At 46.4% G+C, this 71,840-nt stretch overlaps 3 protein-coding genes and 1 pseudogene across 3 annotated transcripts; 1 reads left to right on the forward strand and 3 right to left on the reverse strand.

Annotated features, from left to right (window-relative positions):
• Positions 1–16,885: 16,885 nt before the first annotated feature.
• LOC123396182 (protein AMEIOTIC 1 homolog) lies at positions 16,886–21,914 on the reverse strand. The gene is made up of 6 exons (XM_045091219.1): positions 19,651–21,914; positions 19,178–19,274; positions 18,456–18,518; positions 18,201–18,263; positions 17,986–18,069; positions 16,886–17,802 (listed from the first exon to the last, which is right to left on the reverse strand). The coding sequence occupies exons 1-6, from the start codon at positions 21,513–21,515 to the stop codon at positions 17,248–17,250; spliced, it is 2,727 nt and encodes a 908-aa protein (XP_044947154.1). The 5' UTR covers positions 21,516–21,914; the 3' UTR covers positions 16,886–17,247.
• A 747-nt stretch (positions 21,915–22,661) lies between these two features.
• LOC123395396 lies at positions 22,662–27,526 on the reverse strand. The gene is made up of 14 exons (XM_045090388.1): positions 27,207–27,526; positions 26,583–26,656; positions 26,366–26,483; positions 26,202–26,284; positions 25,956–26,121; positions 25,684–25,877; positions 25,084–25,292; positions 24,890–24,985; positions 24,622–24,737; positions 23,932–24,033; positions 23,736–23,845; positions 23,562–23,649; positions 23,039–23,256; positions 22,662–22,926 (listed from the first exon to the last, which is right to left on the reverse strand). Exons 1-14 carry the CDS (start codon positions 27,306–27,308, stop codon positions 22,722–22,724), a joined length of 1,881 nt encoding a protein of 626 aa, XP_044946323.1. The 5' UTR covers positions 27,309–27,526; the 3' UTR covers positions 22,662–22,721.
• Positions 27,527–43,984: 16,458 nt separating this feature from the next.
• LOC123396183 lies at positions 43,985–46,570 on the reverse strand (annotated as a pseudogene).
• A 2,627-nt stretch (positions 46,571–49,197) lies between these two features.
• LOC123396184 lies at positions 49,198–50,402 on the forward strand. The gene is made up of 2 exons (XM_045091221.1): positions 49,198–49,239; positions 49,735–50,402. Exons 1-2 carry the CDS (start codon positions 49,198–49,200, stop codon positions 50,194–50,196), a joined length of 504 nt encoding a protein of 167 aa, XP_044947156.1. The 3' UTR covers positions 50,197–50,402.
• Positions 50,403–71,840: the final 21,438 nt, after the last annotated feature.

Raw genomic sequence — 71,840 nt, forward strand, 5'->3', positions numbered from 1 at the left:
TCCTCCAGCGAGGCCCGAGCGTCAACAGGGTTTGTGGAAGCGGTGACGGGTGTCTTCAGGCCGGCGATGGCGTCTCGAAGAGTATCAGCGGTGGCAGCAGCGGGCTCGCCAGCGCCTGCGGAGGCCTTGCCGGGAGCCGTGCTAGTGCCGGCGCCGATAACCATCACCTCCACGGTGTTGGAGACGGCAGCAACGTGCTATGGGGTGAAGAACCCCACCGATGGCGGAGGGCCATCGAAGATGAGGACGTTGATGGGATATACGTCGTGGGCAGGCATCTCAGCGATAGAGAGCCTGTTGAAGCTGGCGCAGAGCACCTCAACGTCGAAGTCCTCGCCGAAGTAGCGCGGGCCGTCGTTGAGACGAAGGTCGCTGAAGAGGACGCTGAGGTTCTCCATAGCAGCGACGACGACTCTAGGGAGCGCCTCGTCATCAGAATCTTCGTCCGAATCCGCATGGCGGGCGTGGACGTCGATCATCATGGGTGTCGCTTCGTCGAAAGCGGGCTCCACGGGCATGCAAACTGATCCGGACGCGATGCATCCGGTGGTGTAGGTGCGGGGCCCCGCCCAGCGCATAAAGTCAGCCGATGCCGCGGTCAGCCCCATGCTGGGCGCCAAATGTCGGTGAATACTCACAACATATGCCATAGGTAGGCTAAAGTCAGTGAGAACCGAAGGGACAAAGGTGGACGCTGGGAACGAGGTTGGTACACGCATGGGACGCACGATGTACCCAGGTTCAGGGCTCTCCGTAGAGATAATACCCCTAATCCTGCCGGAGTGTTTGATGTATATGAACAGAGTACAATGTCGCTCCTGGAGCTGTGTTGGGAGGAGGAAGAGGGGAGCAGCCGACTCGTCTCTGCCTCTCTCTCTATGGTTGGTGAAGATGTTGTGTTGTATGGCTGGTGAATGATCGCCCCCCTGCATGGAGGGCGACCGGGGGGTTTTATAGACAAGCCCGCCGGCCTACAATATGGATAAAGGGTACAGGTGTGGGACCCGGCTGGCAGCCTCACCGGCTGGCCAGGGGCCCATAAGAGTCTTGTCTTGTCGCTTGAGGGGCCCGCCGGCTGCATGGTCTCGATTGCCCGTGGGACCCGCCGGCTAGCCAATGAGGCTCTCGTGTAAGGTTGACGCCGAGCATGCGTTGTACGTCAAGCGTCGCCCCGCGAGATTCTTCATGGGCAGGTAGTACGGCCGCATCCACTGTTCCTCACGCCGAGTGCAATAATGGAGTGGGAGTGTGACGGTCCGACACTATGCTAGGTGATGGATCAGAGCCGGGGTAGGTCAGCGGCGTGGCCGCCGACGCTCATACCTGCCGGGCGCCCCGATCCAGTACCTTTGCTGACGCGTAGCTACCTTTAATCGTGAGGTCTTATCCTGACCTACGATCTGATGTGACCTGTGATCTTCGGCCGACTAGCCTGCTTGGCTAGCCGGCTTAAGTGCGGCCGCCTCCTCCCCAGTCCGGCTGGCGGGACCAGGACGGCGCAGAAGAGGAGGCCGCCTTGACTCTAGCCGGCAGGGGTTGCCTGGCCGGCCAGAAGGATGGCTGCCTCGTCCTCTAGCCGGTAGGTGATGCCTAGCCGGCCAGAAGACTTGGGCCTTGGGAATCTGTATACGTTCATGTCCATTGGGCCAGAAATGAAGGAATAGGCTTGATGAGCCTACCCCGGGGTTATCCTCCTAACATAAAATCTTCCACCAAGTAATCCAACTAGCATCAACTACAAAGAGTAATCAACACTACTAGCAACCTTACAAGTACCAATCGGAGTCGCGAGACGAAGATTGGTTACAAGAGATGAACTAGGGATTGGAGAGGAGATGGTGCTGATGAAGATGTTGATGAAGATGCCTCCCCTCTGACGAGAGGAGTGATGGTGATGACGATGGCGATGATTCCCCCCTCCAGGAGGGAAGTTTCCCCGGCAGGATCGTCATGCCGGAGCTCTAGATTTGATCTGCTCAAGTTCCGCCTCGTGGCGGCGGCGAAACCACGAAAAAGCTCCCTATTGATTTATTTTTTTCCAGACCAGTACGCTTCATATAGCAAAAGAGGGGGGCTAGTGGGCCGTCAGGCAGCCCACAAGCCTGCCCTGCGCCACTAGGGGAGTGGTGGCGGTCGGCAAGCTTGTGGAGCCCTGGTGGCCCCCCTCCGGTAGTTCTTTCGCCTAGTATTTTTTATATAATCCAGAAAAAATCCACGTAACTTTTCAGGGCATTTGGAGATGTGCAGAATAGTGGACTAGGATTTTCTCCTTTTCCAGTCCAGAATTCCAACTGCCTGAATTCTCCCTCTTCAAATAAACCTTGCAAAATAAGAGAGAAAAGGCATAAATATGGTACCACAAGTAATATAACATTCCAAAAAGCAATAAATATCAACATGAAAGCATGATGCAAAATGGATGTATCACTATTCAGCATGCATCTAGTGTATTGAGTTCATGACAAACAGAGTAACGCCTTAAGCAAGATGACATGATGTAGAGGGATAAACTCAAACCAATGATGTAAACCCCATCTTTTTACCCTTGATGGCAACAACATGATGCGTGCCTCGCTACCCCTTCTATCACTGGGTGAAGTCACCGCACGGTATGAACCCAAAACCAAGCACTTCTCCCATTGCAAGAATCATAGATCAAGTTGGCCAAACAAAACCCACAACACAAAGAGAATTACAAGGATATGAAATCATGCATATAAGAGATCAGAAGAAACTCAAATAAGATTCATAGATAATATGATCATAAATCCACAATTCATCGGATCTCGACAAACACACCGCAAAAGAAGATTACATCGGATAGATCTCCATGAAGATCATGGAGAACTTTGTATTGAAGATCCAAGAGAGAGAAGAAGCCATCTAGCTACTAGCTATGGACCCGTAGGTATACGGTGAACTACTCACACATCATCGGAGAGGTCATGGTGTTGATGAAGAAACCCTCTGTATCTGAATCCCCCCTCCGGCAGGGCACCAGAACGTGCCCCAGATGGGATCTTGCGGAGACAGAAGCTTGCGGCGGCGGAAAAGTATTTTCGTGGATCTCTCTCGTGGTTTCAGATTTTTAGGGAATTTATAGGCGGAAGAAGTAGGGCAGGGGAGCCACGGGGAGCTCACAAGCCTGCTAGGCCCCCCCTAGGCCGGGCCTGGTGGGCTTTTGTTGGGGAACGTCGCATGGGAAACAAAAAATTTCCTACGCGCACGAAGACCTATCATGGTGATGTCCATCTACGAGAGGGGATGAGTGATCTACGTACCCTCATAGACCGTACAGCAGAAGCATTAGAGAATGCGGTTGATGTAGTGGAACGTCCTCACGTCCCTCGATCCGCCCCGCGAACAATCCCGCGATCAGTCCCACGATCTAGTACCGAACGGACGGCACCTCCGCGTTCAGCACACGTACAGCTCGACGATGATCTCGGCCTTCTTGATCCAGCAAGAGAGACGGAGAGCTAGAAGAGTTCTCCGGCAGCGTGACGGCGCTCCGGAGGTTGGTGATGACCTTGTCTCAGCAGGGCTCCGCCCGAGCTCTGCAGAAACGCGATCTAGAGGAAAAACCGTGGAGGTATGTGGTCGGGCTGCCGTGGAAAAGTCGTCTCAAATCAGCCCTAAAACCTCCGTATATATAGGTGGGAGGGAGGGGACCTTGCCTTGGGGCTCAAGGAGCCCCAAGGGGGTCGGCCGAGTCCAAGGGGGAGGACTCTCCCCCCCCCCCCCCCCCAAACCGAGTTGGACTAGGTTTGGTGGAAGGGAGTCCCCCTTCCTTCCCACCTCCTCCTTTTTTTTCTTTCTCTCTTGATTTTCTTCTCCTTGGCGCATAGACCCTTTTGGGCTGTCCCACCAGCCCACTAAGGGCTGGTGTGTCACCCCCAAGGCCTATGGGCTTCCCCGGGGTGGGTTGCCCCCCCCCCCCCCCGGTGAACAAACCCATTCGTCATTCCCGGTACATTCCCGGTAACTCCGAAAACCTTCCGGTAATCAAATGAGGTCATCCTATATATCAATCTTCGTTTCCGGACCATTCCGGAAACCCTCGTGACGTCCGTGATCTCATCCGGGACTCCGAACAACATTCGGTAACCAACCATATAACTCAAATACGTATAAAACAACGTCGAACCTTAAGTGTGCAGACCCTGCGGGTTCGAGAACTATGTAGACATGACCCGAGAGACTCCTCGGTCAATATCCAATAGCGGGACCTGGATGCCCATATTGGATCCTACATATTCTACGAAGATCTTATCGTTTGAACCTCAGTGCCAAGGATTCATATAATCCCATATGTCATTCCCTTTGTCCTTCGGTATGTTACTTGCCCGAGATTCGATCGTCAGTATCCGTATACCTATTTCAATCTCGTTTACCGGCAAGTCTCTTTACTCGTTCCGTAATACAAGATCCCGCAACTTACACTAAGTTACATTGCTTGCAAGGCTTGTGTGTGATGTTGTATTACCGAGTGGGCCCCGAGATATCTCTCCGTCACACGGAGTGACAAATCCCAGTCTTGATCCATACTAACTCAACTAACACCTTTGGAGATACCTGTAGAGCACCTTTATAGTCACCCAGTTACGTTGCGACGTTTGATACACACAAAGCATTCCTCCGGTGTCAGTGAGTTATATGATCTCATGGTCATAGGAATAAATACTTGACACGCAGAAAACAGTAGCAACAAAATGACACGATCAACATGCTACGTCTATTAGTTTGGGTCTAGTCCATCACGTGATTCTCCTAATGACGTGATCCAGTTATCAAGCAACAACACCTTGTTCATAATCAGAAGACACTGACTATCATCGATCAACTGGCTAGCCAACTAGAGGCATGCTAGGGACGGTGTTTTGTCTATGTATCCACACATGTAAATGAGTCTTCATTCAATACAATTATAGCATGGATAATAAACGATTATCTTGATACAGGAATTATAATAATAACTATATTTATTATTGCCTCTAGGGCACAATTCCAACAGTCTCCCACTTGCACTAGAGTCAATAATCTAGCCCTCACATCACCATGTGAATTACATTGTAATAAATCTAACACCCATACAGTTCTGGTGTCGATCATGTTTTGGCCCTGGAAGAGGTTTAGTCAGCGGGTCTGCTACATTCAGATCCGTGTGCACTTTGCACATATTTACGTCCTCTTCCTCGACGTAGTCGCGGATGAGGTTGAAGCGTCGTTTGATGTGTCTGGTCTTCTTGTGAAACTGTGGTTCCTTTGCTAAGGCAATGGCACCCGTGTTGTCACAGAACAAGGTTATTGGATTCAGTGTGCTTGGCACCACTCCAAGATCCGTCATGAACTGCTTCATCCAGACACCCTCCTTAGCCGCCTCCGAGGCAGCCATGTACTCCGCTTCACATGTAGAATCTGCTACGACGCTTTGCTTGGAACTGCACCAGCTTACTACACCCCCATTAAGAATAAATACGTATCCGGTTTGCGACTTAGAGTCGTCCGGATCTGTGTCAAAGCTTGCATCGACGTAACCTTTTACGGCGAGCTCTTCGTCACCTCCATATACGAGAAACATCTCCTTAGTCCTTTTCAGGTACTTCAGGATATTCTTGACCGCTGTCCAGTGATCCACTCCTGGATTACTCTGGAACCTACCTGCCATACTTATGGCCAGGCTAACATCCGGTCTAGTGCATAGCATCGCATACATGATAGAACCTATGGCTGAAGCATAGGGGACGGAGCGCATATGCTCTCTATCTTCATCAGTTGCTGGGCACTGAGTCTTACTCAATCTCGTACCTTGTAAAACTGGCAAGAACCCTTTCTTGGACTGTTCCATTTTGAACCTCTTCAAAACTTTATCAAGGTATGTGCTTTGTGAAAGTCCTATCACGCGTTTTGATCTATCCCTATAGATCTTAATGCCTAGAATGTAAGCAGCTTCTCCTAGGTCCTTCATAGAGAAACTTTTATTCAAGTAACCTTTTATGCTCTCCAAAAGCTCTACGTTGTTTCCAATCAGTAATATGTCATCCACATATAATATTAGAAACGCCACAGAGCTCCCACTCACTTTCTTGTAAATACAAGATTCTCCAACCACTTGTACAAACCCAAATGCTTTGATCACCTCATCAAAGCGTTTGTTCCAACTCCGAGATGCTTGCACCAGTCCATAAATGGATCGCTGGAGCTTGCACACCTTGTTAGCATTCTTAGGATCGAAAAAACCTTCGGGTTGCATCATATACAACTCTTCCTTAAGGAAACCGTTAAGGAACGCCGTTTTGACATCCATCTGCCAGATTTCATAATCGAAAGATGCAGCTATTGCTAACATGATTCTGACGGACTTAAGCATCGCTACGGGTGAGAAAGTCTCATCATAGTCAACTCCTGGAACTTGTGAAAAACCCTTTGCCACAAGTCGAGCTTTATAAACGGTCACATTGCCGTCAGCGTCTGTCTTCTTCTTAAAGATCCATTTGTTCTGAATAGCCTTGCGGCCCTCAGGTAGTATCTCCAAAGTCCACACTTTGTTCTCATACATGGATCCTATCTCGGACTTCATGGCTTCTAGCCATTTGTTGGAATCTGGGCCCACCATTGCTTCTTCGTAATTTGCAGGTTCATTGTTGTCTAACAACATGATTGATAAAACGGGATTACCGTACCACTCTGGAGCAGCACGTGATCTCGTCGACCTGCGTGGTTCAATAGAAACTTGAACTGGAGTTTCATGATCATCATCATTAACTTCCTCCTCAACCGGTGTCGCAACGACAGAGGTTTCCCCTTGCCCTGCGCCACCATCCAGAGGGATGAGAGGTTCGACAACCTCGTCAAGTTCTATCTTCCTCCCACTCAATTCTCTCGAGAGAAACTCCTTCTCGAGAAAAGTTCCGTTCTTAGCAACAAACACTTTGCCCTCGGATTTGAGATAGAAGATGTACCCAACTGTCTCTTTTGGGTAACCTATGAAGACGCACTTTTCCGCTTTGGGTTCCAGCTTTTCAGGCTGAAGCTTTTTGACATAAGCATCACATCCCCAAACTTTAAGAAACGACAACTTTGGCCTTTTGCAATACCACAGTTCGTATGGTGTCGTCTCAACGGATTTTGATGGTGCCCTATTTAAAGTGAATGCAGCTGTTTCTAATGCATAACCCCAAAATGATAATGGCAAATCAGTAAGAGACATCATAGATCGCACCATCTCTAACAAAGTACGATTACGACGTTTGGACACACCATTACGCTGTGGTGTTCCAGGCGGTGTCAACTGTGAAACAATTCCACATTTTCTTAAGTGATCACCAAACTCGAAACTCAGATATTCACCCCCACGATCAGACCGTAGGAACTTGATCTTCTTGTTACGATGATTCTCCACTTCACTCTGAAATTGCTTGAACTTTTCAAATGTTTCAGACTTGTGCTTCATCAAGTAGACATAGCCATACCTACTCAAATCGTCAGTGAAGGTGAGAAAATAATGATATCCGCCGCGTGCCTCCACGCTCATCGGACCACACACATCGGTATGTATGATTTCCAATAAGTCACTTGCACGCTCCATTGTTCTGGAGAACGGAGTCTTAGTCATCTTGCCCATGAGGCATGGTTCGCACGTGTCAAGTGAATCAAAGTCAAGTGACTCCAAAAGTCCATCAGCATGGAGTTTCTTCATGCGCTTTACACCAATATGACCTAAGCGGCAGTGCCACAAAAATATGGCGCTATCATTGTTTACTCTAACTCTTTTGGTCTCAATGTTATGTATATGCGTATCGCTATCAAGATTCAATATGAACAATCCTCTCACATTCGGTGCATGACCATAAAAGATGTTACTCATAGAAATAGAACAACCATTATTCTCTGACTTAAAAGAGTAACCGTCTCGCAATAAACAAGATCCAGATATAATGTTCATGATAAACGCAGGCACTAAATAACAATGATTTAAGTTCATCACTAATCCCGATGGTAGCTGAAGTGACACTTTGCCGACGGCGATTGCATCAAGCTTGGAACCATTTCCTACGCGCATCGTCACTTCATCTTTCGTCAGCCTTCCTCTATTCCGCAGTTCCTGTTTCGAGTTGCAAATATGAGCAACAGAACCGGTATCGAATACCCAGGCACTACTACGAGAGCCGGTTAAGTACACATCAATAACATGTATATCAAATATACCTGATTTTTCTTTGCCCGCCTTCTTATCTGCCAGATACTTGGGGCAATTGCGCTTCCAGTGACCCATACCCTTGCAATAGTAACACTCCGTTTCAGGCTTAGGTCCAGCTTTGGGTTTCTTCGGCGGATTGGCAACAGGCTTGCCACTCTTCTTCGAATTGCCCTTCTTGCCTTTGCCGTTTCTCTTGAAACTAGTGGTCTTATTCACCGTCAACACTTGATGCTCTTTACGGAGTTCAGACTCTGCGACTTTCAGCATCGCAAACAACTCGCCGGGAGATTTGTTCATCCCTTGCATGTTGTAGTTCAACACAAAGCCTTTATAGCTTGGCGGCAGTGATTGAAGGATTCTGTCAGTGATAGCCTCTTGCAGGAGTTCAATCCCCAGCTCAGCTAGACGGTTTGAGTACCCAGACATTTTGAGCACATGTTCACTGGCAGACGAGTTTTCCTCCATCTTGCAAGCATAGAATTTATCGGAGGTCTCATACCTCTCGATCCGGGCGTTCTTCTGAAAGATAAACTTCAACTCCTGGAACATCTCAAATGCTCCATGACGCTCAAAGCGACGTTGAAGTCCCGGTTCTAAGCCATACAAGACTGCACATTGAACTATTGAGTAGTCCTCCTTACGTGCTAACCAAGCGTTCTTAACATCCTGATCAGCCGTAGCGGGTGGTTCATCTCCTAGCACAGCATTAAGGACATAATCCTTCTTCCCAGCTTGTAAGATTAGCTTAAGATTACGAGCCCAGTCTACAAAGTTGCTTCCATCATCTTTCAACTTAGCTTTCTCTAGGAACGTATTAAAATTCAGGATGACTGTCGCGTGAGCCATGATCTACAACACAAATATATTCAAAGTGGACTTAGACTATGTTCAAGATAATTAGAGTTTAACTTAATCAAATTATATGCTAAACTCCCACTCAAAAAGTACATCTCTCTATTCATTTGAGTGGTTCATGATCCACTTACACTATCCCAAGTCCGATCATCACGTGAGTGGAGTATAGTTTCAGTGGTAAGCATCCCTATGCTAATCATATCATCTATATGATTCATGATCGACCTTTCGGTCTCATGTGTTCTGAGGCCATGTCTGCACATGCTAGGCTCATCAAGCTTAACCCGAGTGTTCCGCGTGCGCAACTGTTTTGCACCCGTTGTATGTGAACGTTGAGTCTATCACACCCGATAATCACGTGGTGTCTCGAAACGACGAACTGTGGGAACGGTGCACAGTCGGGGAGAACACAATTTCGTCTTGAAATTTTAGTGAGAGATCACCTCATAATGCTACCGTCGTTCTAAGCAAAATAAGGTGCATAAAAGGATTAACATCACATGCAATTCATAAGTGACATGATATGGCCATCATCACGTGCTTCTTGATCTCCATCACCAAAGCACCGGCACGATCTTCTTGTCACCGGCGCCACACCATGATCATCCATCAACGTGTTGCCATCGGGGTTGTCGTGCTACTCATGCTATTACTACTAAAGCTACATCCTAGAAAAATAGTAAACGCATGTGCAAGCACAAACGTTAGTATAAAGACAACCCTATGGCTCCTGCCGGTTGCCGTACCATCGACGTGCAAGTCGATATTTCTATTACAACATGATCATCTCATACATCCAATATATCACATCACATCGTTGGCCATATCACATCACAATCATACCCTGCAAAAACAAGTTAGACGTCCTCTAATTTTGTTGTTGCATGTTTTACGTGGTGACCATGGGTATCTAGTAGGATCGCATCTTACTTACGCAAACACCACAACGGAGATATATGAGTTGCTATTTAACCTCATCCAAGGACCTCCTCGGTCAAATCCGATTCAACTAAAGTTGGAGAAACCGACACTTGCCAGTCATCTTTGAGCAAAGGGGGTTACTCGTAACGATGAAACCAGTCTCTCGTAAGCGTACGAGTAATGTCGGTCCAAGCCGCTTCAATCCAACAATACCGCGGAATCAAGAGAACACTAAGGAGGGCAGCAAAACGCACATCACCGCCCACAAAAACTTTTGTGTTCTACTCGAGAAGACATCTACGCATGAACCTAGCTCATGATGCCACTGTTGGGGAACGTCGCATGGGAAACAAAAAATTTCCTACGCGCACGAAGACCTATCATGGTGATGTCCATCTACGAGAGGGGATGAGTGATCTACGTACCCTCGTAGACCGTACAGCAGAAGCGTTAGAGAACGCGGTTGATGTAGTGGAACGTCCTCACGTCCCTCGATCCGCCCCGCGAACAATCCCGCGATCAGTCCCACGATCTAGTACCGAACGGACGGCACCTCCGCGTTCAGCACACGTACATCTCGACGATGATCTCGGCCTTCTTGATCCAACAAGAGAGACAGAGAGGTAGAAGAGTTCTCCGGCAGCGTGACGGCGCTCCGGAGGTTGGTGATGAACTTGTCTCAGCAGGGCTCCGCCCGAGCTTTGCAGAAACGCGATCTAGAGGAAAAACCGTGGAGGTATGTGGTCGGGCTGCCGTGGAAAAGTCGTCTCAAATCAGCCCTAAAACCTCCGTATATATAGGTGGGAGGGAGGGGACCTTGCCTTGGGGCTCAAGGAGCCCCAAGGGGGTCGGCCGAGTCCAAGGGGAGGACTCTCCCCCCCCCCAAACCGAGTTGGACTAGGTTTGGTGGGAGGGAGTCCCCCTTCCTTCCCACCTCCTCCTTTTTTTTCTTTCTCTCTTGATTTTCTTCTCCTTGGCGCATAGACCCTTTTGGGCTGTCCCACCAGCCCACTAAGGGCTGGTGTGTCACCCCCAAGGCCTATGGGCTTCCCCGGGGTGGGTTGCCCCCCCCCCCCCGGTGAACTCCCGGAACCCATTCGTCATTCCCGGTACATTCCCGGTAACTCCGAAAACCTTCCGGTAATCAAATGAGGTCATCCTATATATCAATCTTCGTTTCGGGACCATTCCGGAAACCCTCGTGACGTCCGTGATCTCATCCGGGACTCCGAACAACATTCGGTAACCAACCATATAACTCAAATACGCATAAAACAACGTCGAACCTTAAGTGTGCAGACCCTGCGGGTTCGAGAACTATGTAGACATGACCCGAGAGACTCCTCGATCAATATCCAATAGTGGGACCTGGATGCCCATATTGGATCCTACATATTCTACGAAGATCTTATCGTTTGAACCTCAGTGCCAAGGATTCATATAATCCCATATGTCATTCCCTTTGTCCTTCGGTATGTTACTTGCCCGAGATTCGATCGTCAGTATCCGTATACCTATTTCAATCTCGTTTACCGGCAAGTCTCTTTACTCGTTCCGTAATACAAGATCCCGCAACTTACACTAAGTTACATTGCTTGCAAGGCTTGTGTGTGATGTTGTATTACCGAGTGGGCCCCGAGATACCTCTCCGTCACACGGAGTGACAAATCCCAGTCTTGATCCATACTAACTAAACTAACACCTTTGGAGATACCTGTAGAGCACCTTTATAGTCACCCAGTTACGTTGCGACGTTTGATACACAGAAAGCATTCCTCCGGTGTCAGTGAGTTATATGATCTCATGGTCATAGGAATAAATACTTGACACGCAGAAAACAGTAGCAACAAAATGACACGATCAACATGCTACGTCTATTAGTTTGGGTCTAGTCCATCACGTGATTCTCCTAATGACGTGATCCAGTTATCAAGCAACAACACCTTGTTCATAATCAGAAGACACTGACTATCATCGATCAACTGGCTAGCCAACTAGAGGCATGCTAGGGACGGTGTTTTGTCTATGTATCCACACATGTAAATGAGTCTTCATTCAATACAATTATAGCATGGATAATAAACGATTATCTTGATACAGGAATTATAATAATAACTATATTTATTATTGCCTCTAGGGCACAATTCCAACAGCTTTTGACCTCCTTCGAGGTCCCCTGCCATGGTTCTCAAGTCTCCTGCGTGTCTTTTGTTATGGAAAAAATCATTCCGCAGGTTTTATTCCGTTTGGACTCCGTTCAAAATTCTCCTCTGAAAAGGGTCAAAACACTGAAAAAACAGGAACTCGCACTTGGCACTGAGTTAATAAGTTAGTCCCAAAAAAGATATAAAAGGCATACAAAACATCCAAAGTTTGACAAGATAATAGCATGGAACCATCAAAAATTATAGATACGTTGGAGACGTATCAACCATCTAATATATGCCCTCAAGCTTTGCTCTGTGATGTTCTTGCATTTTAAATTTATAATGTTTATGTCCGAGTGTATAGTAATGTGTTGTATGAGATGCTGATGAACCCTTGCACGCATTTTCTTCAATGACGGCACCACGCCTGAGTCTGAGCTGCTTTCGGTCGTCCGGTGTGGATGCTGACTTTATATTTCTCTTGTGAGCATACGGCCCGTGTTCTGAGCTGCTTTTCGTCCGTCGCAGGCAGCTGTTGAATTTCTTTCCGTGGCAGTGACCCTATGATCTGAGTTGTTTCTCAGTCGTCTTAGGGAACTGCTACATTCTTCTTATCAACACTGCCTCATGCTCTGAGCTGCTTTCTAGCCATCTTGAGCCGGGGTTGAGTTATTCCGGTAATGTCCCACATCTGTGTTGTAAAGACTGTTCTCGAGGCTACCGATTTATTTGCCGGTTTTATGCGAGGGTTCCGAGGGTCTAATTTACAGCTATAACTTGTAAAGTAATAACTTTCTATTTACATCTCGTCGTATTAATGACTCATGGTGATATGGAGATAGGTTGTGGTATTTCTATCGTTGTTATTTCATACATAGTTATTATCATGTTAAGTTATTGATGGACAAGCATGCTTGATAAATATGATGCTAAAACCAAACCTAGTCGATTGATCTAGATTCACCTCTCCAGGCTCATCAGTGCAACCACATTTGCCGATATGGGACGGCCTTGACTTGGTCTGATCGCGTGCTCTTTCACCGGTACCTCCAAAGAGGGAGGGTTATGCACGCGTGCTACCTTGGCCCGGTAGGCGGTGATAACCCTGTGAGCTAGTTGAGTATTGTGCCGGCGTCCCCATTTGGGACAGTTTAGTTTGGCCACGTCGGTGGCAGGTGTCATGAGGACATAGGGCCACCCAGGGCAGGACTCCGGGGGAGGATGAATGCTGGTGGTACGATGAAAGAGTCACGGGTCACACAAGTTTCGTTGGAGCAACACTGGTCAACCCGAATGGGATCACGAGGTCAGTGCTCCATAGTGTGGGTAAAGTGTGCAACCTCTGCAGAGTGTCAAACCTATTCGAATAGCCGAGTCCACGGTATTTGACAGCCCGTCTAGACCTCAGTAGGTGGTCAACCGTATCAGTGATAATAATGATGGAAGAACTCGTCTTGTGCAGACATTCGATGATGTCAGGAATATGATATGTTAGCCATGGGATGGCTATGAGATGAGTGGTCGGATGACCACATGAGTTGGATTGGACTTGGATCAGATTCAGACTGGACCATAAGAATATTCGGAGTATAAATCATTTACTTAATATGCTTTACTTTATCGTATTTACTTTAGAAGTTATCTTGTTGGATAATCCTGTTATACCTTGATAAATAATATTGCTAGATAAGCATGCTATGTCATAATGATTAATATTGCTCTAATAACAAATACATGCTTGAATACCATGGATTGTTTTGCTTAGTGTATATGTTAGTTTGGTTTGCTTGCGAGTACATTCAAAAGTACGCAGCGGCTTTTAACATGGCCAGGTTCACATAAGGATCCGTCCTCCGTCAGCGAGGAACTGGAGCGTTCGCGGGCTAGGAGCGTAACCGAGTCAGATCCTTGTGGATTGGAGCCGCACCAAGACCATGCTGCCTTAGATAGAGCATCTGGTGTATTGAGTTCATGACGAACAGAGTAACGCCTTAAGCAAGATGACATGATGTAGAGGGATAAACTCAAACCAATGATGAAAACCCCATCTTTTTACCCTTGATGGCAACAACACGATGCGTGCCTCGCTACCCCTTGTGTCACTGGGTGAGGTCACTGCACGGTATGAACCCAAAACCAAGAACTTCTCCCATTGCAAGAATCATAGATCAAGCTGGCCAAACAAAACCCACAACTTGAAGAGAATTACAAGGATATGAAATCATGCATAAAAGAGATCAGAAGAAACTCAAATAAGATTCATAGATAATATGATCATAAATCCACAATTCACCGGATCTCGACAAACACACCGCAAAAAAAGATTACATCGGATAGATCTCCATGAAGATCATGGAGAACTTTGTATTAAAGATCCAAGAGAGAGAAGAAGCCATCTAGCTACTAGCTATGGACCCGTAGGTCTATGGTGAACTACTCATGCATCATCGGAGAGGTCATGGTGTTGATGAAGAAGTCCTCCGTATCCGAATCCCCCCTCCGGCAGGGCACCAGAACGTGCCCCAGATGGGATCTTGCGGAGACAGAAGCTTGCAGCGGCGGAAAAGTACTTTCGATGATCTCCTGATTTTTTCTGGAATTTTTGGGAATATATAGGCGAAAGACCTAGGGCAGAGGTGGCCTAGGGATCCCACAAGCCTGGGAGGTGCGGGCCCCCCTGGCCGCGGCTAGGGGGCTTGTGGGGTCCCTCGTGGCCCCCTGCCTTGGTTCTCAAGTTCCCCGATCTTCTTCTATTTTGGAAAAATCTTTTTAGAAGTTTCGTTCCGTTTAAAATTCTTCTCTGAAAAGGGGTCAAAACACGAAAAAAAACAGGAACTTGCACTTGGCACTGAGTTAATAAGTTAGTCCCAAAAAAGATATAAAAGGCATATAGAACATCCAAAGTTTGACAAGATAATAGCATGAAACCATCTTAAATTATAGATACGTTGGAGACTTATCACACAACAAATGGTATCAGAGCATCCAGGCTGACTATAGGTTACCCTAGCCAGACTTCACTGTCTTATGTTCAGTAGAAAACCCAGATGGATATTAGCCATCTTTGTCACTTGGCACGGCTACTATTGATCATAAGGCAACCCCATAGGTTTTCGGCTCCATCAGACCCAAACTATCATGGCCCTTGCCTCCGGTGTGAGATGCTCGCACCCGGCAACGACCCGTGAGCCCTAAAACCCCTAGGCAAACCCGATACCCTTGCCCCTGCTTGCTAGCCATGGCATTTCTCTCCTTACTCTAGTGTCCTTTGGGGAAACGCTTATAAATTCCATCTTTCCCCGATAACCCTAGAATAGTTGACTAAGCCACTTTGGCTATGGTCCTGCATTGAGTGTGATGCTCTCTAGGGAAGTAGTAGAAGCTTGAGACCAGTGCTACCAGGAGCATTGTATGGTTTCACTTCTAAATCCTTAGAGATGCATCGAGTGCGCTATATTAGCTATACTAGTGGATCCTTGGCCATGTGTGTAAGGTCCGCAACACTTGAGCTTTATTTGCTTTTTGGGTTTTTCGCGGTTCTCGTTTCTTTCGTCGGTTTCGTTTTTTTCCCCGCTCCGACTGGATCCATCTGCAAGAGTTGTCTAAGAAGATCAGCACGCAATTGGGATAATACCCAATAATCCCCATTTCAACAAAAGTCAAGCCATGCCAACCGCCTGATATTCAGAACATTACCATCGAATCTGTCAAGAATGAAGAATGGGTCAGAAGCGGAATCGTGTGCAACAAACAAAGCCAGAATATACCTGAGAGAGTGTGGCTCAGAACAAATCATGCCTAAGAAACAGGCAGATGAGCTACCAAGAAGGAACACCAGAAAGGACAAATTATTCAGTCCGTGATACAAGGATTATTTCAGTCAGTGAAGTGAACCCCGAGTCTTTCTCAGTGAATCCAAGAATCATTTATTCTTCACCGATGACATATTTCAAGAATGTGAATGATCCAAGGGCGGCGAGGTTGCTCGAATCCCGGCCGGGGTTTTTGCTCTGGCGAGGAACGTGGATCGCCCTGATCGATGACAGGGGCACACGATACCAAGTCGCTGCGCTTGTCTGCTGGGATTGGTGCGTGCCTGCTCGTGCTGGCCCGGGGCTGCTAGCGACGGCAGCCGCCGTGGCTGTGGCTGCGGCATGTTGTTGCTTCGCTTGTTCAGCTCCGGCAGGGGACCAACGTGGTCGGGGTTTGCCGCTGGCCACAAGCCGTGCGGCGGTGCGGGAGAAGCTGTGGGAGATGAATGGCACCCTTGTCCGGTGTTGCATCTTTTTTTTTTTGAATTTTCAGGGAGAAGCTTCCCCCATCTAAATATATTACTCAAAGTGGGCTAAAATTTCAGATAGTTATAAGAGAGGGGAGATACAGCTCATGAAGAAAACACTAGAGAGAGGGCACTGAGCCACGAGGCTGAATGCCCTGGCTCAGAATGTAAGGAGAAAGATAAAAGTCCTGTCACAAATGAGCCGAACTGCCAAAGGATGTAAGGAGAAAGATATACCCGATTGACATATAATTCTGTACGAGTCAGCCATGTGTTTTTAAGCATATTTTGCTTTTGGTTTAAATTTTGGACCCTCCTTAATTGTGTGTCACGCTCCATCACGGCCGACCGCACCTCCCCGGCAAGCAGTGTCCCCGGCCGGGATTCGAGCAACCTCGCCGCCCGCCCATAAGTCCCACGGGATATGCGTGTCACATTTCATCATGATCATCATCTTGAGGACACGCATGCACGCGTTGCAACTGATGACAAAGGACCAATCGATGATCACAAAAGCTACGTCGTTAAGCCGCCTCCGATTAACACGGCAGCACACCGAAAGGTTCGGTCTCGAATTCAAAGTCTGATCCATGCATGGCGACGACGGACATACACATGCCGCTGCTACAAACGAGGAGAAAGCTAAAGGTTGTCAATGGAGGACCCAAACCAACGATCATCAGCGGCAGTATCATGTGATGCAGAGTAGTACAGTGCTCCTACTGTCTTTCTTCATCCTCTTCCTTCTCCTATCCCGTTCGTTCCCTGTGCAGTGGTGGTGGCGTCTCTTGCTACGATCAGCGGTGATGGGGTGGGGGGCATGCAAAAGCTTGGAAGCTCGTCGGTCAGTAGGAGGGGGTGGCGAGGGCCAGCTCGGTGCCCACTCTGCCGCCGCCGGTCGTGGCTCCGCACGGGAACGGCAGCGACGGCGCATCCTGCGCCGTGTGCCGGAGCTGCATGTCGATGCCGCCCGAGTGGGGGACGTCAACCCCGGGGCTGCTGCTGGTGGTGGCCGGCGGCAGCTGCGGAGGGGGCTGGACCGGCGAGTCCGGGGAGGGGAGGAGCGGGAGCTTGACGGAGGATGCGGCGTTGGTGGAGGAGGCCGACGGCGGCGTGGGCGGGAGCTCGAGACCGCCGTCCATCGCGCACTCCGCCTCCTCCTCCTCGTCCACGTACGCGGCTCTCGCCGCCGTCGGTGTCCGCGGGGACGAGGGCTGCGCCTCCTCCGGCCACTCGCTGCACTTCCCGCCGTCCCCGTCGACGCCGGCGAGCTGGTCGCCTGCGCCGCCATTGCTCTCCTGCCTGCCAGCCTCCTTGGCACACAGGAGAAGACGCGGCTCCGGCCCCATGATCCGCGGCCGCTGCTGCTGCTCCCCATCATTCAGAAACTGCATGCCCTCCTGTTCATCAACCATCATACATACAGTAGTAAATCACCACATCATTCCTCAAATCCAATGCTAATGCGTAATCATCAGGCACAGATCTTGGAGAAAATGCCAGCACAGCAAGAAACCAGAAAGATTGTTCGTTATTCGTCATGCAAGTGGTGCAGTTGATGAACTGCAGCTAATGAGTGTTACCTTGAGAGACAGGAAAGAAGTGGAGAGAGCAGCCACCTGCTGCTCCAGCCTGGTGTTCTTCTCAAGCACAGCCTCATACTTCTCCTGCACAACACATTCAGTGTCAACTGTCAACTCCAGATCAGGCACATGATTGACTCATCATGAAATGCAGATTGATAGTGCTGTGCACTAACAACATTTGCTGGGCAAGATTGGTTAAAATTCAGATGTACCTTGAGGAACAGAACCTCCTCCTCCAGCTTGCCATTCGCCCGTGTCGCGCCGGCGTACTTCTCCTGAAAACAGATCCACAGCAACGGCCTTCAGCATGATCAACAATGTGGAGGAAACAATTCAACCAGGAAGGCAGAATTTGATTATTCAGATCCAACTTGGCAGACATTTCTTGCAACATAACTAACTAGACAAGTATGATGAATTTAAGGTGAGAAGGAACTGCCCCAATTAGGTGAAGTGTAGGTGTGTACCTCCAAGGACAGAACCTGCTTCTCCAGATTGCCATTGGCCTTCATCACACACTCATACTTGTCCTGCAAATTAGATCATCATGAGTGCAACTGTGCAAGATCAGCAATGCACCTGCCTTCAAAGAAATACTCCATGGAATAAACCTTGCCATTCTTATACAGTACTAGTGGAAAGCGATATGCAGTTCAACAATGGAAACTAGAAGGTGCATTGCCTAAACATCCACCTTCAGCTCAGTGTAAAAACTGCGAGGAAGGATTGCAAGTGTGTGCAATGCCTTCAGAAAGGAGACGAATTCAGAGCTACAAAAGTCCCATGCATTGGAAAGGAAAAAACCTGCTCCTGCATCTCACAAATTTCTGATGCAATGCTGGGATGCAGTAGTACTATCAGACAACCAAAACCAAAACAAAAGACTTGCCACTTGGAAGCAACTGAAATGTCAAAGTTCTTTCTGTAACTGAAAATCCAACACCAAAGTTCTCACACAAGAAGGAACCAGAAACATGCACAACAACCTGACACCTGACAAATGTGCAACACAACTAAGGAGGTGGGCTCCATTCATGCATGCATGCATGCATGTCCCGTTTTCTCTTAAATTTGATAACAGATGTACATGATGCAGAACAAAGGGATGTAATTTTGACAGCAAATATACATGATGCAGACAGAGAGATGCAAAGCAAAGAGAATGCATGTATGAGATAGGTGTGATCACCTGATAAGGCTCATGAGAAATGCAGGCTTTGACTGCCTCGGGTTTCAATACACTGTTCATTGTGCCTTGATGTGCCTTCACCAGCTGCTGCATGTGCCTTCATACACAAACAAATTCAGAGCAACAGGATTAGCAAGAATGCTGGCAATTCAGCACAAGTAATCAACTGCAGCACAAATTAGCATTGCTTTGTTCAGCAAAAGTGCCTTCATACACAGATGTAACAAAATTCAGCCTTGACACAAGACTGGCATTGCTAGTTACTGTAGGCAAGGATCTTAACAGTGTAGTAGTAATTCAGCACAGATGATCAACTTTGGCACAAACATTTCTTCCTCATATGCAAGAATCAATGGAAGATCGTGTAAGCAATTCAGCATCGCACTGCATTGTCCAGTAGTGCCTATCCAGGAAGAAGAAGAAGAAGAAGAAATTGCACGAGAAGATGGCCGGAGAAGGGGGGAAAAGGAGACCTTTTTACTCCGGCGAGCTCCTTGGTGAGCTCCTCCACCTGCCTCTTGGCCTTGAGCGCGTAGCCGTCGGCGGACACGGGGTCCCCGCGCTTCCACCCTGGCGGCGGCACCCAGTATGCGTCGACGCCGACCTCCCGGCGCAGGGCCGCGAGCTCGGCCGGCTCGAGCCAGTACTCCATGGCGCCGTCGGCGGTGTGGCGGCGTCGGATGCGCTCGGCGCTTCCGCGCGGCACCTTGTCGGCGGAGTGCTTGAGGAGGTGGTCGAGGAGGCCCGTGTCGCCGATGTGCTTGCGCGCCGCCTGCCTCAGCTCGCCGCGGGGCACGGTCTTGCCGGGGCGCGCGCCGAAGCGGCGCATGACGCCGAGCAGGGACGCCTCGGCGGCCGCGTAGCGCGTGGCCGACCACCGGTCGACCATGCCGCGCGGCGCCGCGGCGGCCTCCTCGGCCTTGACGGCGCGTGGGGGCTTCGTCTCCGGCTCCTCCGCGACGGTGACGGTGACGGCGCGGCCGCGGAGGGGAGCCTTGCTCTTCCTCTCCCTCTTGACGGCCACCAGCACCACCGCCGCGCGCTCTTCCTCCGGCAGGCCCCGCTTCGTCTCCGTCTTCACCGCCCTGCCGCCGCCCTCCTTCTCCTCCGGCAGGTTCGTCCTCTTCTCCTTCTTGACCACCGTGCGCACCTCCTCCTCCTCCTCTGGCGGGCTCCTCCTCTTCTCCGCCTTGACCACCTTGCGCTCCTCCTCCGGCGCCGGCACGGTCGCCTTCTTCGTCCGCTTGGCGACGGCACGGCCACGGCCACGAACGTCGCTCCTCTTCCTCTTGCCCTTGTCCGCCGTGGCCACCACCTTGCGCTCCGCCTCGGGGTCGGCGTCGGCGTCCACGGCTGCCTCCTCGAAAACCTCGACCTTTGGAGCGGGAGCGGGCTTGCGGGCCCTCTTCTTGGGGAGGCTGAAGCTGTGGACGCGGCCGGGCTTCCTCCTCCGCCGCCTCTTGGCCGTCTTCCCCTCCGCCACGTCCGTCGCCTCGCGCTCCTCCCCCTCCTCCTCCTGGCGGCGGCCGGGGCTCCCGCCCCCCTCCGCGTCCGCCTGCGTCTCCTCGAGCAGCCCGAGCAGGTCCTTGGTCTTGACGTTGCTGGAGCTGCCCTCGTCAGCGTTGGCGCCGCTCTCGGCGACGGGGAGAGGGCGTGCGTGGCGGCGATCGTCGTGGCGCGCGGCGTTGCGGTGGCGGGCGACGTAGTGGACCCGCTTCCGCACGCCCCAGCCGAGGCCCGTGCCCTGCAGCGCCAGCAGGCAGAGGTGGGCGCTTGGCTGCTTCCTCGGCAGCGGCGAAGGCGCTGGCGGCGGTGGTGGGAGCGGGTCCGGGTCGCGCTCCGGCTCCTTCTTGGGGAGGCCGTGCTCTTCCTCTTCCCCCTCCTTGAGGAAGTCGTCCTCGTCCTCGTCCTCCTGCTTGAGGAAGTCGTCCTCGTCCTCCTGCTTGAGGAGGTCGTCGTCGTCCTGCTCTGGCTTGAGGAGGCCGTCGTCGCGGATGCCCTGCTCCGGCTTGAGGAGGCCGACGTCGCGGATGCCCTGCTCCGGCTTGAGGAGGCCGACGTCGCGGCCGTCGTGCTCCGGCTTGAGGAGGCCGATGTGGCGGCCGTCGTGCTCCGGCTTGAGGGGGTCGTGGTGGTGGTGTGGCTTGGGGTGGATGTCGTTGGCGTGGGCGTGCTCCGGGTCTTGGTGGTTGAGGTGGAGGTGGTGCTTGGAGAAGTCGTAGAGGCGTGGCGCGGCGGCCCAGTAGGCGTCGTCGGGGTCGTGGGCGGCGAGGCCGAGGTCGTCGGCGATGGCGCGGCGGCGCAGGACTGCGGCGGCGTGGATGGCCGTGGCGCTCATGGTCGCGGATGGAGGGAGGGAGGATTGCGTTGCAAGAAAGCGAAGGGTATAAGAAGAAGACAAATGAGCGGCGGCGAGGTGGTGGTGCTGCAGGCGGGGTGGCAGGTCCGGTCAGAGGAGAAGGGGAAGGGGAAGGATGGTTGTTGGGTGGCAGCTTTGCTTTGCTTTGCTTTGGCAGGCGAGATGGAGACGAACACGACGCCTTGATCCGACCTATCCCTTTCCATGCCTCCCTCTGTTCCTCCCTCGGGTGACACACAACAGGAGATGCCGTCCGTGGGAAAGCAAGCTCAAAAGGGATCGTCTCGGATCAAGGAAAGCAGAAAAGCAGTTCCCCAGCAGAGCAGAGGAGATACGTACGTCGGGGGAAGTGCGTGCTTTATCGGTTCCCGCCAAAATTCAAAGCCGGTTCAAAAACGCGGTCGTCCCACCCCGATGCGCCCCTCTCTCGCTCTATATATATATATCTTCCCGCCAAGAAAAAAAAGGCAGGCGAGGGCGTGTGTGACGGCTGAACTAACTATAATCACTCGCCCACCGTCAAAGTAAAAAATTAAGCTGGCAATTATTACTGCCAAGCTGATCAGGCAGGCCCTGCTGGTCATATGGGGGTCGGTCTGGGTCTGCCAGAGATTTCATTCATTTCACTCAAGGGATGTGCTCAGGTAGCTTGCTTGCTTGCTGCACTCGTGGTGATCCTGGGCATCCTAATTAAGCCCATGCGTGATAGGATTGTTACAAAGGATTTCATACGTTACATGAGGCTACTGCTCATCAAGTATATATATGCTTGCTTGTGCTGGCAACAAGATGCCTCATCATCATGCTGTGCGTTGGTAATTATTATGGAGGATCAAGCTCACAAGTCAAGAAACTTGCTTTTTTTTTCTCTCCCATCAATTAGCAGCCAGCCAAGGGCTGTGATCCTGTGAATAACAACACAGGAGGCCCAAAAGTTACAGCCCTCCGTTGGCACCACTACACTACACTGCCCTACCCTACCCACAGCGCGAAAGCCGAGCAGCGGCAACTGGATAGATACCTCACCTCCTCCTACAAGCCTATCTTTCCATCCATCAGCCTTCTACTTCTACTCTACATCTACATCTACATCAACGTCATGGCGAGGAGGGAGGAGCCCTTCTACTTCCCGGAGCACCAAAAAATGGCAGTACCGCCCTCTCCGGGCCCCGAGGGGAGCTCAACTCACGCGGTCGTGCACGCGAGGTACTCGCCACGGTCGTAGCGCAGTCCCCGGAGCGCCGCCCAGCGCAGCGTGGGGACCAGGACAGCGCCAGGGACGCCCAGGGCCTCGCAGACGTCACGCGCCGGCGCCGTCTTTGACCGTGCGTCCACGCCTAGCGATGCCAAGGCCGCATTCAGGGCCGCGGAGGAGGGCTCCGTCGCAATCCTGCAACGTAAAACAACAGAAGCAAGGGCGATCACTATTTTCAGCGCGTGCGTGCAGAAAAAGGGGTTTCGACGGGGGATGGATGATGGCGGGGAGGAACCGTGGTGCTTACGTTAGATCGAAGCGGTCCGCGTCGGAGACCATCGCGGCGCAGACGCCCGAGACGACCCACGGCGGGAGCGCTGCGTCCTTTATCTCCATGCTGTAGCACATGCTGCCCGCCGCGAGAGGGGGAGGATCAGACGCTGCTGATCCTGGTTCTCCTGCGCCGTCGGAAACGCTAGACGAGGCCAGGCCGCTGTCGGCCTTCCTCATCTCTCTGCATATCACCTGCAAGACCATGTTTTCAAGGAGGGTATAAAATTTTCCAAGTTTTTGCACAAACAAAGTGAAGCGTTATAAAACATAGTGTAGCTGCTCCGAATTCGAGTCAATGAGTAAGGTGATTCTAGACAGAGGGTTCTGCAACTTATCAACAGAGAATCCAGTGAAGAAAATACTTGACACTAATGATAATTGTGCAGTAGCACCACCACATGGTTAATAACTGGACATAAAAGTGAGTGCGCAAAACCATTCTGCTGCCTTAGGTAGAGCAGGCAGGAATAGAAACAAATTCGATGGAATGAAACTACCTCCGGAATATGGAGGCAACCATTTTGAAATGGCGCCGGCGAGTATAGCACCGGGACGTCCGTAGTGGATAATGAATTCAGAAAGGACCTGGGAAAAAAATCACAAGATTAGATTACACAACATGAAAACCCAGGGGGGTAATACGAATGATTATTACAGATTAATCACCCTACTTGTAGTTCAACAAGACATCATATAAGCCATGAACGCTCTTATTGCCAGTAAATGAAAGGAGCGACTGTGTGGTGTTGTCCACCTCAGATAAAGCATCTATATGAACTGTCTGCGCATTCAATAGAGAACACAGTCAGTCCAGTAGCTGCAGCCTGACTAAAGCAAATAAGGGAAGGCTGAAGAATCAAATAGAACCTGGCCCAGGTCAAGTGTTCGGATTTTTGAGAACTCGATCAGGTCGTCTTCGGTAGCCTGCTCCAGTTCGGCCTTGCAAAGGGGCATAGAAAAGCAAACACCCTGCAACAATGCAGCCATATGGTCACACAATTATGATTGTAAGTGACAATGATGTTTTAACCCAGTGCAAAGATTGAAATCAACACAGCTTGGATTGGCCTGGAGCAATTCGATGCCCTAGAGACCAACATACCAAGTCAATATTTCATTCCTATTATGGTACTCCCTCTGTAAACTAATATAAGACGTTTTAGATCACTAGTTTACAGAGGAATACTAAATAAGGTAGAAAATTGACTTCAACAACCAAAAAGATGGTTCTTTCAGTAAATTGGGCAAACAGAAGAAGCATTGGGTTAACCACAAAAGTATTAAAGATGCTTTATTCACATGTGGAACTAGTATGATGTTGTAACTCATGTGTCGTAAGTCGCAAACAAAATGAAAGAGGAAAATGAAGAAATCTAGAATAGACTTGCCAACCAATAAGTTGATCTACTTGATTGAAGTAACACTTAGAAGTTGCAAGCAGTAATGTACATAATGGTTGGTCTGTAACAGAGATGTGGGCATGTGGCACTGTAATAGGGATTTTAAAAAGAAATGTGAAAAGATGATGAGGTTGAAAAAACAAAATGAAGGACTGACCTGTTTTCGTAGTAGTGACCTCATGCCAAGTGTAGATTGTGATAAGTAGGCATTACAGGACTGCTTCTCCAAACAGTTTCCACCAATAAATAGAGCAACAAATTGTGCTGTATAAACTTCAATAACAAAAGTGATGTAAGATGAAGAGGTTGAGACATAGAGTAACAGTCTAGTAGAACCTAAAGATTCAACACTTCCAAGGAAAATGAAATATATACGACTTATCAAATTATTACGAAGGACCGAGTTCTGAGGAGCAAGAAGATACCATAGAAAATATTCAACAGATTCTTCCGGAACATGTAGTACAGATTCTGAAAAGAATCTTCCCAATCCTGATACCTTTTGTGAATGAACTCTTTTTCTACATGCCAGAAGGAGAAAAGTTAAAGAGATACATCCACAAAAGTACCTGGATATTTTATCTTGAAAAGCACACAATAGTTCAGGTCTAGTAATTACCTCTTTGTGCAGTTGATGCGAGCATAGCAGATACGATGGGAGCAGGTAACATGGATTGTGGATATACCCATGACTGCAGTGCCTTCGAGAACAAGACTTCCTTGTTGCTCTCTTGCCTCATGCTTCCTGAACTTTGAGACCTACCATTAAAACTCTGAGCAATTGGTCCAGCAACACTGCCCCTACAACTTGTACTCAAATTGTGACACCTGTTGCAGGCAAGAGTTATTATACTTTGGGCCTTTGAGGCAGAAAATCTAAGCAAAACTAAACAAAGACGAGAGGGCTCAATTTGCAAGTAATTTTCAATTAGTTTTCCTAGTGACAGTATGCTGTACTACACATGATATCACTAGGAGCACTGGATCATACAGACACCAATACCTAATTGAAATTTCTGGAAAAAAATTGCAGGTGCAGTAAGCATCCAGTGAGACTAAATGACTGACAGACACATACCATTTACATATTTAATGTTCAGAGTGTCAATCTAAGATATGCCACCAGTTCAATCAAGATACTCATGAACTTTCTCTGGGAAGGGTACATTTTCTAAACGAAAACAAGGAAGAAAAGCAAGAGAAGCTAATGCATACGGACCACTTCACAGAAGATGATGAAACAAACTGCAGGGTGGTCTTCAAGGTGAGATCCAAAGGAGCTTTTTTTCCTGGTATTGTGATCTTGGAAGGGCACACCTCTGAAGACTTCAAAGGAACATCACCAGCCTGAATGTTAGTGCCACTGGAAGCTCCGGAAGCACCACGAGCTCCGAACCCTTTCAGCACTTTGTCCTACACAAAGCAGTAGACAGATTACAGGATGAGGTAATATATACACATACAGTAGTGCATTAGGTAGATATTCCTTACCATGTCGAATTTGCTAGAGCCAGCCAGCTTCTCATCGCCAATGTGAAGCTCTGATACACTCCGCAGAGCATTCTTGCTGCGTTTCTCAGCTTTCCTAAAACCTGGTTTTGCTGCTTCCGCGAGCGATGGAACAGAAGAGTCCAACTGGGCAGAGTCGCCATCTCCGCTGAATTTTGGAAAAAGAAATGCAATTAAGAGCATGGATATGGCATGAAACAAGATCCGCTGCCTCTGTAAAATAATTACCTTGGAAACGGAGATTCTGCAGACTGTGAAGCTGCTACAGTATCAGCAGACTTGGGAGCCTTCCCATTGTTCAGTAAAGCATCCTGCTTTCAAGATATTAGAACAAGTTAATTATATAATAGCAATGAGCACCACTATGGCTGGCAAAATGAACAGCGTCTGACCTTACAATTTTCTTTCCCAACCTTTCTGGATTTTTTAACTGGGAACACCCCTGTGACACGAGTGCTGATGTATTTGGATGTTTTCTGCTGTTCTGGGTTCCGATGCCCAGTGCTTGGCCTACACCCACAAGATTAGTCAGGCATCGAATTTGTCATCAAAGCAATCACAGGAGGATAGGAACATCACGATACATGATTACAACAGAACACTTTATACCTATCAAACGCCGCGGAAGGGAATGAGTGATCATCGGCAACCTTTTCAGACACCCGTCGCTTCAGCTGCTCATCCTGCAGGAACCAATCAATGGAACAAGTTTCAGTGTTCATCTGCTACATTTTTAGTGTGTAATGCATCGATGTAAGGTGGAGACGAAGCTCTGGCAGGCCTTGTGTTACATATAAACCCTTTGTAACAAAAATTACTCTTCTTAATCCAACGAAATACTGCAGTGCATATGGTTCTCCGGAGCGCATTCGCAAGGGAAAATCTGACAATGCGGCGCTTGGCTAGTCATACGCATACGCATGTATGCAAGTTAGCAGTTTACAACGCAGCACTGCATCGAACACTTGGCTACGCTCTCTGGCTGAAACCTGAGCGCTGTAGGCGGTTGGATGTGGCATCAAAAAGTTGGATGTACTTTCTTTCAAAATGATTGCCGTGCCGCATCAAGATCTTGTTTTGTTTGGGACTAGTTCGGCGTCGCGTTACGAAGCTGGTTCTACTCGATTGACGTCGTCTGCGGGTTGTAATGACAGGGAACTAGCATGGATTGAGGATATTATGTAAAAAAAAAACCATTTTTTTGGAGTGGGGATGGGGGGATTGGGGCATTACTCGCAGCTCGGAGGGGGTCTTCCGCTTCATTCTCGAGGCCTCGGCCGGCCTCTCGATGAACGCGCCGCCGCTCGCCGCTGGTTCGACGGCAGCCTGCGCCATTAGAGTGCTGCCAGCATCCGGAAACCCCTCCCAGGCTACGCTAGGCCTGGTCCGACCTCACTTTCGCTCCGTCCCGGACGCGGCGGGGGGAGGGGGGGGGAGCGGGGGAGAGCGGGAGCGGGCGGGCCGGCGGCGGAGAGGAGAGGAGAGGGGAGGGAAAGATTTTCGTCACCGGGCGGCAGGGTGAGGCGAAAGACGAGCAGAGAAAGAGACCGAAAGTTTCGGTGAAATTTCGGCCCACCCCGCGCTGCTTCCCGCTCCCGCCCACGCGGTCACGCCCTCCACCAATTTCCTCTTCTTATCCCAAAAAAAAAAAACACTCTTCTTACCCCGTCAAAATAAAATCCTCTTCTTTGTGGGACCCATCAAACCACGCAAGTGTGAGTTCACTAAAACACACCTCAAAAAACTAAATCTATTGCCTATCTATCTATACTAGTTAATTGCCCGTGCGTTGCTACGGGTTCAAAATAAATATACCATGACCATAGAAATACAAGTTGTGGCCTTCTTCTATCTTCTTTCCATTACCTATCGCCCCTCGGATTTTCTGCTCCTCTGCTTCACCGACACAGTCTATCTTTTTTGCACTGAGATTTACAACAATGGTGTACTCTGAAAAAGATATCATGATTGCAAGAACGCATATAAAATTGTCTTCCATAACCATTTTTCCATGTCTGTTTTACCCCTTGACCGCCACAACAAGAAGATAGAACGACATCTCCGCTCTTTGCCTGCCCCTTAACTTCACCCTCGATTGCCGTCACTACGCCTTCATCACTCTTTCCTATACTTAAGCCACTTAACATGGTAATAACGTACTCAATATGTTGTCAGATGTCATCCTTCTCCATTTTTTATGTATTTCCTTCATGATTCCTATGGTCTACCAATATATGATCATATTAAACATCTTGCAATATGTTCTTTCACATATGCACGCGCACACACACATTCTATAATAGTGTTGTCATAGAATTTCTCGTCACCTTAAAGTTAGAATATTTCTTATGACACACCAGTCATACAAAGCTCGGAAAAAGATACTTTAAATGATTTGACATCAACATAGTATAGCACGAAACTAATAATAAGATTTCCAAGATATACGCGAAATATATCTTAATGCACAAACCATAAGCACTTATTTCAAGAGATAATGCCATATTGCCCATGCATTTCATACATCTTTTTTTTAAAATTACATTCCATATATCTTTAACACACATAAAACAATCACAATATATGACGCCGTCTATCTTTGCTCCCTGATCCACCCCTCTAATTTTAAATAATTTTGGTTGCCTCCACTGCCGTTGTGATGTGCGATTCTGGAAGACAAACTTCTGATAGTGGATTATTTTTCAATACTGGAAGACAAAACTACTAAGAATGTTGTCCTAGATTAAAAATAGCATCAAATTTAGGTTCTACAATTACTGCCATATCTTCTACCATTATCCTGTTGCAATTGACCTCAAATGGAGATCATAACTGTGAGTAAAGAGAAAAATATATTGGCATGTCAAGCAGAAAGTGTACAAGGTGAATGCGTAAATGGTATATCTGTAACTGTACAGGAGTAACTCTCATTGTGCTCTAGTGATTGTGCTTAATTAGTTCATTGAAATATAAACACCCAATATCTACAAAAAAATGGAGGGGGCATTTACGTAAGTTAAAGTTCAAAAAATATGTTGGCAACTACACTTGATAAAGGTTAGTAGTTTCTCTAGGAGAGGAGTAACTCAAAAATTAGTCAAGGTCTTCTCCCCAAACTAAAGCTCACTTAGATCTCGTTTTTGCTATAGTAAAAAAAATCCAGTTATTTTGTAGTGTATAATCATGAAGGAAAGGAACATCACAAGAACCAGTAATGAGTTTAAGAAGTATCCCCTCCGTAAACTAATATAAGAGCGTTTAGATCACTACTTCAATAGTTGTCGAGCCTTTTTCAAGTTCATTCATTCTCCACTTGATCTAAAAATTCATTTGTTCTCTATTGACATTGCAATCTGTACGAAATTAATGTCACAACACAAGTGGGAAGTCATAACGCCGAATGAATCGTGGTCATGCTAAGACAAGGCAAGGAAGATTTGACTGACAGGAAAGAATCACACATCTTACTAAGAATTCTGGAATGTGAACAACATGCATGAAAACGACCACGACAACAGTGAAGGAGACATCAAGATCGGCGCACCTGTGACAGCATGTTCCTGAAGTCTGGGTTGTTGGCCTTCCACACATATGGATCTTCATGGCCACATCCACACAAGCCCTGGCCACACGCACCGTTGCCTGCAAGGGAGGTAACCTTGCCCCAGATAGTTCACGTCCACCACAGATCCGGCGGAAGCTGGCATGGTTGCATGGCCAACGATGGTGACGGCGGGATGAGGTAGTGGAGATGGAGCTGGTCACCCCTACCTATGGTCGTCTCATTCCTGCAGATGTTAAGCTAGTAGTATTGAATCCAAACAAATTCAGAAATATACCTAGCCCTTGTAAGTATGTCTCGTGTGTTCGGCTGTCAGCGGCCCTGTCCCCCACTATGGGTCTGGCAAGTGGGACCGAGACATGAACGTGAGGTTTCCGACTTCCCCGTCCTGGCGGAACCCATCTCAAAGCAAGGTGATTACGTGTTTATGTCAATATGTTGCCTGCAACTTCCTTCTATTAAATTGCAGCGGATCTTGAATCGGTGTTCCTGGGAGTAAAGGAGAAAATGAAAAGAAATGTTTTTGAGAGGTTAATAACTGGGTGAATATAACTTGGAAAAAGAAAATTAATCAAACTTCAATAGCAGGACTCTATGCGTGGACCACAGCTCCAATGTTATTGAACCTCTTTGAAAAGTGAAAAGTGCTCTTTCTAAGACAACATGAAAATTCAAGAATCCAAATGAAAGTAATGTGGCATCATATGAGGAGATGGGTACTTCGGACAACATCATAGTTCTTGAAAAACCAATGGTGAGTACCTTGTTATATGAAATAAAATAATAAGTCGCGAATGTTTGAAATGAAGGCCTAAAAGTTGCAAGGAGAAGAAACATTTGTCAAATTGTATCGTCATATATGCACGCAATACTCAGATTAATTTTCTTTTTCTTAAATGACTTACTAAACAGAGACACCAATCGTCTTAAATGTGACAGATCTTAGTATGAAGCTTGACACTACTAATGCAGATAGGATTTCTATGCTTACCCCCACAAGGATTAGAATGGAGCAGCGACGTGCTCATGTTGTTGGATAGGTCGTGGACGACCTGTGACTCCTGGGCATCGGGGCCGCCTAGCCCAGCCGCCACTGCCTCGTTGTGCGACGGGTGATGAATGGTTCCATCGGTCGCTCTGGTGCACTACTGAAACTCTTAGGCCTTGTACAATGCCTAGTGCTTGTACGAATATTCTTGAGCTTGCTATGTACAGTGTTCTTGTAGAACTCAGAGGAAGTAAGGTTTTCAAAAAACCAGATTATTCAAGTGAGAAATGAACACATAAATATTATTGAGCTTGCTACGTACAGTGTTCGATTGTTAGGGGTCGTATTTACACGTACAGAATATCAGGATATTGTCTTGATAAGGATTCGGGAAAAAGGAAATAAACTATGAAAAAGGATTAAACCCCTCTCTTAAGACATACTATAGAAGAGAAGAGATACTTAAGATATTTCAAAGAAACTTACTGCAGCCCATCAACATCGCAATGCAACATTGAAAGTGCATGCTATGCCCCTAATTGTCTTTTGGTGTTAATAACAACACATACATAGGAAACTAATCCTATTTGATGAGTGTATCTCAGGACGGCAAGTACTTTAGTACATTAAGATTTATGTGCCAAAGGTTGCCTGAAAATATTGGTGATTCATATTTCGAGAAGACTCGGGATTAAGAAGAGATGTTGTAGAATAGTCTTTTGAGTTTACTGATATTGAGTATAGGGATCCCGCACTATTAAGAGGGGATCACAGGCTTTGCGATAAACTTGCTCATACCACATCTCTACAAACATATCAAACACCACATACTGTCCACTGTCTACAATTCAACATATGTCAAATTACCTCGGACATCCGGCTTCCTCCGGACGACCGAGGGCCGGACATCCGGCTCCCTCCGGAAATCATATGTCAAATTACCTCGGACATCCGGCTCCCTCCGGACGACCGAGGGCCGGACATTCGGCTCCCTCCGGAAATCCGCAGCCAGACACCAGTAGTTTGTAAGGCTTATATCTCGGAAATCCGGCTCCCTCCGGACGACCGAGGGCCGGACGTCCGGCCAATCTCCGGAAATCCGGAGGTCAACACCAGTAGTTTGTGTGCATTATATCTCGGAAATCCGGCTCCCTCCGGACGTCCGAGCTCCGGATGTCCGACACCCATCGGAAATCCGGAAGCCACCACCAGTAGAAATTGTTCTGTATAACACGGACTTCCGGGCCACTCCGGACGTCTGTATGTTGATGAATTCAGAAGAGTTCCAGTCATGCCTACAGGTCTCGGACGACCGACCCCTGTTGGACGTCCGGACCCTCACGGACGCCCGGACTTCCGACAAGTGTCGGACGTCCGGACCCTGTGTGACTTATTGCACCTCCAACGGCCGGATTTCACTCCACACTATAAATACTCTTATCCCACCTCGTGAAAGGGTGTTCAACACAGCTAAGACACACCCAAGAACACCTTTCCTCTCACTCACTCTTGTCTACACCAAATCCTAGATCCCAAGAGCATTTGTGAGTCCTTTAGAGTGTTGTTCCAATCAAAAGATAGATCGTCTCCCTCTCCTCCTTCCCACCAAAGTGATTTGTGATTTGAGCAAGTTTTGAGCAATCCCCGTGATCTTGTTACTCTTGGAGGTTGGAGACTCCTAGGCGGTAGGAGTCTTCAGAGAGGAATCGAACCATTGTGATATCCCCCGGAAAGTTTGTGAAGGTTTGGAAGCCACCTCAAGGCTTACCACTAGTGGTTGAGAAACGCCTTCGTGGAGTTATCTCAAAGGGAGAATAGGGTGAGCCTTCGTGGCGTTGGTGTGCCTTCGTGGTAACGTCCGCCCCTCTAACGGTGACGTAGCTTCCCTCCAAGGAAGTGAACATCGGGATACATCCTTGTCTCTCTCGGAGTTTCGGTTATTCCTAACACTAACTCTCTACTTGTGTTAATCCTTATTACATACTTGTATTTGCTTATTGTTTACCGCTTGCCTTGCTTCACTCCTAATAGCTTACTCTTTGCCATTGCAATTATTAGGCTTACACTTATATTCCGCACTTTAGCCTAAATTTGCCAAGTAATTATTAAAATTTGGATTTGTACCTATTCGCCCCCCTCTAGGTCCATCTCGATCCTTTTCAATTGGTATCACAGCCTCGTGCTCTATTTGTGTGGCTTAACCACCCTAGAGCAAGATGGACATGGATCCAGCTACGGTAGCTCCAGTGCAGAGGGACGGGACTTCCGCGGAAGTCAAGTCTTTCACCTCTGAGGACTTGGAACGGGCCCTTGCCAAGCAAAAAGAGGAGCATGATGCTTCTCTTGAGTCCATATTCAGATGAGACTAGCAGCACTAACCACGGGGACAACCACGTCCCCGAGGGCCTCAGGGCCCCACGTGCACGGTACTTCATTTGGCCAACCTCCTCCGGAGAGGAACCAAACCAGTGTTCCATGGCTTTATGCTAAGTCTCAATTGAGAAACCTAAGTACAATCATGGAGGAAAACCTCCCTTGCTTGATGACAATTCCGATTTTGCTTTGTGGAGAGTTGGTATGCAGGATCATCTTAGGTACGCCAATGATGAGATGCTGGACATCCTCGAGCATGGGTACAATCCGGTTGATCCAAGATGCCTCACGCCCAGAGAAACTTATGACAAGCATCTCAATGACACTGCGATCATGTGCATAAGAAAGGGGATGAATGACAAGCAACGAAGACCTTACATTCACATCACAAGTGCCAAGGAATTGTGGGACAACATCATAAGGACCAAGACCGGTACCTCCACTCTTCGGCTTGCTCAATATGAAATTGCCAAGGGGCAATTACAGAATTTCTGTATGGAAAAGGGTGAATCTCCCAAGCAACTACTAGAACGGCTCATGACTCTCGCCGCAGACATTGAGTCATGTGACTGTGACAAGACGCAAGATGGTTTCAATCTGACCAGGAGATTTCTTGTGGACAAGCTACTTCACGCTCTTGCTCCATATCACCATCAAATGGTATGGGACATGAGACAGCATCATGCTTTCAAAGAAATGACTCCGGATGACATCATATCCACTTTCCAACTATTTGAAGAGTCAAAGGCAAATGCAACAAAGCACCTAGCCATGCATGGCACTTCAACATCAAAGATCAATCTTGCTTTGAGAGCCAAGCATGAGTATGACGAAGAAGAAAGTGAAGAAGAAGAAGGTGATGATGACTGTCAAGATGGTGATGATGTTGACTCTGATGAAAGCCCATCGTTTGAGGACATTGCTCTCTTTGTGAAGAAGTTCAGTGCAGGGAAGTTCAAGGGAAGATTTCCAAAGAAGAAGGTAAGGTAATGCTATAACTGTGAGGAAACCAACCACTTCTCCAACGACTGCCCTTATGAGAAGAGAGAAGACAAACCAAGGTTTCCAAATACCTTCATAAAGAAGAAGTTACCAAACCCTATGAACTCCAAGTCCAAGAGGACAGATGGAAGAGAAATGGTTGCTCAAGAAGAATCAGATCCAGAAGATGTTGGTGGAGTTGCCGGAGTAGCTCAAGATACACAGAGTACCTTGAGGCTAGTCAACAAAAGTGGTGATGTTGTTCACTACAACTATATGAAGGACTACAAGGGCAACGCTCACAAGTGTCTGATGGCAAAGACTGCCATGGGAGATGGGGAAGACCAAAGCTCCCATGATAAGGTTAAGGTAACCCCACGGTTAAACTCTTTCAGTCTAGTTTCTACCCCTTCTGATGAGTATCTTGATGCGGAAGATCATTATGAGGATAATGATTTAGATCATCCCATGTTTGCTAAAATGAACAAATTTATGAGCTCTCTTAAAGGAAAGAAGCTCACTATGTTTCGCATACTTATGGAAATGGTGAGTAAGCACACCAATACCATCAAGGAACTCGAAACCCTCGTCATTGAGGAGAAGGAGAGAAATGAACTCCTTGAGCAGAAAGTCCTTTATGAGGAAGCACAAAATGATGCATTATGTTCAAAAGTAGGTGAAAACCTTGATAAACATGCTAATGATCTTGCCTCCTTGAAAAAGGCTGAAAATGTGTGCAGAGAATTACTAAATGATAAAGATCGGCTTGTGAACTCTCATGCTTCTCTTTCTAAGGACTGTGAGCGTCTATCCTTGTCCCTCAAAGACAAGGAAGAGAAACTCACTGTTCTTACAAAGAGCTTTGAGGCACTTAAGGTCACTTATCTTGACACTCTAGCTAAGGCCTACTCCTCACCTATTATCAATGTTGATACCTGCACTACTAACCCTAGTAGTGAACTAACATCTATCCTTGAGGAAAACTGTTCGTTAAGGGCACAGCTAGACAGAGGTCTCATGACATGTGCACAAGGACAAAAGACTCTCAATGAGATCTTAAGTCGACACAATGGAGGTGTCGCCAAGGAAGGACTTGGGTTCGACCCAAGCACTGCCAAGAAAAGTGCATCTCCTCTGAAGTGTACCACTCCTCTTAAGGAAATATTTGTACCAGAGGGACACACGGAGAAAGGTAAGGTTGTGAGTGGATCGGCCACTAGGGGTCCGTCTACTCACAACAAGACAACCGAATTCATGCCTCCATCCTATGTACTACGCAAATCAAAGGAAGGAGAAGTCTATGCTAAATTCGTTGGTCCCCGTAATGCATTTCGATTCTATGCAATTTGGGTCCCTAAGAATCTTGTAACTAATGTGAAAGGCCCCATGACAAAATGGGTACCTCAAACCAAGTCTTAATTCGTTACAGGCTGTTTTCTCCGGTGGAGCAAAATGGGTGATCGACAGTGGATGCACCAATCATATGACCGGAGATAGTAACTTGCTCTATGACTTCATGCAAGCCATTCGACCATACATGAGCATTGTATTTGGTGGAGGGTCGAAAGGGCAGGTAATTGGGTTGGGCAAGGTGGCAATCACTAATGACATGTCTATTGCAAATGTCATGCTTGTCCAATCTCTTCAATATCATTTACTTTCAGTTCGTCAATTGGCTTCCGTCAGTTATGACACACTATTTGGACTAACGGATGTGAAAGTCTTTAAGAGAGACACTCTTGAAGTGGCTTTTGTTGGAGAGTTGGATGGCAACCTTTACACGGTTGATTTCTCGAAAGAGAGCACTTTCCATACAACTTGTCTAATGGCCAAGGCCGACATGGGATGGCTGTGGCATCGCCGGCTCGCCCATGTTGGCATGAAAAATCTTCAAAATCTCTTAAACGGTAATCACATTCTTGGACTAACAAATGTATCTTTTAAGAAAGATCGTGTGTGCAGTGCATGCATAGCTGGGAAGCAACATCAATCAAGACATCCACCCAAGAACGGTGTATCCACTTCGAGGCTGTTAGAGCTCCTTCATGTTGATCTATTTAGGCCTCCTTCATGGGCAAGTCTTGGAGGGAAAAAGTATGGCCTAGTCACTGTTGATGATTACTCAAGATATACATGGGTGTTCTTTCTCAAGTCCAAGGACGAGACGAAGGTCACTTTCATTGACTTTGCCAAACAAGCCCAGCGGAAGTTTGACAAGGACATCAAGGCAGTAAGAAGTGATAATGGCTCTGAGTTCAAGAACTACACCCTAGAAGAATTTCTTAGTGATGAGGGGATTGAACATCAGTACTCCGCACCTTACACCCCCCAACAAAATGGTGTGGCAGAGAGGAAGAACCGGACACTTGTGGAAATGGCAAGGTCCATGTTAGATGAATACAAGTCACCACATAGCTTTTGGGCTGAGGCCGTCAACACAGCATGTCATGCATCAAACCGGCTCTTCCTCCGATCAATATTGGAGAAAACCCCATATGAGCTCCTAACTGGGAACAAGCCCAATGTTAAGTAGTTTCGTGTGTTTGGATGCAAATGCTTCATCCTCAACAAACGGGAACGGTTAGGGAAATTTCAATCCAAAACAACTGAAGGGATTTTTGTTGGCTATGGGTCAAACTCTCACGCCTACAGAGTCTACAACAAATCAACTGGATGTGTTATAGAAACCTGTGACGTGACGTTTGATGAATTTAACCGCTCCCATGGGGAGCAAGTTGATCTAAATGTTGCAGGTGAAGAAGACTCCCCACAAGATATCTTAAACATGGGTGTAGGTGCACTTCTGCCTATGGAACAAAGACCCCATGATGATGATGAAGATGATGAGAACATCTCGCATCCTCAAGACAGTTCACTACCTGTACCTCACAAGATATTAGCACACCCATCATGCCAGTTTTTGAGGATCAAGTGGGAGATGACACTCAAGAACAAGTTGATCTTCAAGAGGTAGACCAAAGCATGGGTATGCTTGATGATGAACCTCAACAGGTGCAACGCGAAGAGGAATATCTTCCTCCGCACATAAATGATCCATATGTTGAGGACATTGAGGATGGAAACGAAGTTGAACCTCGTGAAACCTTGACCTCCATCATGCCACGTGTGGCCGGTCGTGTTGATATTGATCAAATCCTCACAGGCGTATCGGAAGGTAGAGTGACTCGTAAACAATTAACAAACTTTTGTGCTCACTTTTCGTTTGTCTCTAGTACCGTGCCACACAGGGTTCAGGATGCACTATGTGACAATGACTGGCTACTTGCTATGCAAGAAGAGCTAAACAGTTTCACACGCAATGAAGTATGGTCATTGGTAGAACGACCAACTGAGGAACATAATGTTATTGGAACTAAATGGATTTTCAAGAACAAGGAAGATGAGAACGGGACTGTTCTACGTAACAAGGCAAGGTTAGTAGCACAGGGGTACTCCCAAGTTGAAGGTTTGGACTTTGGTGAAACTTTCGCCCCTGTTGCTCGTCTTGAGTCCATTCACATTTTATTGGCCTATGCTGCTTTCAATGGTTTTACCTTGCATCAAATGGATGTGAAAAGTGCTTTTCTTAACGGTCCTCTACAAGAAGAGGTATATGTATCACAACCACCTGGGTTTGTTGACCCTCATCACAAAGACCATGTATATAAACTTCACAAGATACTTTATGGTCTTAAACAAGCACCCCGTGCTTGGTACGATCATCTTAAGAAGTTCCTACTCGATGATGGCTTTGTGGTGGGAGTGATCGATCCCACTCTTTTTACTAAGAGGGAAAATGGTGATTTGATCTTATGCCAAATCTATGTAGATGACATCATTTTTGGTTCTCCTAACATCCATTTGTGCAAGAAGTTTGCGGCCTCCATGACCAAGACCTTTGAGATGTCACTCAACACGGACTTGAAGTTCTTTCTTGGTTTTCAAATACAACAATTTCAAGAAGGGATTTTCTTGTCTCAAACTAAGTATCTCAAGGACATTCTTGAGAAATTTGATATGACAAATGCTAAACCAATGAAGACACCCATGGCCACCGATGTAGTTCTAAATGAAGACTCAAACGGTATTCCTTTTGACCCATCTACTTATCGCTCCATGATTGGTTCGCTGCTTTACCTTTGCGCATATAGACCGGACATCATGTTAAGTGTAGGAATATGTGCTAGATTTCAAGCTTCCCCTATGCAAAGCCATCACACGGCGGTTAAGCACATTCTTAGATACCTTGTTCACACCCCAAAGTTAGGCTTATGGTACCCTAAGGATGCAAAGTTTGATCTTATTGGGTATTCTGATGCGGATTGGGCCGGTGATAAAGTGGGACGGAAATCCACTTCCGGTGCATGTCAGTTTCTTGGACGCTCGTTGGTAAGTTGGTCCTCGAAGAAGCAGAACTATGTTTCTCTCTCCACGGCCGAGGCCGAATATATTGCAGCCGCAAGCTGTGCTACTCAATTGCTATGGATGAGGCAAACACTAAAGGATTATGGTATCATGTATCGACACGTTCCTCTTCTCTGTGATAATGAAAGTGCCATAAAGATCTCCGTAAACCCCATTGATCACCCTCGCACAAAACATATTGATATTAGGTATCATTTCTTGAGAGACCATGTGCAAAAGGGTGACATTGATATTACCCATGTGGGTACCGACATGCAGTTAGCCGACATTTTCACCAAGCCACTTAGCGTAGCTAGGTTCTGTCAACTTAGGCGTGAACTTGGTATCTTGGAGCTTGACAATATATCTTGAAATCTTGCACACATACATACACTCACATTATGGTTGTGTCTTGATGTGCGCATATATTTAGGGGGAGTGCGTAGTAATTCTATGTGTTTTTAAGCTTACAACGTACGCACAGATCATTTCATGCATGTAATGCTTCTAGAAAAACAGTGCTCATAGTTTGTCTTATATATATATATACACCATGCAAGTCATCATCATCAAAACACTCCTCTCCTCTATCTCTTGGACGTCCGGCTCATCTTGGACGTCCGACGCCAGAACATCCTCCGGACGTCCGACGCCTCTCGGACGTCCGACGCCTCAAGGCCCCTATATAAACTGGGCGCGGGGCTGGGACTTTTGCCCTAATCCCCTGCGCCCCATTTTCCCCCAGCCGCCGCCGCCAGCCCTGGGAGCTGCTCGAGGAGCTCCTCCCCAGCGCCGCCACCCACGAGATCGAGCCGATCTCCTCCGCGGATCCCCTACTTCTCCGTCCGTACTCTTCACGGGATCCATCTCAGGTTGCTCCTCCGTCTTTTCTCGCGTTGGATTTGATTTCCCCCATGTCTCTCCTTGTTCGTTCCTCCTTTGGGGATTCTTCATCCGCGTAGGGCTCCATGGGCAAGACCAAGCACACCGCTCGGAAGACCGTGGCCGGCTCATCCTCTCGCATCCCTATGAACACGGGGTCGGAATCGGATGAGCCACACCGTCCCTTCAAACGGGCTGCCCGGCGTTCTCCGCCCCGGCGGTCTCCGTCTCCCTCGCCGTCTGATGATGCTGACCCCGACTTCGAGGAGGAGCTTGCCACCGAGGAACTTCCTCAACCCGTCGCTCGCAGGTCCAAGCTCGGGTCTCGCAGGGCATCCTACATGCCACAACCACCTCCTGCCCAGCCTGAAGGTGAAGCTCGCCGCATCTCCTTAGAGCCTCCTGCCACGTTAGGTCGTAATATCACAAACTTTACCACACTTGGGGCAGCTTCCTATCTTACTTTCCGCCGCGACGTAAATCAATACGAGGTCGGCAGTGATTCTACGGATTCACGTTTTCGCACAAACGTCCAGGCGGACATCTTTTCCACCGTCATAGTTCCTAAGGGGTTATCTAATCATCTTTACCTTGATATTGAGCATATTCGCAAGCACCCGGCGAAATATCCGGGTGCGATTGAGCTTATTGAGTCATCGGGCTTGCCGCTCCGTTTGCTTTTCATTGCAACTATAATGCTGCTGCCATTCACCAGTTCTATGCCACATGCCATTTTGGCTCCGACAACACTGTCACCTGGATCACCTCTGACGTTCGCTTCAAAGCCACTTATGCTACTTTTGTTGCCGCACTTGGTTTTCCCCATTCCGGTTATAAAATACATAAGGATGATCCTAACCATGCGCCTAAGACCATTGACGTGTGTGGACACCTCCTCAAACCACTACGTGAGCTTGATGAGGATGAGCACCAGAAGGACCTTAACCAGGTATCCATCTGGCGCTCACCTTACTTCATTATCTTTCAGTGTGTCATCCGCACCATCTATCCCAAGATGGGTGATAAGGGTTCTTGCAGTGGCTATTGTATCGACATCATGTACCACTTGTTCGAGAACCCCAAGACCAAAATCAATGTGCCCCATTTCCTATGGCATGAGATTCGGCTTGCTAGCTTTCAGTACAAGCGAGCCTTTCCTCATGCTCCTTTCATCCAGGCACTTATTAACCACGTTGCTGATTTCTCTGTGGCTACCACTCACATCCATCGCAAGTGGTCCATTCCCGCTCACATGGCAAATGATTTTGCTCCCAAGCACCCCCCTTCTTCCTCTACTACCACTCGCCGCACTGCTGCACGGGCCGTCACCCCTTCATCTAGCTCCGCTTCTATCGGTCGCATTGCCAAATTCCTTGGCAAAGCTCACTCTGCTTTGATGAAGGCTATCTCCTTTCAGTGTGGTCAAACCCATGATGTGGTTTCCCGCTTAGTTTCCTCTCAGAATGCCCTCAAGGCTCGTCTGAGAGCCTCGGGTGATCTTACTGTGAGTGATGATGAGGCCCCTCCTGCTGCTCCTTCCATTGATTTTGGCTTCCCTTCTGGTCCTGAGTGGTCTGAGTTCTTTGACGAGGCTGGGGGCAGTGGTTTGGCTGATGATGCTGATGATGATGGTGATGAGCTCTGAGTTTGGTTGGTGTTATTGATGGCTCCCTTTTTGGTACTTGGCGCCAAAGGGGGAGTAATGTATCGCGTAGTTAAAATTTTCTCGTCATTTTCAGTCTTTGGAGATTTAATGTAATGGATAAAACTCATGTATGGCTACTTATGAATGGTTGTGATTTGCTATGATATCATCATAGACTATTATATCTTGCTCATTTACTTCTATGATGATCTATTATCCTTCCATGTTGATCCATTTGGAGCTTCGATTTCTGTATCATGCATATCCTAAGGGGGAGCTCCGTACTAAATATTTCCTAGACTATAATGTATGGTTAATATTTTTGAGACCTATGTATATGTTGTCATCAACTACCAAAAAGGGGGAGATTGAAAGTGCATGCTATGCCCCTAATTGTCTTTTGGTGTCAATGACAACACATACATAGGAAACTAATCCTATTTGTTGAGTGTATCTCACGACGACAAGTACTTTAGTAGATTAAGATTTATGTGCCAAAGGTTGCCTGAAAAGATTGGTGATTCATATTTCGAGAAGACTCGGGATTAAGAAGAGATGTTGTAGAATAGTCTTTTGAGTTTACTGATATTGAGTATAGGGATCCCGCACTATTAAGAGGGGATCACAGGCTTTGCGATAAACTTGCTCATACCACATCTCTACAAACATATCAAACACCACATACTGTCCACTGTCTACAATTCAACATATGTCAAATTACCTCGGACATCCGGCTTCCTCCGGACGACCGAGGGCCGGACATCCGGCTCCCTCCGGAAATCATATGTCAAATTACCTCGGACATCCGGCTCCCTCCGGACGACCGAGGGCCGGACATTCGGCTCCCTCCGGAAATCCGCAGCCAGACACCAGTAGTTTGTAAGGCTTATATCTCGGAAATCCGGCTCCCTCCGGACGACCGAGGGCCGGACGTCCGGCCAATCTCCGGAAATCCGGAGGTCAACACCAGTAGTTTATGTTCATTATATCTCGGAAATCCGGCTCCCTCCGGACGTCCGAGCTCCGGATGTCCGACACCCATCGGAAATCCGGAAGCCACCACCAGTAGAAATTGTTCTGTATAACACGGACTTCCGGGCCACTCCGGACGTCTGTATGTTGATGAATTCAGAAGAGTTCCAGTCATGCCTACAGGTCTCGGACGACCGACCCCTGTTGGACGTCCGGACCCTCACGGACGCCCGGACTTCCGACAAGTGTCGGACGTCCGGACCCTGTGTGACTTATTGCACCTCCAACGGCTGGATTTCACTCCACACTATAAATACTCTTATCCCACCTCGTGAAAGGGTGTTCAACACAGCTAAGACACACCCAAGAACACCTTTCCTCTCACTCACTCTTGTCTACACCAAATCCTAGATCCCAAGAGCATTTGTGAGTCCTTTAGAGTGTTGTTGCAATCAAAAGATAGATCGTCTCCCTTTCCTCCTTCCCACCAAAGTGATTTGTGATTTGAGCAAGTTTTGAGCAATCCCCGTGATCTTGTTACTCTTGGAGGTTGGAGACTCCTAGGCGGTAGGAGTCTCCGGAGAGGAATCAAACCATTGTGATATCCCCCGGAAAGTTTGTGAAGGTTTGGAAGCCACCTCAAGGCTTACCACTAGTGGTTGAGAAACGCCTTCATGGAGTTATCTCAAAGGGAGAATAGGGTGATCCTTCGTGGCGTTGGTGTGCCTTCATGGTAACATCCGCCCCTCTAACGGTGACGTAGCTTCCCTCCAAGGAAGTGAACATCGGGATACATCCTTGTCTCTCTCGGAGTTTCGGTTATTCCTAACCCTAACTCTCTACTTGTGTTAATCCTTATTACATACTTGTATTTGCTTATTGTTTACCGCTTGCCTTGCTTCACTCCTAATAGCTTACTCTTTGTCATTGCAATTATTAGGCTTACACTTATATTCCGCACTTTAGCCTAAAATTGCCAAGTAATTATTAAAATTTGGATTTGTACCTATTCACCCCCCTCTAGGTCCATCTCGATCCTTTTCAAACATCCCTGATGGTTCTGTTGGGCAGCATAGCCGCTATCTTGATGTACCTCATGATATTAGGTTCGCGAGCATATCTGCCATTACCAGCAAAGAAACAATTAGAACATCAAAGGAAATGGCTTCTCAAGCCAGATGGTGACATTAGACATGGTTCTCTTTCTTTCTAGGATTCCTTTGGAATATGATGAGCTCATCGGCACAATCATTGAGTACTCAAGTGCGGCTGTTAAGGCATGCTTATGGTTGGAAGAAACCAAGTGTAGTTCCACAGTAATACCAAATAACGACGAAAGCGATGCTATAGCGGATGCGCTAGGTAGTGCTAGAAACTAAAAAGGTAAAAAGTTTTCAGTGTGTCATAGACACTTTCCTATTCACAGAACCCTGTAGTAGGTTTCACGCATATGCATTTAGTTAAATACACCGAAAATCACCATAGGATACTTTCATGAAAAAAATCCTAGAACAAATGTATTTACCTGCATCAAAAGTGTTATGATGTCACTAACACATGTAACTTCGCGTTTAGTCAAATTTTCAACATAGACACCAAGCCGCGTATCTTCGCGGAGCTGCACATTAGGTTTCATGTGTAGTACAAGTAATGAATGACGGCATCACCCTAGTAAGTCATATTCACTTAAAGTAACAACAAGAAAGCATACTTGAAGATTTGTGGATGACGGGTCAAGAAGATCTGTAATTTGTTCATTGTAGATCTCCAGGAAAAAACACTTGCAGTTGTACTTAAGATTCTCATCCCTCCTGCTCTCTTCTTCGTGCAATTTTAGGATTCGCACATAGCAGATTTAGAAACCATAGCATTATAAGACACATTACCCTATGCTCAGCAACAAGTCTTTTGTTATCAACAGATATAAAAAAATACCGTTCTAATTCTCCCAATCAAGAACTGAAAAATACGTGGTGCCATGCCACATTCTGAACCACGCTTCACTCCCAACTCACTGATTTCACCAAGCACTGTGTGTATCTTTCCACTTCAAGTCTGCAAACAAGTAAAAGGTTGAAGCAGAGTTTTTCATTATAAGTAAGACAAATTAAGTTTATAACATATACCTGCCCATAAGCGGCCTCCTCCTCTTGACCGAGCACGACAATGGCGGCAGCCACATGGAGGGCTCCTCCCTCCTCCCGCTACGCTGCCCCAAAGCACGGCGTCCCAGTGCAGGAGGCGGCGCTGGCGTCGTTGCGTTGCCCTCCCTCCTCCTGCTGCGCTGCCCCAAAGCGCGGCGCCCCAGTGCGGGAGGCGGCGCTGGCGTCGTTGCGTTGCCTGTGCACACGGGCCGGTTCTTGCTTGCCGCAAGGTGCGCTGCGCCCATGGCCAGAAGCAAACAAGGAAGTCGACAGCCGTGAATCAGCAGCGCCAATTCGCCACGCGTTGGAACCACGACCTCCATTTTTGAATGCCACACATCTTGGACTGAATCCTCATGAACTGCAGCACATGTGCTCTGGCAAGGAGAAAACATGCAAATTCAAGCATGCCAAGGTTGTTGTGTTTGCATTCTAGTCTCACGCTCTTGAGATTTCTCACAACACACCTGATGGGATAACGCTGCTGGATGTAGTCAGAGACAGTGGTGTAGTACTCGTCTGCACCTGACCTGTAATCCGTATCAGAGGACTGGAAATGAAGAGTCTCCAAGCAGGGAAAGCACTCGAGTAAGCTCATCACCTTCTCCATGTCCTTCTTGCTTGAGAACTTCACAGTGATAACCAGGATCTTCACGCTATGGATTGGGGCACGCAGACCCTTGCTGATGCCCTACGGGGCACGCTCGCCATGGAACAAATGCGGGATGGTGACCACGGCATAGCCAAAAGCAGTAAGCTTTGGCGCGCCGGTGACGGTAATGGCTGCATTCAGACGCATATTGCCCAGAAGGCGCTCCAGACAAGGGGCATCCTCCACGGTGATCTCGTCGACCTGCTTGTAGTGCCACACGCCGAGCAGAACGAGGCTGCGGCAAGAACAGACGCGGATGCACTGAAGGCCATTGACGTGCTTGAGCACGAGGCTGCGCGGTGCGGGGCAGTCAGAGAGTACGCTCTAAAGGGCAGCCTCGGAAATGCAAGTTTCCGACAGGGTGAGCTCGGTGAGGGCAGCGGCAGCGACGGCCGAGGCCCTGGCGTCGGAGAGGTGGCACTTGCCAAGGGCGAGGACCTGGAGGGTTGGACAGCCGAGAAGGGGGTCGGCGAGCGCGTCGTGGCACCACTCGGGCGAGAAGAAGAGGGATACCTTGCGGGCGTGCTTGGCCGCGAGCTGTCGGCCTCGGCCGCGTCGCCGCGGCCGCGGAAGGAGGTCCGGGAGAGCCGGAGATGCGGAAGAGCGCGACGGGGATGGGTGGGAGTCTAGGGCGTGGGTGACGACGTCAGCGCGCGCCGTCCAGGGCTGGATCGAGGAGACCTTGCCGCATGCGGGGACGGGGAGCTCGAGGTCGTCGAGGCGGAGGGGGGTCGCGAGCCACGCGTCGCAGAAGCGCATGGAGAGGACGATAGTGTGGGCCGCCTCTGCGGTGCCGAGGCGAGAGAGGATGTCCGAGATGAGTACTTCCGGTAGTTCGTTGATGCGGTCGTCGCTGGAACCACGACCTCGTCTTCCTCTGTCGGCGATTAGGCCAGCGCCGCCGCTATCCGCTCCTCCCTCTCTCTTATCTCTTTCTCTCCCCCTCTCTCTCTACCAAGGCGAGCGCAGGGGACGGGAGGCACCCCTCACCGATCCAAAAGACGCGCGGCAGCGGATGGAGAGGTGACGGGGCGACGAGCACAACCGGCGGCGGCAGCGAGTATTCCTGGGAGAGATGGGATCGGGATCTGGATGGGGAGGGAGCTGGGAGCTGCGGTTGAAATCGATCGGCGAGGCGAGGCGAAGCCTTGCCTGGCGTGACGTGGGTGGAGCGATTTTTCTTCGTGCCAATACGGGGTTGCGGTTGGTTTTCGGAGGGTAAATAAAAAAACGGGACGACGTGGGTGGGAGGTAGCGATAGGAGAGGTCGAATCATCGCTTTGGTTGAACCATCACGACGGCAGATCCTCCTTTAATAGTAGAGATACCTAATAATAAAGTGGCTATTGCTTCCGTCGGAAAACCCACCGCGGCATTTTTATATATAAAAAACCATAATTTTTGCTATTCAATCCGCGCTTCATCATTTATCTGCAACGCAAAGTTAAGAAATTTGAACGGACTAGATTAACACAGCTAGCCGTAGAAAAAAAAGGGCCCTAGAAAAAATAGAAAACCTCGGCAAGCGCAGCATATGATTCGTAATTATGCCCAAAGCACAAGTCCAATCGGACATGTAATTCGTAATTATGCCCAAAGCACAAGTCCAATCGGACATGTAATCGCAGCATGTCATGTGACACAATTGCACAAGGTCTATTTTTCCACATGAGCTTAATAAGATGGGTCACATATATGCACGGTGAAAATACAAAATTGTGGTGCACGTTTTTTTAGGATCACAACTTTGGTGCAGACCGGTATTTTCGAGGTCACAACTTCAGTGCAGAGTACCATACCGTAATGATACAATGATGCAGTTTTTTTTAGAAAAATGGTGCAATGGTGCAAATAGCTGGCCTATGCCCAGGCCGCCGCCACACCACTCGACGTCGCGGCCGACCTCAACCGCCACCGCCGATCATCTCAACCCACCTGCCTCCGCGATCGTACATCTCCCCGTTCACTGCCTCCGTTGAGGCGCTCGAGCGCATCGCGTCGACCCTGGTCCACCCTGCCCTGTGCCCAGGACGCTGCCACACCACTCGCCGCCGCGGCCGACCTCAACCACCACTGTTGTCGATCTGAACCCACCCGCGTCCGCGGCCGTACCTCTGCCCGCTTGCTGCCCCCGTTTCGGCGCTCGAGCACAGCTTCTGGATCAAATCAACGCGACAACTACAATGACTGGGGATGATGCATCTGCTCGATGCAGAACGGCGGCGGCGCGCGGATAAGGCGCGGCGGAGCGAAGTACTTGCAGGTGGAGGCGGGCCTCCATGGCTCACACGGGGAACTTCGAGGTTATGGCGCGGCAACGGCGACTCCTTTATGGCCAGACAGAGGCGCCTAACCCTTGCTCCCCTCATTGTATCCCCTCCTCCGGTAGGAACTCATCATCTCGTGAGATCCCCTCCCCATGCCTTCAACCGTGTGCCAAGCACCGGCAATAAATTTTGTTTTGTGGGGATTTGTTTGCTGATGAATGAATGTATTGAATGTAAGATTGTATTGTTGTAGAGACAAAGAATGGAACACCACCTTCCCACATTCTCTACCCCACGAGTGAAATAAAATAACAGTTCATTGATCAATTCATGTAGCCTCTTTGTTTTGCTTTGTTTGTCCCGCTCAATTTCTCATCATGGTGGAATTAACAATGACCGGGTTGATTTCTCAACAAAATAGTATATGACTGACTACATTAGTTAGTTAGCTTATTATTTTAATAAATCAAAATGATTATAAAAAGATTAAAAACATTTTTTTTCTCCCGTTGCAACGCATGAGCCCTTTTGCTAGTATCTACTACCCATGTAAAAAGGTGACTGCTCGGGATCAATCGGATGACCTCATCCGCCTAGCCACTCATCTGACCTGGTGGTGCTGGTGGATGTCCGATCTGGCGCAACACCGGGAGCCTCTGGGTGCTATCCATGCCAACATCGACCGCACGACCCCCTCCCCCCCCCCCTCGACGAAGCTCCATTGCAACCCTTAGCGGTGAGAGACAAAGCTGCAATGTGGCACCAAGGGCGCTCACATCGCCGTTGAAGCACCGGATAATTTTTTAGGATGTGAACAATTTTTTAAATTCCTGATCATTTCATAAAAGTACATATGTTTTGAAAATACAAACGTTATTTGAAATTCCTGACGAATTTTTTGAAAACATGAACATTGTTTTAAATATCAATTTTCTAAAACAGACATATTTTTTGAAAATACTAGAATATTTATTTAATACTCAAACATTTTCTAAAATTGTGATTACATTACTGGAAATTGCAAAAAAGTTGAAACTACAATTTTTCAAAAATGAGCATTTTCTAAATTCCTAATAAATATTTTTAAATTCCAAAATATTTTTATGAAATTAATTTGTTTTGAACTTTATGGACAAAAGTGAGTTTTTTATATTATAAACAACGTTTGAGTACATGAACTTATTTGAATGTGCCAAATCTTTCTAAATTGCAAACAACATTTGAAAATTCTGAAATACTTTTTAAAATGACCATATTATTTTAATAAGAGAACTCTTTAAAAAGAAGGGAAATAAAAAAAGAATACGAAACCAAGGAAAACCGATAAAAGAAAAGCAACAAAAACAGCATGAAAAAAAACATAGTTCACGAGCCAGGAACGTTCATACCAAAACCCGGATATGTAGAATCCAAAAATGTGTCGACCCAGTTAAGTCGCTCCTACGTCATCTTTTTCTGGTCGGTCGGCAGTTTCCTACACAGATCGGGAGATAGGATTTGCCGAGATTCCCCACCTGAATATTTCATAAAAGGGCTGAAGGAAGAATCATGGGAAAATCTAACTAACTGCGCTGCGTTGCATATTGTTATTAGCGTGCAGCGGCTTGCACACTCTTCGTCATGCATGCATGTATGCAGATTCGTTTTAAATGATCGAAATTTAAAAAGTTTTATCTTTAAACCGTTAATTCGATCGATGATCCGTTTTCGTCGTTGACTTTGTTTCGACGAAATCTTTAAAACTAGATCCCACGTCGACATGTTTCGACAACTTTTTTGTTTCTCGTACTTACCACATTTGTTGTACGTACTTGTCATATTAGGAAGTACTTACTTGTCTGATAAAAAATAACTTAATCGTCATATTATTTGGAAATTGCGTATAAATATGACATCTCGACATAATCAAACGAGCAAGCACAAATAACATTTTTAGGACAATAACTTGTAAAAATATGACAACTCAGCATATTTTAAATCGACGACCAGAAAAATCTTTTTTTGGTAATTGTTAGTAAATATGACAAGTCGACATAATTAAACTAGCAAACACACGAAAAAAATCTGGCAAAGTTGTATGTAAATATGACAAGTTGACATATTTAAATTGACAAACCAAACCTATGACATGCATTTATATCATGTATAATGAAAATTGCTACAAGACAACAATCATTTGTCAAACACGGTCGTCGGGTTTAAGCAACCGTAGTTGATAAAAATCTATACACACAATTGCCAAGTTGACAACTAAGTTAATTAAATATGGCTACTAAGTGTCTCATAATCTAATAACTAAATAATAATAATCTGGCAACTATCGATGAAAAAAAAAGTTATCGAAACATGTCGACATGGGATCTAGTTTTGAAGATCTCGTTACGAGGAAGCTAACGGTGAAAACGGATTGTCAATTGGATTTATAGTTCAAGAGATAAAACTTTTTAAAAATTAAACATTAAAAGAATCTATGTTAATATCACGTTGATGGATTAACTTGTATGCATAAGGTAAACCGCCGCACGGGAAGGCGCCCGTGCGGCGCTGCTATGTAGTGGCTTCCAAGAATCATTCATTTACATAATGAAAGGATAGGGAAAAACAAGCACAGGAGCATAGGCTGCCGTGGTTTTTTCCTTCTTCTTTTTTTTATATTTGCCGTGAGTTTTCCTGAGAATAAGAAAATGTATGTTTTTTTTAAAGAAAAGAAAAATGCACGGTCGATATGGGACAATCGTGCGTGTGGGCGTTGGGCCGGGCCACATCTGGCACGAGAAGCCCAAAGCCCAGGAGCGAGCCGACACCGACTAGGGCTGGCCTCCGCCGACCCTATAATATAAGAAGGAAGACGCGGCGTCGTCTCCTCACCCAATCTTGAATCGAGTATACAGCCGGAAGCCAAAATCGCCAAAGCCGTCGCGTACGTCGTGGTCGACACAAGGGGTCTGCTAAGGCAGGAGAAGGAGGCGGTGGTCATGGCAGGGCGCCATGGTCGACAGAAGGGGTTCCCCAAGGCCGGGTCGCAGGGGGAGGGGGGCAAGGGCAAGGGCAAGGGCAAGAAGGGTCCTCTTCCTCCGGCCAAGAACATGATGTCTGAAGAGGATGTGATGGACATCCTGTCCTGGGAAAAGCGCGAGCCCTACAGCCGGAAGGATAACAAGGACGCCGGCTTCTTCAACCGGTTGAATGATGAGCTCTTCCAGTACCAGCAGGAGATCAGGGATGAGTTTGAGGAGAAGGGCTACGTCGAGATCCCAGACAACTTCAAGGAAGACAACAAGCGAATCAACCTTGAAGCTTACAGGATTGCCTACCTCAAGGTGTTTGGCACCGAACCGCCGGCTAAGATCTGAACTGGATCGGAGGAGTCTGTTTTTTTTACTGTCTATCTATCCCTAGCAGTCACTGGAGCACTATAGCTTGCAGTCTTTCTATCTGTGCACTACCTATCTTATCTGCCTATCAGTTCTTAGTATGCACTCTACTAATTTGCATGTTGGAGCGGTCTCTCTATGCTACTACTAGTATTATTTAATATATACCCCCCTGTGCTAAGAAATCCTGCTTCATGTGCAATAATGCAATATTATGTGTCTGATTTCTGTATGACATCGTATAGGGCACAGTCTGATTTGCACCTTGGGAGTACATAGGCAGTTCCGTGGTTTTCAAGTCTCTGTTTTTGCTCACATAATTTAACATCACAATCGTGCAAATTTCACCACCAGAGTTTGCCCTTTTTGATCTACGACTCCATTATTTTTCTTTGGTGAATGGAATCTATTATTGGATACAGCGTTGCCTCTTCGGCCGTTTTCATCTACAAGGAACTGTGTTTATCATCTGTTTCATCTTCCTAACAATGAAGTTATGGTGCAGCTGGTGCAGATTATTAAGATGCTTTGCTTGAGTTATTATCTGGCTCGTGTGTCTGGAATAAACCAAAGCTTTATATAATACTCGCTCTATTCCTAAATACTTGTTGTTGGAGAGAACTCTAGTTCTCCCCAACAACAAGTATTGTGGTACAGAGGGAGTACCAGTGATTGCATGAATACTCGGTGGATTGAATCCCTTGGGGCGGTAGATCCCCACAAACCAAAGGCCGTAGCCGTCCCCTTGTCTTCTGTGCTGATCTTGTGGTGCTGGACTAGAATTGGAGCTACTAGGCCTTGAATTTTCTGACTAGCTTAACTACTTCGTTATCATGCTATTGTGCTGGTCTGGGGTGTAAGGCATGGGTATTTATTTTTAGTGTGGTTGAAATGCTGGGGTTCAAGTTCACCGTGCCAGCGGTAGACTATAGGGTTTCTGGTTAAGCTCTAATTAATTGTTTATCCTCACTACAGTGGTCAACACGTGGTATTGTGCTAGGCTTCCTTATTCTTATGTAGACATGGTCTGTTTAGGTCATCTATACCGCATCGCTTAGGATACATCAGGATCCTCTCCGTTTCCCTAGTCTGGAAATCCTTAAGTATCCACACAACCTGTCTATGCAGTGGATATAGGAGGAGTGATCCTATATCCATATTTCTACTGGTAATATGCTACTCCCTCGGTCGTTCTTATATTGTGGGATGGTCTTGTTTGTCCGAGATTAGATAGTGTTAGTGTTGTGCTTTGTGTTGCTGACAAGAATGGTGCTATACTTTTTATACCATTGTATGTAGTTCATAGGGAAGATAAACAGTGGGGTTACATATGTAATATGTACTCCCTCCGTAGTGAAATATAAGAGCGTTTAGATGACTACCGGCTCTTATATCCCTTTAGAGAGGGAGTAGTTCATAGCGAAGATAACAGTGGGGTTATCTGTATGTGTGCTGCTTAGTGCAACACTGCACAGTTCTCTCTGTTTTGCTGTTGTTTAACAGTCGGTTACTGTGTCAGCATAGTGTTTTAAGCCCACTGCTTCTTTATAGTGATTTTTATTAGTTGGTAGGTCTGTGGTGCTCCGTGTTACAGTTTCTAACCTCCAGGTATCAATCATTTGATCATTTATAGTTAGCCGTTCTTTTATTCAGAATTTTGAGATTAAGGCCAAAATTGACTTGTGTGGAAGATGTTCATTCTGTGCTGTGGTCGAGCCAAGCTACGTTTGATAGAAGGGCATTTGTTTTTCGTTTTGCTGACATTGCTGCTGAGATATCAGTGAAACTGTGAAAGGATACACACGCCTTGAATTTCCTGCGTTCGAATATTTATGTATTTATGTGGGATTTTGTATTGAAGCATGTATTTGGTGAATGAAGTTAGTTTTTAATCAAAACTAATGCCCCATCACTAGTTTGATATGTAGAGCTCGAATCCGACCGACGCATTTGCAGACACCAAATGGTCACGCCTCTCAAATAATGCAGTCTATATTCGGACATCTCATATCTTAAATTCATACAACCCATGCAACTACTATGTTGACGCACACACTCCTTCCCGACGTCTTTGTCGCGGAAGTATCGGTCCGCCGCTAACCTCATTCTCATTCTTTGGTGACAGTTCGGTCATTTTACGGACCACCCAATTCTGCTTGTGGGTGAGGGCGAGCGTGTTTTGCCGCGACCGTTTCTTCAAATTGCGTGCGCGGATGGCTTCCTCCTCTGCAGGCACGGATGGCTCCCTCCTCTGCGACCGCCTGAGCCATCACATTAACCGCTTCTGCCTTTGCCATTTCCTCCGCGAGATGGGCCTTGGTGATCCTTATCCTCTCCTTCTCATGGCGGGCAACTCGTTCCCGGTGGTACTTGAAGTCCACGGGTCCGGTCGATGGATCCGTTCGTCGGGACATGGATGATCCCGCCCCAAAGGAACCGAGCGCCCTTAAACGGACGCTATGGAGTCGCGACGGACATATCTTTTTGTCGGTTGGGCGCTGTCCTCGTGCGAGCAACGGAGTGCTATGCGAACCGTCATTGACTCCTCAACTCCGCATGGGACGACCCCCCCAGTCGATGGATCTGGACTGGTCGAAGTCGGATCCGCTGGAAGCCATGTCGAAGAAGGCAGAGATCGCAGGCGGTGGATGGGAGTGAAGGGGAGTGTTCGTTCGGTCAACGGATGATGACGAATATATGTGGGGTCGATGCGGGCCAATGTGTGCCAGCATCCAGGCTCCTCCATATCCGTCTCATATTTGGAATGAAAATAGGAGGTGCCGGCCAGCCTGGGCGTTTGAGGCCGGTTTGAGAGTCCCGTCTGCGTTAAATTTTTGTGACCGGACAATGATCGAACGGCTGTCCGGGCATTTGAGGAGGGTTTGAGGGGTTTGGTTGTAGATGTTCTTAGTTTGAATTGAAAGGGCATATATATATGTTGATGTGGGAAACTTGCTAAAAGAATGTATAGAAATTCCTAAAAAATATCTATAACTAACAGGAAGCAAATCTAAGCTTAAAAATGAAGAAAATACAAAGGATATAAAAAGGAAAAAAACAATTACTGTTAAAATAATGTCATGTCAAATAAAAATGTGAATGTAAACTACTCCCTCCGTTCCTAAATATAAGTCTTTCTAGAGATTCTATTAAAGGATTACATACGGATGTATATAGACATCCTCTAGAGTATAGATTCATTGATTTTGCTTTGTATATAGTCACCTTGTAAAATCTCTTAAAAGACTTATATTTAGGAACGGAGGGAGTATATAGGTATGGTGTAAGCAACTAACACATATATTTGAAATAAATGGTATAATATAAAAAATAACTTGGATGTACCATGCATGAATTAATGATGTAGTGCTTGCATGGATAGAGTAATGTAAAAAGAATGTAATTTATGACTTAAATGCATGACTTACTTCTATGTATAGTTGCATGTCTAGAAAAAAAAATAGCTAATGGATAATAGCTATTTAAAGAATAGAAGATTAGGTTTGGTGGTAAACATTGAACCTTTCTCACGTTCCAGGAGTTAGGGCTCTAACCCCTAAATTAATTCAGGAGACTACGTTTGGTGGGTTGTGCATATGGTTCACCTTCTAGTTACATTTTTGTTTAGGGTCGTTACATTCATTATCTGTGGATGTGTCTGCCCTTTTGTTCTTGTGTATATCTCTCGCAGTATTAACGTAACGGAGTTGCTATTTTACATCTAGATGTGAATACTTATCTTACATCTAAAGTCCAAAAATCATTGGATATTGTTTGTCTTTAAAACTCATGCAACGTGATATTGTCCATCATGCGTTGGTTTATGTATCGTTGGAAAGACCTTATTCGCCACTCTGTGCGAAGAGGTCTCGGGACTTCGTATAAAGCGGGAGTGGATCGATTTCAAATAGGCTGGCAGCTGCAGCGCCCCGGTTTTATGAACTTTCTAAAGGTTTTCAGCCGATATTTTTCCGATTTTGAAAAACTTCTAGAAGGTTTCCTGAACTTGTTTTTTTCTTTTCATTTTTCTTTATTCTGTTCTATTTTTTTTCTGTTTCTGTTTAAAAACAATTCTAGATTTTTATTTTACTTTTAGATTTTTAGAAAATGTTCTTGATTTTAAAAATGTTCTGTATTTTCTAAAAATTGTTCTCGGTTTCAAAAATGTTCTTGATTTTTAGAAAATGTTCTTGATTTTAAAAATGTTCTGTATATTCATGTTTAAAAAAATTGTTTGCCCTTCCAAATTTGTTCAGGTTTTTTTAAAAATTGTTCTCCGTTTCAAAATTTTGTTTTCAAGATACAAAAAAGTGCGTGCTTTAAAAAATTGTTCGCACTTCCAAATTTATGCAGGATTTTTTAAAATTGTTCTTCGTTTCAAAAATTGTTCTCAAAATTCAAAAAATATTCGTGCTTTAAAAACATTTCGCGCTTCCAATTTTTTTTGGGGTTTTCAAATTGTTCTCCATATCAAAAAAATTCTCTCAAGATTCAAAAGATGTTTGTGCTTTAAAAAATTGTCCGCGCTTCAAATTTGTTCACGATTTTTCAAAAATGTTCTTGGTTTCAAAATTTGTTCTCACATCAAAATGTGTTCGGGCTCTACAAATTTGTTCGCGCTTTCAATTTTGTTCGGAGTTATCAAAATCGTTCTCCTTTTCAAAATTTTATTCTCAAGATGCAAAAAATGTTCATGCTTTAAAAAATTGTTGGCCCTTCCAAGTTTGTACACGTTTTTTCAAATTGTTTTCGGTTTCAAAATTTGTTCCCAAAATTCAAAAATGTTCATGCTTTAAAAATATGTTCGTGCTTTCAAATTTGTTTGGGGTTTTTCGAAATTGTTCATCTTCTCAAATTTTTGTTCTCCTGATTAAAAAAGTATTCGTGCTTTAAAAAGTTGTTTGCACTTTCAAATTTGTTCATGATTTGTCATAATGGTTCTTCAAATTAGAAAAATGTTTTTGCTTCAAATACGAAAATAAAAGGAAAAAAAACTATCCAAAAAATAAAAAGAAAGGAAATAAGCAGAAAAGGAAAAAATAAATAGAAAAATTACTCGATTTTTTTGAAACAAAAAAGTGAGCTGGGCTGGTCCAGTTGGGGCGAGCCCATGTGCGTTGCAGTTCGTTCCTGCCGCACCGAGCGGGAGGTAGGAGCTCGTGTATCGTGGACCTCACTCAGATTCAGTGTCTTGTACGCCCAAATCACTAGTTAGGGAGTACACCTCGCAACGGTTAGGCGGGGTGTATCCTCCGCGCGATAAGTGTCGCGTTCTGGGCGCGTTGGAGACCTTTTAACAGCGCTCCGCGCGTGACACTTGTCGCGCGGGAAAGAGTCCCGTTATTTCTGGTTTCCGTTTTCATTTTTCCGGTTTTCCCTTTTTGCAATTAAGCCCCTGAACAATTTAGGTTTTCTAATAATCCTCCGATCTATTTGTTCACATTTGCTTCGTCCCGTCTCGCGGCTGGCGTTCGCTGCCGCCATTCGTTCCGCTGTGGTCGTCCTGCCGGCGTCCGTCCCGCTGTGGCCGTGTTGCGGTCGTGCGTCTTGCTGTGGTTGTCCTGCCGGCGTCCGTCCCGGTGTCGTCGACCTTCCGTCGTGGCCGTGTCGTCATCGCGTCGGTGTGGTCGTCCCTGGTAAATCGGCCTGTTGTTTCCTGTTTTCCTGTTTTCGTTTTTCCCATTATATTTCCGGGAAATTGAGATTTCAGGGGAAATTACGGGTGGGGGCTTCCATCACGATCAAATGTCAACTTTCAATTTTGATGTGGAATGAGTTTTTATTGATCACCGTTCTTTTGTAGGTAATGGCTTGCCCCTTTTGCCGAGCTACAGGTGGCCCTTGTTTTTCTTTTGATTCTTGTGCGTTTGTGTTCACTGTGGTGCTAGATCGTAGCTGTTCACGGCGTGTTGTAAGAATTTATTTCTTGTTTATGTGATTGTGGCATATTGTTGATGTTGTTTTGGTTGAAATGTATTCCAATGCCTTTGTTTATATGATTATGATGTTTGCTTCCATTCTTGTTGTAGTATGTTTCATGCAGTGTTAGATCACATCTTGCTCGGTACATTGAGAAGTGCAGAGCTTTAGCTATTCGGAGGGGTGACACATATGTTGATCTTGCTCTTCACAACAGCGAGGGTAACTTATACTATGTTCTGTTTAGACATGGTCGGATGAGCAGTAAATTCCAAATGATTATGGCCTCCGTCATGATGACATTATGCCTGTTAGGCTTGAGCGCTATGGAACTATGATTGGTGTCGATTTTCATCGGGATGGTGTTATGTTGTTCCCTTTACCCTGTGTTGGTAAGTTATTTGTTGGATTGTTTTTTAGTTTTGTTTCAGTTTATATGTTTTGCTGTTTTGCTCAGTTTGTGAAATTATTTTTTTGTAGCTCTTGAGGATCTGAGTGAAACTCGGAGGGAACTTGTTGACAGTTGTTTTTATAGTCGTGGTGTCACTCTGAATTATCATCAAATGTATGTCATGTCGCGACAGCTCTTTGATGACAACTACATATTATGTTCTCCCTTTGTTCACAGGATTACCTCCATGAATGTTAATGATCAACATATGGTGAGCTTGTTTTTGGTTACTATTTATTTATTTGTTATTTATGTATGTTGTGCTTTGGAGTTTATTTTTTAAAATTTGCAAGCTGAACATCATATAACTTGATGTTTTTTGTCAGGTTATTTCGAGCTTGGTTGTGAGTAGTTTGAAGGATTTTTTGTCAATTCCTAGGACTGGTTCCTTAATTCTTGAAATTGGTTTGGATTCTGAAGATGATGATATATATGTGAGCATTCATTGTTCCTACTTTATTGGCTTGGGTGGTAGAATGGTGTTCAAGAAGGAAGGTTTCAGTAATTTTCTTCGGGCATCGTCTATGGAAGTAAACAATTTGGTGCTCATAACCTTCAAAGAGCATGATCAGGAGCTTGCTGTTATTTTCAACCTTCTGCCGCAGTGATCCTACTTATACCGTGGCTTTTGTCTTTTATAATTATAGATATTCAGATATGTTGTACAAATGGATTGTGCTTCTTGTCTTTTAGAGATTGAGGGCCTCACGCATTGCACATGCGTGCAACATTATAATGTAAAATCGTGCTTTACATCACATACCTTGTTTTCTTGTCTTACTATCCGGTGTTCCTGTGATATATAAATCGGATTGGATGTTCCTAATAGAAACCAGTGCCTGTGGTGGCTTCACTCCCGTGCTTGTAGGGTCTTCAATACAGTGGCCTCCACACCTGTGGCCGTAGAGGTTTTAATATCGTGGCTCTATAGGGGTTGCATAGGGCTGCACACCCATGTTCGTAGAGGCTTCAATACCGTGGCTATATTGTGGCTGGACACCCGTGCTTTTATATGCATCACTCCCATGCCTGTGGTGGCTTTAATTCCGTGATTATATGGGGTGGAGACCCGTGCGTGTAGATTCTTCAATACCGTGGCTATAGGGGGTTGCATAACCGTGGCCGTAGAGGCTTCAATACCGTGCCCGTGCACCTACCGTATACGCACCCGTGGACCTACCATAGACGCCCCCGTGCACCTAGCGTAGACGCACCAGTGCGTCTTCCTAGTGTCCGTGGACCTACGGCGTACATACCGGTGGATCCACAACGCGTGCATCCGTGGATTTAGAGTGTACGCAGCCGTGCGTCTTGCTAGTGAACAGCCGTGGTATTCATTTTACATCACCGAAGCAGGGCTAGTGGGGTCGGTCTGGGGCACCTTATCAGGCAAGCGGGTCCACGCGGGAACGACTCGCCTCCCGGTGGCTCACAGGGCAGTGAGAACGGTGATACCAAGGCTCTGTGCACGTGGGAACTACTCGTCTCCCAATGGCTTACTGGCTACGCCACCTGTCCACTCTACCACCGGGCAACGACACACGAGGCTTCTAGTTTGACCGGTCCCAACGCACGAACGACTCTTCTCCGGCTGGCCCACAGGCAGCGACAGCTGCGACGCTTCGGCTGTTCTGACGGGTCCTATTAAATAGGAACCACCGCCACCTTCTTCACCCACTCGAGCGTCGACCACCCCACTTTCCGAGACAGAAAAACCTGGAACGATGCCGAAGCGTAGCCTCGCTGCCCGCGACGGCAACGGAGGTCCGTCGAGCCCTAACCGGCGCCAGACGGTGAACGAGGACCACGCGCGGTACCTATGGGAGAACAGCCTCTCGGTTCCATGGCCAAGCGTCGTGCTCCCGGAGGGGTGGAACCTCAACCACTCTCGGGTGCCTATACCACAGGTTCTGGCGGATGGCCTCGAGCGTCAGCGCGAGATCAGGCGGAGGCGCTTACTGCTGCCGCTCGATCTGAAGCTGGACCCGGGGTTTGCGCCCACCATCGACCTCTCGGATCGTTGGTTCATCCCGGGCGTCGTGCCCGAGGGGCGTCGGCAGATGTACTTCGCGTCCGCTGCGCCGCGTCCGTGCCCACTGCTTTCGGCAGCCCAAGGATAGGCGGCTCCCCTGCCGCTGGAGGTGGCTGGTCCACCGGTAGAGGAGCAGCTGGCTCCGCTGCCGCTGGAGGTGGCTCATCCACTGGCAGAGGATCAGACGTCTGCGCTGGAGCAGGAGAAAGCGCCACCTTCATCCGACAACGACGAGGAGTAGGTGATGGCGACGGAGCCGGCGGCAATGCGGGGAGTGGCGTGGCGGCAAAAGTACTATAGCGTTTGCCTTTTTGTTTGTTGGGTATATATAGGGTACCCTTATATATCTATGAAAACATCGAACTTTATCTTAATGGAAATGAAGTTATGTTTAATTCATATTTTGTTTGTAGTAATATTTATCTTAATCGTGATGATGTAAACCCTTTATGGTTTACTTTATATTCGTATTTTCGAGTTTATTTTTTAAAATTTGCAAGCTGAACATCATATAACTTGATTTTCTTTGTCAGATTATTCCGAGCTTGGTTGTGAGTACTTTGAAGGATTTTTTGTCAATTCCTAGGACTGGTTCCTTAACTCTTGAAATTGTTTTGGATTCTGAAGATGACGATATGTATGTGAGCATTCATTGTTCCTACTTTATTGGCTTTGGTGGTAGAATGGTTTTCAAAAAGGAAGGTTTCAATAATTTTCTTCGGGCATTGTCTATTGAAGTAAACAATTTGGTGCTCATAACCTTCAAAGAGCGTGATCAGGAGCTTGCTGTTATTTTCAACCTTCTGCTGCAGTGATCCTACTTATAGAGTGCAAAGTAAAAAATTTATGTAGCTTGTATTTGTATGCTGATGTTTTTAATAAAATATTTGGTAGAAAATATTGTTATTCAGTACAAAATATGGTGGCTTTCCTCTTGTAGCCGTTCCTAACCTCACGCGAAAGACAAATACGGACCTGTAGTTGGCCTGCCCGTTGTTTCTATCAAGATAGGAGATCACTGTTATCATGGTTTATGTGATATGGGTGCTAGTGTTAGTGCAGTACCCCGGTCCATATATGATGAAATCAAAGATGAGATTGCACCTGCTGAGTTAGAACCCATTGATGACACTATTACGCTAGCTAATAGAGACACTATCTGCCCTCTGGGAATTGTGAGAGACGTAGAAGTCATGTGTGGTAAGACGAAGTATCGTACTGATTTCCTCGTCCTTGCTACTGCACAAGATAGCTTTTGTCCCATCATATTTGGTAGACCCTTTCTCAACACTGTCAATGCTCACATTGATTGCACTAAACAGACTGTCACTGCTAGTTTCGAGGGTGTGTCTCATGAATTTAACTTCTCCAAATTTGGAAGACAACCCCATGAAAAAGAGTCGTCTGGTAGGGATGAAATTATTGCTCTTGCCTCTATTGTTGTACCTCCTACGGATCCTTTAGAGCAATATTTTGTTGAGCATGAAAATGATATGCATATGGACGAAAGAGATGAGATAGATAAAATTGTTTTAGAACAATATCCTATTCTCAAGAATAATCTGCTTGTTGAACTGCTTGGGGGATCCTCCCCCACCAAAGGGTGATCGTGTGTTCGAGCTAAAACAGTTACCAGATACTCTTAAGTATGCCTATCTTGATGAGAAGGAGATATATCCCGTTATTATTAGTGCTCACCTCTCGAATCACGAAGAGAAGAAGTTATTAAAAACTTTGAGGAAGCACCGTGATGCTATTGGATATACTCTTGATGATCTAAAGGTATTAGTCCCACTCTATGTCAGCACAAGATTAAAACCGATCTTGATTCTAAGCCAGTTGCTGATCATCAACGGAGACTAAATCCGAGGATGAAAGAGGTCGCGAGAAAAGAAATATTAAAGCTTCTGGAAGCAGGAATCATTTATCCTGTTGCTCATAGTGATTTCGTAAGTCCAGTACATTGTGTACCTAAGAAGGGATGTATCACCATCGTTCCTAATGATAAGAATGAACTAATCCCACAGAGGATTATTACTGGCTATAGGATGGTGATAGACTTCCGGAAACTGAACAAGGCGACCAGGAAAGACCATTATCCTTTGTCGTTTATCAACCAAATGCTAGAAAGGCTATCTAAACACATACACTTCTGCTTTCTAGACGGTTATTCAGGTTTCTCGCAAATACCTGTTGCACAATCTGATCAGGAGAAAACCACTTTCACCTGCCCCTTCGGTACCTTTGCTTATAGACGTATGCCTTTTGGCTTGTGCAATGCACCTGCCACCTCTCAAAGATGTATGATGGCTATATTCTCTGACTTTTGTGAAAAGATTGTTGAGGTTTTCATGGATGATTTCTCCATTTACGGTTCTTCCTTTGACGATTGCCTCAGCAACCTTGATCGAGTCTTACAGAGATGCAAAGATACCAACCTCGTCTTGAACTGGGAGAAGTGCCACTTCATGGTTAATGAAGGCATCGTCTTAGGACACAAAATCTCTGAGAAAGGCATTGAAGTTGATAAGGCTAAGGTAGATGCAATTGAGAAAATGCCTTGCCCCACAGATATCAGAGGTATACAAAGTTTCCTGGGTCATGCTGGTTTCTATAGAAGGTTCATTAAAGACTTCTCTAAGATTTCTAGGCCTCTTACCAACCTCTTGCAGAAGGATGTTCCTTTTGTTTTCGATGAGGATTGTGAGGAAGCTTCCGAAATACTTAAGAAGGCCTTGATAACCGCACCTATTGTTCAACCACCTGATTGGAACTTGCCCTTTGAAATCATGTGCGATGCTAGTGATTATGCTGTTGGTGCTGTTCTAGGACAAAGAGTTGACAAGAAGTTGAATGTCATTCACTATGCTAGTAAAACTCTAGACAGTGTCCAAAGAAACTATGCCACTACGGATAAGGAGTTTTTAGCAGTTGTGTTTGCATGTGAAAAGTTCAGATCTTATATAGTTGACTCAAAAGTCACTATTCACTCTGATCATGCTGCTATTAAGTACTTTATGGAGAAGAAGGACGCTAAGCCTAGGCTAATCAGATGGGTTCTCCTTCTACAGGAATTTGATTTGCACGTTGTTGACCGAAAGGGTGCTGATAACCCTGTAGCAGACAACTTGTCTAAGCTAGAGAATGTCCTTGATGACCCACGACCTATTGATGACAGCTTTCCTGACGAGCAATTGAATGTCATCCGCACTTCACATAGTGCACCGTGGTATGCTGATTACGCAAACTATATCGTAGCCAAATACATACCACCCAGTTTCACCTACCAGCAAAAGAAGAAATTCTTCTTTGATTTGAGACACTACTTTTGGGATGATCCTCACCTTTATAAGGAAGGAGTAGATGGTGTTATTAGACGTTGTGTGCGTGAACATGAACAGGGACAGATCCTGCAGAAGTGTCATTCCGAAGCCTACGGAGGACACCATGCTGGAGACAGAACTGCTCATAAGGTATTGCAATCAGGTTTCTATTGGCCCACTCTCTTCAAGGATGCCCGTAAGTTTGTCTTGTCTTGTGACGAATGCCAAAGAATGAGGAATATCAGTAAGCGTCAGGAAATGCCTATGAACTATTCACTTGTCATTGAACTATTTGATGTCTGGGGCTTTGATTATATGGGACCTTTCCCGAGTTCCAATGGGTATACTCACATCTTAGTTGCTGTGGATTATGTCACTAAGTGGGTAGAAGCTATCCCCACTAGAAATGCTGATCACCACACCTCTATTAAGATGCTTAAAGAAGTCATTTTCCCAAGATGTGGAGTCCCTAGATATCTGATGACTAATGGCGGTTCACACTTCATTCATGGTGTTTTCCGTAAGATGCTCGCTAAGTTTGATGTCAACCATAGAGTTGCATCTCCTTATCACCCTCAGTCTAGTGGTCAAGTGGAGTTGAGTAATAGGGAGATCAAATTGATCTTACAAAAGACCGTCAATAGATCTCGAAAGAATTGGTCTAGCAAACTTGACGATGCATTATGGGCTTATAGGACTGCTTATAAGAATCCCATGGGCATGTAGCCGTATAAAATGGTTTATGGTAAGGCATGTCATTTACCTCTTGAGCTGGAACACAAAGCTTATTGGGAAATCAAAGAGCTCAACTTCGATTTCAAACTTGCCAGTGAGAAGCGGTTGTTTGATATCAGCTCATTAGATGAATGGAGGGCCCAGGCATATGAGAATGCCAAGTTGTTCAAGGAAAAGGTTAAGAGATGGCACGATAAAAGAATACAAAAATGAGAGTTCAATGTAGGTGATTATGTCCTGCTATACAATTCTCATTTAAGATTCTTCGAAGGCAAGCTTCTCTCTAAATGGGAAGGTCCCTACGTTGTAGAGGAAGTATATCGTTCCGGTGCCATCAAAATCAATAACACGGAAGGTAATTTTCCTAGAGTGGTAAATGGGCAAAGAATCAAGCATTACATCTCTGGTACTCCCATAAATGTTGAGACCAATATCATCAATATCATAACCCTAGAGGAATACATAAGGGATGTTTATCAGCCTGTTTCAGACCCTAAAAACGAAGAGGTGTGTATTTCGGTAAGTAATTGGACTCCGAAACTTTTCCAATAGGAAATTTTCTCCGTTTTGGAATTTATGGAATATTAGAAAAATAAAAAGCAGTCCGGAGAGCGCACGAGGCGGCCACAAGCTTGGTTGTCGTGGCCTCCCCCTGGTCGTGGCAACAGGGCTTGTGGGCACCTCGTGTGCCTCCCGGACTCCGTTTTCTTGCGGAGCACTCCTTCTGGTCCAGAAAAAATCATTATATATACGCCCGAGGGTTTTGATCTCCGTATCGCGCAATTTTCCTCTGTTTTTGTTTCGAGCCTGTTGTCTGCCGCAGATTTAGGTCAAGATGTCTTCTCAAGATTCAGAAGAAGAGATCTACGTGGCCGAAGACCGTGCTAACTCCAGGATTAATGGGGACTTAGAGCCTTATGGTTGGACCACAGATGAGGAAGAGGACCATGAACCAAAGGGGAAGGAGCAAACAAGCTCTGACGAGGAGGAGGCTCCTCTACCTCAACCTGCAAACACCCATGTGGAGTTCAAGAAGTCAAGCCTCTCCAACTCCAGGAAGAAGCCTAAGACCCTGTTTATCCCTTCTCGTTTCTTGCAGGAGAGTAAGCAAGAACTTTTCCATAGAGTGTTGAAGCTTGAGGAGGAAAATGACGATCTGAGGAAGCAGAACTTTATGCTCAAGTGGAAATTAGACAAGCTCAAGACTGCTTCAACAACTCCACCACCATCACCACCAAAGGAAGACAACTAAGCATTGATATGGGCTATCCCCTTGGCTTTTGCTAAGCTTGGGGGAGTTGCCCTGGTATCGTATCATCTTTATATCTTTTGCTTTTACCTTTGTTTTAGTTCTTTCCTTTTCAGTTTTATTTCTTCTCTTAGTGGAATAAGTCTTTAGTGTTTTAGTTTGAGTCTTTTGCCTTGTGTCTCCCCCGATGTACTCGAGCTTGCGAGCTATATAGTAAAGAGTATCTTAGTCAAGGGCTTTGTTTTGTGCCGTGATCAAAAGTATGAAAAGAACGATAGCATGAAAGATCATGAGATGATCTTATGGAAAGTGATAGCTTCACATATAACAAGTATGATGATTGAAACTTGTTGAGAGTAGACCAACAAAGACCTCATTCATTGTTGCAATTAATAAGAAGTAATAAGGAAAGAGAGGTTCACATATAAATATATCATCTTAGACACTTTCTATAATTGTGAGCACTCACCAAACTATTACATGCTTAGAAGTAGATGTTGGACAAGGAAGACAACATAATGAATTGTGTTTGCTTGGTTCCAAACAATGTTATATGATTAGAGATCCCTTAGCATGTGATGATTGCTTCCGCCTCATATTAGCCAAAACTCCCGCACCAAGTAGAGATACTACTTGTGCATCCATAAACCTTCAAACCAGTTTTGCCATGAGTGTCCACCATACCTACCTATGGATTGAATAAGATCCCTCAAGTAAGTTCTCATCGGTGCAAGCAATAAAAATTGCTCTCTAATATGTATGATCTATTAGTGTCTGGAAAATAAGCTTTGTACGAACCTGTGCTGAGGAAGACATAAAAGCGACACACTGCATAATAAAGTTCTTTATCACAGGAGGCAATATAAAGTGACGTTCCTCCGCACTAAGAGGACACGCATCCAAACCTCAAAAGCGCATGACAACCTCTGCTTCCCTCTACGAAGGGCCTATCTTGTACCTTTACTTTTTTCCTTTGTAAGAGTCATGGTGATCTTCACCAATTCCTTATTTAGCCTTTTTCTTGGTGAACATCATATGCTTGGGAAAGATCTATATTCATATATCAACTTGGAGATGAGTACTTATGCTTTATTATTGTTGACTTTACCCTTGAGGTAAATGATTGGGAGGCAAAATTCTAAGCCCCTATCTTTCTCTGTGTCCAACTGAAACTTTGATATCATGAGTACCACGTGAGTTGTAGCAATCATGGAAAACAAAAGAGATGATTGCGTATGTGGATTTTCCTTACAAGCTCTTATTTGACTCTTTCTGATAATATGATAAATTGCAATTGCTTCAATGACTATGGACTGTTGTTGGCTACTTCTCGGTAATGTTTTTGTTTCATACTTTGCTTTGTGAAGGAATTGTTACTTTCCCATAAGAATCTCTATGATGTATTGCTGTTCTATGTGTGATCATGATGCCCTCATGTCTGTATTATGTTTTATCGACACCTTCATCCCTAAACATGTGGACATGTTTTGGGTCTTGGTTTTCGCTTGAGGACAAGCGAGGTCTAAGCTTGGGGGAGTTGATACGTCCATTTTGCATCATGCTTTCATGTCGATATTTATCGCTTTATGGACTGTTATTAAACTTTGTGGAACCTTACTTATGCCTTTTCTCTCTTATTTTGCAAGGTTTATTTGAAGAGGGAGAATACCGACAGCTGGAATTCTGGACTGGAAAAGGAGCAAGTCTGAGTCCTCTATCCTGCGCAACTCCAAATGCCTTGAAAATCACCGTGGATTTTTTTGGGAATATATAAAAAATACTGGGCGAAAGAAGCGTCAGAGGGGAGCAGCGAGGGGCCCACAAGCCTGGTTGCCGCGGCCTACCCCCCTGGCCGCGGCAACATGGCTTACGGGCACCCTGGTGGCCCACTGGCCCCCCCTCTTTTGCTATATAAAGGGTTTCGTCCGAGAAAAAATCAGGGTGGAGCTTTTTCATGGATTCTCCGCCGCCACGAGGCGGAACTTGAGCAGATCCAATCTAGAGCTCCGACAGGACGATCCTGCCGGGGAAACTTCCCTCCCGGAGGGGGAAATCGTCGCCATCGTCATCACCAACACTCCTCTTGTCGGAGGGGAGTCATCTCCATCAACATCTTCATCAGCACCATCTCCTCTCCAAACCCTAGTTCATCTCTTGTAACCAATCTCCGTCTCGCGACTCCGATTGGTACTTGTAAGGTTGCTAGTAGTGTTGATTACTCTTTGTAGTTGATGCTAGTTGGATTACTTGGTGGAAGAGTTTATGTTCAGATCCTTGATGCTATTCATTACACCTCTGATCATGATTATGATTATGCTTTGTGAGTAGTTACTTTTGTTCCTCAGGACATGGGATAAGTCATGCTAATAATAGTCATGTGAATTTGGTATTCGTTCGGTATTTTGATATGCTGTATGTTGTCTTTTCCTCTAGTGGTGTTATGTGAACGTCGACTACATAACACTTCACCATATTTGGGCCTAGAGGAAGGCATTGTGGAGTAGTAAGTAGATGATGGGTTGCTAGAGTGACAGAAGCTTAAACCCCAGTCTATGCGTTGCTTCGTAAGGGGCTGATTTGGATCCACTATTTTAATGTTATGGTTAGACGTTGTCTTAATTCTTCTTTCGTAGTTGCTGATGCTTGCGAGAGGGCTTGATCATAAGTGGGATGCTTGTCCAAGTAAGGGCACTACCCAAGCGCCGGTCCACCCACATATCAAACTATCAAAGTAACAAACGCGAATCATATGAACATGATGAAACTAGCATTACAGAAATTCCCGTGTGTCCTCGGGAGCGTTTTTCCTCTTATAAGACTTTGTTCAGGCTTGTCCCTTGCTACAAAAGGGATTGGGCCACTTTGCTGCACCGTTGCTACTACTTGTCACTTGTTACTTTTCACTTGCTACGTTTCACCTTACAACACCATCACTTGTTACCGCTACTTTCAGTGCTTGCAGTTATTACCTTGCTGAAAACCGTTTATCAGAGCCTTCTCCTCCTCGTTGGGTTCGACACTCTTACTTATCGAAAGCACTACGATTGATCCCCTATACTTGTGGGTCATCACTGACTTACCGCTATCATTTTGGGGATGCATTGGAAACTGCCGCATTCACTTTAAATAGGGCACCGGCCAAATCTGTTGAGACGACACCGTATGAATTATGGTTTGGCAAGAAACCTAAGCTGTCATTTCTGAAAGTTTGGGGCTGCGATACTTATGTGAAGAAACTTCAACCAGAGAAGCTCGAACCCAAAGCGAAAAAATGCGTCTTCATAGGATACCCTAAGGAAACTATTGGGTACACCTTCTATCTTAGATCCCAAGGAAAAATCTTTGTAGCCAAGAACGGAACCTTTCTAGAGAAAGAGTTTCTCTCGAAATAAGTAAGTGAAAGGACAATAGAACTTGATGAGGTAACTGTACCTCCTCTCGAACCGGAGAAGAAGTTAATGATGATGATCATGAAACTTCGGATCAAGTTGCTATTGAACCTAGAAGGTCGACAAGGGCACGTTCCCCACCAGAGTGGTATGGCAACCCTATCATGGATATCATGTTGTTGGACAACAGTGAACCTTCAAACTATGAAGAAGCGATGGCGGGCCCAGATTCCAACAAATGGCTTGAGGCCATGAGATCCGAGATAGGATCCATGTATGAGAACAAAGTATGGACTTTGGTGGACTTGCCCGATGATCGATGAGCCATAAAAAATAAATGGATCTTTAAGAAGAAGACCGACGCGGATGGTAATGTGACCATCTATAAGGCTCGACTTGTCGCTAAGGGTTATCGACAACTTCAAGGGATTGACTACAATGAGACCTTCTCACCCGTAGCGATGCTGAAGTTGGTCCGAATCATGTTAGCAATTGCCGCATTTTATGATTATGAAATCTGGCAAATGGACGTAAAAACAACAATCCTGAACGGCTTTAAAAAAAGAATTGTATATGATACAGCCGGAAGGTTTTGTCGATCCAAGCAATGCTAACAAGGTATGCAAGCTCTAGCGCTCCATCTATGGGCTGGTGCATCTCGGAGTTGGAACATTTGCTTTGATGAGGTGATCAAAGCGTTTGAGTTTGTACAGACTTATGGGGAAGCCTGTATTTACAAGAAAGTGACTGGGAGCTCTGTAGCATTTCTCATATTATATGTGGATGACATATTGTTGATGGGAAATGATCACTACTGGAAATCAGTTTTTTGCCGTCTGCTAGCTGATGGCAAAGAGTGTCTTTGCCGTCAGCTCCCAGAAAGCAGATGGCAAAGAACTGGCTGATGGCAAAGAAGGTCTTTGCCAGCAGTCAATTCTTTGCCGTCTGCCACAGACGGCAAAGAAGGGGACAACAGACGACAAAGATGCTCATCTGGCCGGGGAAACCTTAGGTCAAACTACGCCCTTCTTTGTCGTCTGTTGGCTGACCGCAAAGATGCCAGAGGCAGACGGCAAAGAGTATAGACCCTTTGCCGTCCGCCAACAGACGTCAAAGTTCCTGAATCTACTAACGGTTGTCCCGCCCCCACCCCGACCCTCTCTCTCTCAAACTGCCACTCTCTCTCTCCTCCCCCGACGCCCAACGCCGCCACCACCGTCGCCCGGCCACCCCGGGCACCCCTGGTGCCGCCCCCGCAGCCCCACCGCCGGCGCCGTTGGTGCCCCTGGTGCCGCCCCCACAGCCCCACCGCCGGCGCCGCCGCCCCAGGCACTGCCCCGCAGGCCCCGGCATCGCCCCCGCAGCCCCAACACTGTCGGTGAGCCCCCACACCCCCACCCCCTTATTATTTAGTTTTTTGGAGGAAGAAGAAGAAGGAGAAGAGGAGGAGGAGAAGACTAGAAGAAGAAGAGGAGTAGGAGGAGGAGGAGGAGGAGAAGAGAAAGAAGAAGAAGAAGAAGAAGAAGAGAAGAAAAAATAAGAAGGAGAAGAAGAAGAAGAAGAAGAAGAAGAAGAGAAGAAAAAAATAAGAAGGAGAAGAAGTAAATAAGAAGAGAAGAAGAAGAGAATAAGAAAAAAATAAGAAGGAGAAGAAGAGAAAAAAGAAGAAGAAGTAGAAGAAGAGGATAAAGAAAATAGAAATAGAAATAAGAAGAAGAGGAAGAAGAAGAGGAGAAGAGGAGGAGGAGGAGGAGGAGGAGGAGAAGAAGAAGAAGAAGAAGAGGAGAAGAGGAGAAGAAAGAGGAAAAATGAAAAGAAGAAGAAGAGAAGAAGAAGGAGAAGGAGGAGGAGGAGAAGGAGCCCTCCTTCTCCTTCTTCTCCTTCTTCTCTCCTCCTTCTTATTTTTTAGCTTGTTTAGCTAATTATCCTCCAAAATGACATAATAAGATAAAAACCTTGGTTAGCTCATGAATATTATATTCTTAGCTTGTTTTCCTAAAAATGACATAATTAGACATAATTAGAATATTTGTGTTGATCGGGTGGATTTACATGTGATAGTTGTCTCGTCGCTGTGAGGTATGTTGTGCGAAGACCTCCCCGTGCGTTGTACGAGCTCCACCCCTGCATTCGTGGGTCAGTAAAAATTTCATCTCCTCCTCGCCCCTTCATTTACTGTGGCTCGGTTTTCAGATGAAACTTTCTAGATTTAGGTAATTAAATTAATTTATCAGTATGCGTGACCAGTATGCATCTCCCGTTCGAAAGGGCGGCATCTATAAATATGCATGTCTTTCATATTTATAACCGCCATCCTTTCGAATTGTCCAACATTATTCATGGACAGCCCGAGTATGTGTAGATTGGGTTCGTTTTCCCGTATGCTATGCTCTGGATCCGATGCGGAATTTATTCAGTGCCTCCTTGTTGTTCTCCGGATGCACACCCTCTCTGTTTGTTGCAGAGACGTGTATCAGGAGAACAACGGGGAGGTGCTGCCGAAATTTTGCGTTGGATCCGGAGTAGAGCATGGGAAAACGAACCCAATCTACACATACTCGGGTGGGATTAGGACCTATCTTTACCTATTGCGTGTAGGTTGCCTGGATGTAATAAAAATGGCGAACCTGATTAACCGATGAATATAAATGCTAAATTATATATAAATATATTTCTTCTATCTTTAGTAGCTAGGCAATATGAGTGATCGTGCGTGGATGTATACCGGTCACCCTAGTCAGAAAGAGATGACGAAAGAATGGTTTGTAAAAACAAAGGAATTTGTGAAAGCCGCATTCACAAATGGCCAGGAAAGAAGCTATTGCCCCTGTCCTGGATGCGACAACTATAAAAAGACGACAGAGGCTGTAATGATTAAACACCTGCAGAGGAGGGGTTTTAAGCCTAATTATACGGTGTGGACATTTCATGGTGAGTCTATACAACGCACAAGAGCTGAGGTGGTCCGTCGTTGCACCGACGAGCATGGTACCGGGATCGAAGACATGGTGCAAGACTTTGATGATGCTCGGGATTCGGAAGATGAGATGGAGGAATCTGCACAGGCCTTTTATGAAATGTTGGAGTCTTCAAAACGTCCTCTCCATGAGCACACTGAGCTCTGTCAGCTGGATGCAATTGCACAAGTAATGGCTCTGAAGGCTCAGTTCAACTTGGGAAGAGAATGCTACGACGCGATGATGACACTATTTGGACGCTTCCTACCCAAAGGCCATGTCATGCCTGCAAACCTGTACCAGTCGGACAAAACACTTCGTGTACTTAAGATGCCCTATGAGAAGATAGATGCATGTGATAAAGGATGTGTCTTATTTAGGAAGGAGTACGCACACTTGGACTATTGTCCCAATTGCGAGTCTTGCACGTATCTTGTGGTAGACAACGGTATGGGTGAGAAGAGGCAGACCAAAATCGCAGTTAGTGTTCTTCGGTATATGCCAATCATACCAAGACTTCAACGTCTTTTCATGGTCGAAGAGACAGCCAGACAGATGACATGGCACAAATTGGGCAAAAGAACCGAACTAGATGCGGATGGGTATAAGATGGTGGTACACACATCGGATGGGGAAGCGTGGAAACATTTCGATGGATTGCATCAGGATAAAGCGGCAGATCCAAGGAATCCTCGAGTCTGCATCGCCATGGATGGTTTTAATCCCTTCGGCATGATGGCAACCAAATATAGTTGTTGGCCTGTATTTGTCATTCCACTCAATCCCCCCCGGACAGATTATGCAAAGAAAGAACATATTTATGACGTTGATAATTCCAGGGCCCAATTATCCAAGGAAGAATATGAATGTGTACCTGCAGCCGCTTAAGGATGAATTGGAAGAAGCTTGGGATAATGGGGTCAAGACATACGATGCCGCTAGAAAACAAAACTTCAAAATGCATGTGTGGTACATGTACTCTATGCATGACTTGCCGGCGTATGCACTATTCTCTAGATGGTGTGTGCATGGAAGGTTCCCGTGCCCCCAATGCAAGGCAGCTCTTCAGTTTCATTGGTTGGAGGAGGGTCGGAAGTATTCTTGCTTTGACTTGCATAGGCAGTTCCTGGATCCTGACCATCAGTTCAGAAAAGACAAGAAGAACTTTACCAAAGGTAAAGTTTTCAAAAACTTGGCACCACCTGCGTTGACAGGCCAACAGATCCTGGATCAGTTAAACGCCCTCGAGCCTTATCCAGAGCGTCCAGGGTATTTCAAGGGGTATAATTCAAAACACGCCTGGACTCACAAGCCATGCTTCTATTTGCGGAGGAGGCTACGGGGACTCCGGTCCAGGAGCCTGGTGTTGACGGGCATTCGTCCCATGAGACTCCGGTCCAGGATCAGCGTCGGGTCCAGGTGCATTCGGCTCATGATACTACGGTTCCGGAGGCTTCACCCGACGTGGAGAGGACCGGATGGGGTGCCTGGCCGGATCGGACCGAGTTGCTGGATTGGACCAAGGGTCCGGGTGGCTCAGGGGGCGGGGATGGCGGGGATGAGTTTAT

This window comes from Hordeum vulgare, chromosome 5H, assembly GCF_904849725.1.
Source record: "Hordeum vulgare subsp. vulgare chromosome 5H, MorexV3_pseudomolecules_assembly, whole genome shotgun sequence".
Taxonomy (NCBI): Eukaryota; Viridiplantae; Streptophyta; class Magnoliopsida; order Poales; family Poaceae; genus Hordeum; species Hordeum vulgare.

Bases quoted from the DNA above. Each gene is read 5' to 3' on its own strand.
- LOC123396182 (XM_045091219.1), bottom strand. From the start codon at position 21,515: ATGAGCGCCACGGCCATCCACGCCGCCGCAGTCCTGCGCCGCCGCGCC. The intron at 19,275-19,650 runs GTCTCCTTTTCC...TTGTGTATGAAG, and splicing joins GAGCTCGCCGGAGTAAAAAG to GCACATGCAGCAGCTGGTGA. The intron at 18,070-18,200 runs GTACATCTGAAT...TGTGTTGTGCAG, and splicing joins AGGAGGTTCTGTTCCTCAAG to GAGAAGTATGAGGCTGTGCT.
- LOC123395396 (XM_045090388.1), bottom strand. From the start codon at position 27,308: ATGGCGCAGGCTGCCGTCGAACCAGCGGCGAGCGGCGGCGCGTTCATC. The intron at 26,657-27,206 runs GTAATGCCCCAA...TGGTTCCTGCAG, and splicing joins AGACCCCCTCCGAGCTGCGA to GATGAGCAGCTGAAGCGACG. The intron at 23,650-23,735 runs GTAGGGTGATTA...TTTTTTTCCCAG, and splicing joins GATGTCTTGTTGAACTACAA to GTCCTTTCTGAATTCATTAT.
- LOC123396184 (XM_045091221.1), top strand. From the start codon at position 49,198: ATGGGATCTAGTTTTGAAGATCTCGTTACGAGGAAGCTAACG. The intron at 49,240-49,734 runs GTGAAAACGGAT...TCGAGTATACAG, and splicing joins TCGTTACGAGGAAGCTAACG to CCGGAAGCCAAAATCGCCAA.